The 71,384-nt window shown below is 39.0% G+C and overlaps 7 protein-coding genes, 1 non-coding gene and 2 pseudogenes across 27 annotated transcripts in view; 9 read left to right on the top strand and 1 right to left on the bottom strand.

Moving 5' to 3' along the window:
- LOC104733029 (LEAF RUST 10 DISEASE-RESISTANCE LOCUS RECEPTOR-LIKE PROTEIN KINASE-like 2.1) overlaps positions 1–5,944 on the top strand; it is a 16,093-nt gene extending 10,149 nt beyond the window's left edge. Inside the window, exons 2-5 of the mRNA XM_087478550.1 lie at positions 4,743–5,087; positions 5,351–5,374; positions 5,514–5,758; positions 5,880–5,944. Of these exons, the coding sequence (XP_087334676.1) occupies positions 4,743–5,087; positions 5,351–5,374; positions 5,514–5,758; positions 5,880–5,912 (647 nt within the window). The 3' untranslated portion in view covers positions 5,913–5,944. The remainder of the gene's footprint in view (positions 1–4,742; positions 5,088–5,350; positions 5,375–5,513; positions 5,759–5,879) is intronic.
- Positions 5,945–6,751: 807 nt separating this feature from the next.
- Positions 6,752–9,148, top strand: LOC147932991 (meiosis-specific protein ASY2-like). Its single transcript, XM_087477245.1, has 3 exons — positions 6,752–6,863; positions 7,032–8,386; positions 8,441–9,148. The coding sequence occupies exons 1-3, from the start codon at positions 6,752–6,754 to the stop codon at positions 9,146–9,148; spliced, it is 2,175 nt and encodes a 724-aa protein (XP_087333371.1).
- Positions 9,149–18,698: 9,550 nt separating this feature from the next.
- On the top strand, positions 18,699–19,507 carry LOC147932990 (LEAF RUST 10 DISEASE-RESISTANCE LOCUS RECEPTOR-LIKE PROTEIN KINASE-like 2.1; the record flags this gene model as incomplete). The annotated part of the gene is made up of 1 exon (XM_087477244.1): positions 18,699–19,507. A coding segment is annotated over one exon (696 nt), but the record flags the coding sequence as incomplete, so codon positions are not given.
- LOC104734085 (LEAF RUST 10 DISEASE-RESISTANCE LOCUS RECEPTOR-LIKE PROTEIN KINASE-like 2.3) lies at positions 19,424–25,626 on the top strand (annotated as a pseudogene).
- A 277-nt stretch (positions 25,627–25,903) lies between these two features.
- LOC104733030 (LEAF RUST 10 DISEASE-RESISTANCE LOCUS RECEPTOR-LIKE PROTEIN KINASE-like 2.2) lies at positions 25,904–28,160 on the top strand. Its single transcript, XM_010452647.2, has 3 exons — positions 25,904–26,715; positions 26,811–26,855; positions 26,934–28,160. The coding sequence occupies exons 1-3, from the start codon at positions 25,968–25,970 to the stop codon at positions 28,007–28,009; spliced, it is 1,869 nt and encodes a 622-aa protein (XP_010450949.1). The 5' UTR covers positions 25,904–25,967; the 3' UTR covers positions 28,010–28,160.
- Positions 28,161–38,421: 10,261 nt separating this feature from the next.
- On the bottom strand, positions 38,422–57,746 carry LOC109131410 (uncharacterized). Of its 19 annotated transcripts, none has more exons than XR_015574706.1 (11): positions 53,797–53,933; positions 49,568–52,749; positions 44,420–44,489; positions 43,868–44,024; positions 43,700–43,772; positions 43,388–43,507; positions 42,798–42,873; positions 40,900–41,035; positions 40,738–40,818; positions 40,562–40,657; positions 38,422–38,849 (listed from the first exon to the last, which is right to left on the bottom strand). XR_015574706.1 is itself a non-coding variant. In XM_087478692.1 (4 exons), the coding sequence occupies exon 4, from the start codon at positions 52,743–52,745 to the stop codon at positions 50,553–50,555; it is 2,193 nt and encodes a 730-aa protein (XP_087334818.1). In that variant the 5' UTR covers positions 52,746–52,749; positions 56,576–57,006; positions 57,097–57,342; positions 57,634–57,746; the 3' UTR covers positions 48,013–50,552. The 19 variants fall into 19 exon arrangements, 2 of the variants coding, with proteins under 2 accessions (XP_087334818.1, XP_087334817.1); XR_015574718.1 differs by lacking the exons at positions 38,422–38,849; positions 40,738–40,818; positions 53,797–53,933 and adding exons at positions 39,522–39,920; positions 56,576–56,659; positions 56,759–56,777; XR_015574707.1 differs by lacking the exon at positions 38,422–38,849 and adding an exon at positions 39,522–39,920.
- Positions 39,782–42,319, top strand: LOC147932989 (replication protein A 70 kDa DNA-binding subunit B-like; annotated as a pseudogene). The gene is made up of 10 exons (XR_015573725.1): positions 39,782–39,922; positions 40,003–40,267; positions 40,357–40,453; positions 40,541–40,665; positions 40,759–40,843; positions 40,916–41,043; positions 41,127–41,275; positions 41,403–41,526; positions 41,597–41,809; positions 41,906–42,319. The product of XR_015573725.1 is annotated as a replication protein A 70 kDa DNA-binding subunit B-like (transcript).
- LOC147932988 (uncharacterized) lies at positions 44,625–48,446 on the top strand. The gene has a single exon (XM_087478693.1). It carries the CDS (start codon positions 45,395–45,397, stop codon positions 46,319–46,321), a length of 927 nt encoding a protein of 308 aa, XP_087334819.1. The 5' UTR covers positions 44,625–45,394; the 3' UTR covers positions 46,322–48,446.
- LOC147932987 (small nucleolar RNA R71) lies at positions 52,033–52,139 on the top strand. The gene has a single exon (XR_015576864.1). It is a non-coding gene; the product is annotated as a small nucleolar RNA R71 (small nucleolar RNA).
- Positions 54,452–56,168, top strand: LOC104734087 (uncharacterized). The gene is given in 3 exon segments (XM_087477243.1): positions 54,452–55,211; positions 55,214–55,468; positions 55,591–56,168. Coding segments are annotated over 3 exon segments (1,593 nt in total).
- Positions 57,747–71,384: the final 13,638 nt, after the last annotated feature.

The following is a 71,384-nucleotide window of genomic DNA, read 5'->3' as shown; positions in this document are numbered from 1 at the left end:
CTCTCGGTGGTGTTTACGCTTTCTCACCTTCTCTTCCTGAGTCAAACATCACCTTCTCTTCTCGATAGAGTTATATGCTTCTCATTTGGAATAGTTTGAGCTTGATTCTTATTTGGAATCCAGATTTGTTGAATTTATGATTTTGCCTATTGCTTCAGCTAGCCACGAATTTCAGAGTAATTTTGTATTGAATTTATGATTTTGCCTATTGCTGCACAATTGTTTGCTAATAATACCCTTAATTCATGGTTTTGTGTATAGATTGTTTCTGGGTTGACTTCGTATACAAGTGGAGGAAAACTATAATGGAAGTGGAAAGGTGTAGAGGCTCTGGTTTACAAATTTGCTAAAGAGGCTCACGTTTTGTATCGAAGCTTTTTTATGGGCTAAAACAAGTGATGAGGGCCAATATTTAGGAAGTAGTAAAGAAACAATTTTTTTTGTATTTTATTTATTTTATTTTTTGTAAACAAACAAATTTTCTTATTTTATTTTTTGTAAAAAATTGATTATAAAAATACTCCTTTGTACAATACATTATTTTTATAAAATGTATAATTTAATAGTACAAAATACTGTTACGTATAAAAATTTACGTATATATACTTCTACAAGAACGCTATAAACTATACGTAAAAATACGCTATCTATACAAAATTATACGTATTTTATAGTTTCATACAAATGCTATCTATATAAAACTATACGTAAGAAAACGCTATCTATAACCATATATTAACTGCTATTGTAATTCATAATAGAATAATTAACTCTATATATAGCAAACAACAGCCGCTATTGTAAACTTAACGATTGCATATTTAAAACCGCTATGTATTAAAAAGATACCATAGCCAAAGAGGAAAACGCTATGTAAAGTGTCAGACCTATTATAACGGGCGGAGATACAGCGTTTACAATAACGCTATAGTAGCTTTAGATAGCGGTTTTTGGACGCTACGAATACCTTCATTTCCTGTAGTGCCCTTAGTCCCCTTAAGAGTTATGCTTTCCTACAAGAACCCACATAACCTTAATGTCTAAGAATTCTCTTTCTCTTTTGTGCTAACCTCTACAACGGCTTAGGCTCCCTATTTATACACAATAGGTCGTGGCTATACAAGCTTAAATTCCTATTCTAATCCTAATAGGAATTACCAAATCTCTTTGCAAATTTCCTTTTCTTTTATGGAATAGGAAAGTCTTTTTCATGTTTCCTTTTCTATTCAAAAGGAAACTCTTCATGTTTCTAGACTCTTCTCCAAGCTTCTAGTCTTCATAACTTTCGCCTTAGTTGATTCCCTTATTTCAGCTCCATGTTATCTGTTTCGTTGAACTACTTCTTGTATTACTGAACTAATGCAGCGACTGCATCAACATCTTCATCTTCATCTTTCCCTTTCATAAATGTCTTTTTCTTCTTCTTTTCATCTTGTTGTAAAACTCAGTTAAGAATACATCAACAATCTCTCCCTTTCTTATTGAGTTTTACAATCCAAGCTTCACCCATCATAAGCTTTAACTACTTCGTTGATGATCAAGTTTTAGAACCAAAACACATACTAAACCAAAGCTTTAACAACTTTGTGTGTATCTCAAGCACAATATAATTCCAGCAAAGAATTGAAGATCTCAAACCATCTTATTCTCCCCCTGCTTGTGAGCACACACAAGTTAAAAACATCTTCACATGTTGACACATCCACTGTTTTCCTTTCCAATATCAAAGAACTCTTGTAACAACTCTTACTTATCTGTCGAATTTCACCTTCTTTTTTTTTTTTTTTTTTGGGCTTTGGCTTTGATAATGCATACCATATATTCTCTTCTTATTTCTTCTCCCCCATGGATGTAGCTCTCTCTAATAACCAGCAGAGACAAACATTGGATCTGATTTTGAAAGATTTCCTTTAAATCCAAGACCATATCGATCAGTTTTGCCAATGTTCAGAATATGATCCAACTGCTTTGTGCCATTGTTAAGCATTCTCAAATTCTTTTGAGTTTCTTCAAGTTGTACTCTAGCTTGTAATGATTCTTCTTCTTTCTCTGTGGCATATTTTTGTATTTCAGCAACCTTAGCCTCTAACTTGAGTTTCTCCCACTGAATTCTCCTCAGCTAGTTTAAACCATTTATTATACAACATTGTGTAGTTGACACTCTCTACCTTGCTGCAATCTTCTGTTGCAGGTTCTGTTGTAGTTGTTGGTTCAGTCGTAGCTGCAGTCTCTGTTGCAGTTGCATTCTCTGTAGCAATGACAGCTGCAGTTTCAGAGTCAGTTTCAGGTTTCTTCTTTTGCTTGAGAATGATTCCTTCTCTTTTCTTAACACTTTGTAGATTGCTCCAGGTTTCTGTCATATGAGGTGAACTTTCATCATCAATAATCTGATGTTCCTTCCCCTTACACATTGATGCCATCTGATACAGATCAGATTTCTTCACCCATATTTGATTACGAAATCTGTTCCACGAAAATTTTCCTTGATCTTTGAGTCCACTTACTCTTTCTCTAAATCTGTAGCAATATGCTTTTATTTGCCCATTCTTCCCACAAAAATAACAACCAGTATGTTTGGTTGTATTACTTTCAGATTTGTATTGACTTGGTAGAGAAACACCTTCAGTTACAAACTTGATTTGTGCTGTTTGAGGTCCTTTTTGTCCAGTATATCCCAAACCTTTGTTAGATTTTCCTGTTCTTGTAGAGACATTATGCTTGTCCTTCATTAATGTTACACTTTCTTAATTGATTTTCTTTGTATCACTCAATTCAATCTGCAGTGACTTAACAAGTGCATCAAGACCACGCTTCTCTTTTAATAAGGTCTGATTTTCCTTTCCAACCTTAATCAATGTTTCACGCACCTCCTTGTAACATTCTGTAAATTCATCTACCTGTTCCCCTTCAGATTCAGAATCTGAAACTTCCTCTCCTTCAGCAAATGTAGCGACTCCCAAGAATGCACCAAGCTTATTTAGTTTTATCCCATTATCATTATCTTCTTTTGAGTCATCTTCAACTCTCAGTTTAGACTTTTCTTTTCTACGTTTCTGATCATTACCGCATTCTAGCTGAGTGTGTCCAATACCTTTGCACATAAAACATTTTATTTCTCTTCTTTTGATTGTAGGACAATCATTCTTATAGTGTCCATATCCTCTGCACTCATGACATTGCATGTATATCTTCTTGACAGCTTCACCTTTCTCTGGATTATTTTTGATCGAGCTGAAACTCCTATGACCTAGTTCCTGTTTTGCTTCTTTCAACACTCGACTAAATTTTTGAGCCAGCAAACCAATCGAATCTTCTTCTTCTACTTCGTGATTCTCTCTTTCAAGATCAAAAATGTCTTGTTTATTCACACCTTCTAGTTCCATCTCATGAGCTTGAAGCATACCAACAACTTCTCCAAAACTAAGATTTTCTGTGTTATGAGACACACTCAAAGCAGTCTTGTACGCCATGAACCTTGTAGGTAGAGATCTTAGAAATTTTTTCACCAATTTCTTGTCTTTATATTTTTTCCCAAGAGTCAATGCTTCCTGAGCTAAAGAACTTATCTTGGAACTAAAATCAGATATTGACTCATAGTTTTCCATCTTTAGATTTTCAAATCTTGAAGCTAACATGTCTTTCCTTAAACTTTTCACCTTAGTGGTTCCTTCAAAGTGAGTTTGCAAGATATCCCATGCTTCTTTTGCTGTGTCACATCCCTGAATCAGTTCAAACTGGTTTTTTCCAACATTATTGTGAATAGCGGAGAGTGCTCTGGCGTTATATTTTGATTTCTTCAATTCATCAATAGTCCAGTCCTTCTCTGGCTTAGCAACTTCCTCTCCTGATTCATCCTTGATTTTTGGTTCTTCCCACTTTTCCAATATGGCTTTCCAAGCATATACATCAATGCCTCCTATAACTGCCTTCATCTTTGATTTCCAAAAACCGTAGTTTCCATCACCTAATATTACTCTTGAACCGAACTCAAGTCCATGATAGCTCTCCATCTTCTCCACAGGATCTCACATGTATGTAATCTCACAAGTGCCGCTCTGATACCAATTGAAAACGCAAGAGCTATTGATATGTATGGAAACTGAGACACAAACTGAATCACAAACTAAGACAGGGGTTCTTCAAAATAAAACTTCTTTATTAGATAATCTGTTTAGTAAACTTACAAGTTTCACTCAATCAATTATCTAATCTCTCATGTTCATGGATCTATACACAATCCACGAACCTCTCAAGACAAACCCCTTAGTCCCCTTAAGAGTTATGCTTTCCTACAAGAACCCACATAACCTTAATGTCTAAGAATTCTCTTTCTCTTTTGTGCTAACCTCTACAACGGCTTAGGCTCCCTATTTATACACAATAGGTCGTGGCTATACAAGCTTAAATTCCTATTCTAATCCTAACAGGAATTACCAAATCTCTTTGCAAATTTCCTTTTCTTTTATGGAATAGGAAAGTCTTTTTCATGTTTCCTTTTCTATTCAAAAGGAAACTCTTCATGTTTCTAGACTCTTCTCCAAGCTTCTAGTCTTCATAACTTTCGCCTTAGTTGATTCCCTTATTTCAGCTCCATGTTATCTGCTTCGTTGAACTACTTCTTGTATTACTGAACTAATGCAGCGACTGCATCAACATCTTCATCTTCATCTTTCCCTTTTATAAATGTCTTTTTCTTCTTCTTTTCATCTTGTTGTAAAACTCAGTTAAGAATACATCAACAGATTACACTAGTCAGCTGCAGTGTGGGGATGATACTGATGAGAAATTTTACTTTATGAGGAAAGAGATCTCATCTTCACAGGAGCCGGTTAGAGCAGACGAGTTTAGGTCATCCTGCAAAAAGACCATCGACATTCCAGTTTCTCGATCTGTCTTGAAAACAGCAGAGATAAATCAGAGTACGGAGACTATAAAGAAGGCTCTTGGTAAGGGTTTCGAGGTTAGATTCAACAGTGATTGTTCCCGTTGCGTACACTCAAAGGGTTCTTGTGGATATAATCAGCAGTCTAGAGGATTCGTTTGCTATTGCATAAATGAGCCACACAAGCATACTTGTGGAAATATGGGTAATATTTCTTTTGCTCCGTTTTTCTAAATAGTTCCACTAATTTAAGTTCGCTTATTTCCACAAGAACCAGATCTTCTCCCTTCCTCAACCACTGCATAATCCCTATAACTAGTTTACCTAACATGAATAGGATTTACATTCCTTTTCTGATGAAAATCACATGAAAACTCCTTTGTCTTTTAAAATTTGCTTCAAGCACGATTCTAAGTTATGTCTTGTGTTTGAACTCACCTTTTTCTCGTGGAATTTTTGTTCATGCAGGTCTCTCCAAAAATGCGAAAATAGGTATATGTTATATTCTTTTTGATTAAAATTTTTTCAAGGAAACTAATTTCAGCAGAACATACCTAGTAATAGAATAAAGTAATAACGACGGTCATGTCTAATTTCAATATATATCATTTGCTTTATTGTTTGTCTCTAGGGATCGGATTCAGTTGTGGATTACTGGGTGCTACTCTTATTACCGGGTGTTTGCTCTGTTGCATTATCCCAAAGAGAGAAACTTCACATCATCCACGATCAAGAGACCATAACCTAAAGGCTTTAGTACAACTGAAACAGTACAGTTATGCAGAAGTAAGGAAAATCACCAAATCATTTTCACACACGGTTGGGAAAGGAGGATTTGGAATTGTCTATGGAGGAAACCTATGCGATGGCCGTAAGGTTGCAGTGAAAATATTGAAAGATTTTAAGAGTAATGGTCAAGACTTCATCAACGAAGTCGCAAGCATGAACCAGACATCACATGTTAACATTGTTTCTTTGCTTGGTTTTTGCTATGAAGGGTCCAAAAGAGCAATTGTGTATGAGTTTCTAGAGAATGGGTCTCTTGATCAATTCCTGTAGAAACTAGGTTTCAACAATGAATTTGTTTATGGAGGGGAACAAATTCAATAAAGTTATCTCTCTAGAAAATAGATCTAAGCCTTGAAATTAGGAGTAAAGGAGAAGAGCTCGAAAGAACTAGGGTTTGTTGTAAAGAGCAAAAAGAGAACTCGGTTATTGTATTAGATTCTGAATGATTTACAATGGAGAAGTCTCCCTTATTTATACATGTTCAGAGATCTCATAATATATTAACTTTCCTTAACAAACGAAGTGAAATATGGAAAACTGCCCTATTGCTTGAGTCGGCCGCCGCACCGAAGTGGATGTCGGTTCCTTCTTTTCCAAGACTATTCTTTATCCGAACTGATTCCCGAAAACCTAGTCGATCCCTTAACCGGATTCCCGGTTAGATAATCAATTAACATTTCTGGTTTAGCTCGGTATGATGGGGGTGCTAAATCCCGCACCAACAATTAGTCCCCCCCCAGTTCAGTATATTCGAGATTTAATTCGAATATTTTGAACTATGGAAAGAAAATATCCGATCTAATTCATAAAGTTTTAATTGATTTTATTCAGATCCCCGAATCATCTCACCGCATTCTGTCCAGGCAACACGTGTCGTTTCCGTCACATCCGCTAGCTCGGAATTCGAAGAGTCGCGTAGGTCATCATTACTTTTTCGTAGGGTTGCCGCCCATTCGGCTCTATAAATACGCTTCTACTCTCCTCATTTCTTATTTTTCGCCAACAGCAACAGGTAATCTGCTCCGATCTCTCTTCCGTTTTATTTCGTTATTTTTCTTCCACACTCTCCGAACTCAAGATATGGCGAGCACCTCGGAACCTGCCTCTTCGCCAGAAAGCGAACAATTAATTCGTCGTATTTCCCGACAAAGAACGCTCAACCCTGATCGCTCCGCGCAGATCGGGGAATCAAGTAGATCGGCCTCCGAAGTCCCGCGAAATTTGGTCCGCTGTACAGCAGGAGCCTCTTCTTCGTAGGCGGGCCTAACCTTGCCGTCATCAGTTCGTCACGAGGAAGAAGATCGGTTCGTACCTTTAGGATTTTCGATCGAGGATATCGACCCTTTGTTTGACTATGCAGGACAGATTGGAGGCGAAAAGAGTGTGAGTTCGACCACAACTGTGAACGAAATGCTAAATTCGTGTGGCTTGTTCAATAGCAACGTCACAATTCTGATTCCTCGAGACGACCAACGCCCCTGGAGCCCCCCGGAAGGGTATGTATGCTTGTATGAGGGTTACTTTACCGAGTGTCGCCTCCTATTCCCAATCCCGGAGTTGATTTCAATTTATGCTCAAAGACGGATGATAGCGATCTCGCAGTTCGTTCCCGGAGCTATTTGTAACTTCATGGCTGCCTTGACCGTGGCAGCCGAAGTCGGAGTCGAGCTTAAAGTTCAAGCTTTCGAACAGCTATCAAATTTCAAGCTCTCGAAGAGTCCGAATTGCTGGGAAGTGAACATGAGACCGGCTCATAACTTCCTCGTCGGCAAACGAGTGAACAAATTTAAGAAGTATATGAATCAATACTTCTTCGTCCGCGTCGACCAGTATTCATTTGTTAACCCGTTGGGCTTTTACCGGAGAGTGTGGAATGAAAATCCTGGTAGATTTACATTTCTATTATTTCAATTGACTTCGGCACTGCTGACCAGTTTTAACTTTTTCGTGTCTCTGCTTCCAGATCGTCCGTTCTGTGCAACGCGCCTAGCTCCGAACTATATTCTTGTTAGAGACGCTTTGTTAACCGGGAACAATCGTCGGTGGGACTTTATTACCCGTATCCGTGTCGAAACAGCAATGGGCAAAGCTAGAACGAATTTTCCAAGTTTCGCCAGTTCGCTAGGACGACCTGCCGGATGCCGTGTCATGGAATCAAAAGATGTTCAGATCGTTCACCGAGAAACTCAAGCCGCCATTGAGGCCGAGATCGGTCCATCCCAGGGTTTAACCGAAGTAGATCCTACCCCAGATCAGACCGTCACCGACCCTACTCAGGCTCCCGGAGAAGATATCGAGCCATCAAGTGTTGCAGAGGAAGAAAATCTTCCTTTGGCGTTAGAGAACGCCGGTCCACCGAACCAAGAACAAGACGTTCCCCAGCTTGAAGCTGGATCTAGAAGGAGGAAGAGGAAAACGAACAAAGACAAACAAATCAATGTCGAGCCAGCCACCGATGCGCATCCGTTACCGAGCCGCAAACGTTCGGCCGATGAAGCCGGACTGGAGTCCGCCGATCGATTTCGCCTTGAAAGAAAAGATGACAAGACGAATCACTTCGCCTATAATTACTTCGGCAATTATCCCTTGGTGACCAATCGCGAGGCTTCAGGCGAACTTTTCCGCGCTCTGAAGATTTTCAACCGAATTCTTCCGTCAGCTGACGAACTGGAATTCAAGCAAGCATTCCTTGACGTCGCTGAATCGCACTTAATGGTACGTCTTACTATCAACTCTTATTAAAGTTTCATTTGTCCAATTTCGCTTCAGGCTGACGCATATTCGTTGGATCTACAGACTGCCGCCAAGATGAATACGCTGGTTCAAAAATACGATAGGCGGGTCAAAACCAGCAAGGGGTCCGATCTCGAACTCGAAAAGGTGACAGAGTGCGCAAAAGAGATCCAAGACGCTAGCAGGGCGAAGGACGAGAGGATCAAGGAACTCGAGGCGCTTATTGCAGAAAAAGATGGCATCATTGCCAATACCGATCTGAAGGTTAACGAACTGCAAGAGGCATGCGAATGGCTGAAAGTTCAGCTCAAATTCGAAGTTAAGAGACTTCGGAAAGATCGTTGGGATAAGGTGGAGCGAACAGCGAAGAAAGCGCAAAACCGATTAGACAAGGTCAAAGCCTATCTAGTTGAGCAGGCGAAAGTTCGCCCTCTAGAAGACCTGCTGAACCAAGCCACCGGAGTACAGGGAGCTGTACGATATCTGATTGAGAATGGGGCTGTCATTCCTGAGGAGCGAATAAGGGAGATCGACGAGAAAAAGGCCGAAGCCGAGAAGACTGTCACTGCGATCGATGTCCTTGAGCTGAACGAAATTGACCTTACCATGTCCCCGGACCAGCTCGGTTATGGATTTCCTCCCCCAGCGACCGATGAAACGACGGTTCCAGAATCCGTTGAGCATCCCTTCGGCTCAAACGCCGGGAGTTTTCAAGCAGATCTATCCGGTGACGTGAACGTTTAAAATTATGTTTTTCTTTGTTTTGCTTTCGCTTCAGATTTTATTATGGGTTTGAATACCCTTGTAGAACATTGCCGACTCGTTCGGCCCACTCTTCTTTTGGAACTTATTTGTCAAGATTGTTTTCCTTTTTGTTGAAAAAGAAAATTGACAATTTCGAGAAAGATGCACACTTTCCAATTCGGCATGGAAAGTTCCCAATTTTCCTAAATAGTTTACCTCCCAAGACTTGTATAAATCTAACCAATGCTGCCTGCGGATTAAACATCCAAGAAAACTTTTCAACCAAAGACAATGTCGAACTCGATTAGCAGCGTCGAGTCCCCGTTGGTTGGCAACGATGTGCCAACGTTCTCGAATGCCGAAGCTATCGAAAGAGGGATGGTGTACTTCCCGAACATCAGAGCGCCCTGGATGTTGATGTCCCGCGTTAGACCAGAAGAGAGACGCGAGCTGATCGATTTTCTTCATGAGGTGGAGGATCGCCATGCGGAATATTCCAATCGTCTTGCCGCATCAGAACAATCACAGCGAGATCTGCTACTCAAACTTGAGATGCTGGAATCTCACCCAAAGGATTGGATTAAGAATGGGTTTGGCAAGATAGCTGATTTGCCGCCATGTCTTGTTGCATACTGCAACGAATGCCGAAGTGAATCAGATCGGAAGCCAGTGCACATGGATCCCGCCTTAATTGGCGACTTCTTTCCGGGCAAAGTTAAACCGTTTTACATTAACCGGCGCGCAACCGATGCCGAACTTGCCGAGGCGGACGCCTTTTTCCGTCAGGTAACCGTTACCCTCTTTTCCTTTTCCCTTTCCTTGTAAGCGATCGAAACTTGTCTTCCTCGTACTAACCCATTGGTTGATTTTGCGTATGCAGATCGAGGGTTCACACTAAGAACTGACTCAAGATCTTCAGTACTTTCATATGAAGAGAGGCAGAATCGATCGACGCTTGAGGACTCTGGAATCCGAAATTGTTTTGCTTAAGGCGAAAAGAAAAAGGACTACGGATCTGCTTGACGAGTCTGAACAAAAAGCCAGAGCGTTGGAGACTCGTTCGGAGGATTGGGAAAAGACTGGGTTGCAATTGCTATGGCCAATGCCGAAACGACTCAAGTCGAGCATTCGTGAGATCGCTGCGAACGGCGCACCAGTTCGGAATTAAGATGTTTTATTTAATCATTTAATAATACCTAGCTGCAATGTAACGGACGAGCTTGGAATAAAATTTTATAATAAGAGATTTGCTTTAATCATTGTGTTACTATCTGAAAAATGTGTCAGAGGCGAGACGTCTCCCGGCTTACAACAGACAATTTTTATTAATTGATGGTAGAAAACATCAATTCGGGACGAAGTGTTAATAAAGTGTATTTAATCGGAGAGCGAGATACTGGGCTCGGCTTATCTCCTTTGCTTTAGCTCGGATGCCGGACTGCGAAAATATCCTCTGGGTTCGGCTAACCGTTCCGTCCGAACTAAAGTTTGGGTGCGAAATAAATACTCTGGGTTCGGCTTACCCCAAAAACAAAAAGCGGGTGCGGAATAAATACTCTGGGTCCGGCTTATCCCTACATAGGAAGGTCAGGGGCGACTCTGGGTTCGGCTTATCCTGAAAATAGTGGGTCTTTATGCGAGCTGATCACCTGGCCAGGGTGTCAACGAGGGGTGAACTTTGTACGAGCTAATAGATGCTTAGTCCGGTTCGGGCTAAGGTAAACCTATGAGTGTATATATATATATATATATATATATTTTTTTTTTTGTTTTTTTTTTTTTTTGAAATTAGGAAAATTTCCCTTTTTCTTTTTGGAAATAATGAACATCCCCCATTAAATGCGTCGCGCGGTCTTTGAGAATTCCTCTCGGGAAAACGCGAAAATCACGCTTCACTTTGATTGGTGGGTTTAGTGGCGGTTACTTCCCATAATCCTGTATAAATAGGATTGAGGGTTGGGGAGATCATTCTAACCACTTCCATTATTTGCGAGAATCACTGAGAGAAAAAAGATGGTGACTACTCGATCAGCGTGGCTAAGACAAGCTCGGGAGAGGCTTGCCGCTTCGGCAAGCAGTTCGAGACGAACTGAAGCTTCAGAGGGCTCCTCCGCCCACGAGAGCGCGCAGACGTTCCGAGTTTGCGCTCCCGTCCCGTACGTTGACATGACGGGTGTAGAAGGGAGTCCTGTGTGTCAGGAACTTCGAAGATATCGAGCTCGCCGCCATAGGCTGGGGGCTCATCTTATGGCAAGACGCCGAAGATTGGCCGAGATCTGTCGGCTTTATCGTTTGGACGGGACCATTCGGGTCCTGAACGAACTAATCTCCAATGGTTTCTACTTGGAGAAGTGGCGTATGACCGGGCTGTTTGCCGCACGAACGGCGTACCTAGAACTGCTGGAAGGTATGGGGGTGCCCGTCCTCTTGGAGGCCGATTGTCAGCCTCTCGAAGATACTGCGTACCCGTTCAACGTGGATATCTGGGCCTACCGAGCTTCCGTAGAAAGGTTAAGGCGGTATGCCACCTTCCTGGAGTCGGCCGGCCCGATTTTCCGCGAGAGGCACTTGGTTGAAGGCCCGTGTGCTTTCTTAGAAGACTTGGCGTCAAAAGGTGTCGAAGTCCCAAGGGAGAGATTGGAAGCCCTGAGGGGAAGGCGTCAGTTCTGGCGCGCCGAACTGGACAAGGTAGCGGTGGAGGAACCATTGGCAGATGATCTATCTGGTCCGCGGCCTCCACTTCGTCTGCAGGATCAACCTAGACGCTGAATGTGGGAGCTCGACCCTTCCGAACTCTGAGTTCGGGCGGTCTCTTTTTTTTTTTTTCTCATCTAGGATCCCGAGTCGTCGAAGGGACCTTTTCCCTTTGCGTCTCTTTTCTCTTTTTTTTTTTTATTAGTCGAAACATCCAAAGCATGTAATGGGAATTTGACTTAGTTATTGAAGCTTTTAACTTGTTTGGAATTATCCAAACCGTGTAAAAGAAATTTAAATGCAAGTAACCTTTGGATATTTTGTTTTGCACGCCGGCTTGTTGCCGAGTTGAGTAAGAGGAAGTTTTTAAACCGGAAAAAACTTTATTAATATATTAGCTGCATTCGCTTGGTCTTTAAAAGATAAGGAATTGCCTACGTACCCCGAATTGGGGATCAAGCCAACCGTAGTTCATATTACAGAGGAAAGATAAATAGAGTTCGGATTCCCGAAAACTCCTAAGTAGAGTCGTGACAACGACTTAGCTGTAGTAGCGTTTCAAGTGGGCCGCGTTCCACGAGTTTTTGATACATTCCCCAGCCATGGTTATGAGTTCGTAAACTCCCAGGCGAACTGCTCTAGATACGAGATATGGACCTTCCCATCGAGCGCCGAGTTTGCCGGCGTTTAATTCCTTGGTGTTCTTGAAGACTTCCCGCAGAACCAGATCACCTTCGTTGAAGCGCCGCTGACGAACAGTTTTATTGTAATATCGAGCCGCCGCGTCTTGGTAGTGTTGCATCCAAACTAGAGCTTTGTCGCGTAACTCTTCGGCGAGATCGTTGTGGTCGACCAGCATCTCATCGTTAAGTTTAGCATTATCGATCATCATAGTGCGACAAAGTGTCGGGACCCCTGCTTCAGCTGGGGCGAGTGCTTCAAGACCATATGCGAGGGAGAAAGGGGATTGTCCCGTGCTCCGCCGCGGGGTTGTGCGGTATGACCACAGCACACCATCCAGGTGATCTGCCCATGCTCCTTTCCTTCGACCGAGTCGTTTCTTGAGCCCATCAACGATCGATTTATTCGTGGCTTCAGCCTGACCGTTGCCTTGCGGGTATCGAGGAGTCGAAGTGCTAAGACGGATTTGCCATTTTGTCAAGAAGCGTCTGGTGATCATCGAAGTGAATTGGGTACCGTTGTCGGTGACGATCTCATATGGGAGTCCGTGGCGACATATGATGTTTTTCCATATGAAATTGGTCACGTCTAAAGATTGGATCCTTGTGAAAGATTCTGCTTCCACCCACTTGGTGAAGTAATCGGTCAGAACCAGAACGTATTTCTTGGATTTGGATGCCGGCAAAGGTCCTATGGCATCCATGGCCCAGCGCATAAAGGGATACGGAGCAGTGACGGTGTTTAATAGTTCGGGCGGGACGTGCCGCATTGGTCCATGGCGCTGACAAGCTTCGCATTTGGCTGCAAAAGTCTCGCAATCGGCCATCATGGTGGGCCAATAGTGTCCGTCCTTTTTGATTTTGAGAGCAAGTGCGCGTCCGCCGGAATGGTTGCCACCTTCGCCTTCATGCACTTCCATCATGATGCGTTCGGCCTCGTCCCGAGTAACACAGGTAAGGAACACTCCCGAAGCACTCCAGCGAAATAGCTCCCCGTCCAACAGGATGTACCTGGCACTCCGAGCCTTTAGTCGTCGAGCTGCCCATCGATCTGCCGGGACGGTGCCATCGGAGATGTAAAGCTTGATCTCAGTTTGCCAATCTTCGGGGGGTTCGACGACGTCTGCCATATCTTCTATTGGCTCGTCGACTTCCATCGGGACTGGGTCGTCATTGATGAGGGCGATCTGGCTATCCGGGTCAACGCTGGGAGCCTCGATGCATTCGATGGGAATGGTACGCCGTAACTCGGGGTCGGAACGGTTTGCCAGAGCTGCAAGTGCGTCGGCTGATGCGTTCTCGTTCCGTGGGACCTTCGTCAGGGAGAACGACGTAAACTCGCTGGATAATGCACGGACCAACTGTCGATATGCTCCCATTCGCTTGTTTTTAGCGTCAAATTCTCCGCTGTACTGGCTGACTACGAGTTGGGAGTCACAGAAGACCTGCAGGTGTTTAACTCCAAGTCCCTGGGCTAGCCGGAGTCCTGCGAGAACGGCCTCGTACTCAGTTTCGTTGTTCGACGCTTTGAAATTGAGCTTTAACGCTTGCTCGAGAATTTCTCCGGTGGGAGATCGAAGTATGATCCCGACCCCGGATCCTTGATTTGTTGACGATCCGTCGACGAACATTGTCCATTGCTCCACCGTGGAAGTGGGATCGTCAAGCTCGGGAGACAATTCGGTGATGAAGTCAGCCAGAACTTGTGACTTCAGGCTTGGGCGAGAACGGTATTCGATGTCGTACTCGCTAAGTTCGACTGCCCATTTTGCCATGCGTCCGGATTGGAGGGGGCTATGAAGGATGGTTCGGAGTGGTTGATCGGTAAACACGACGATAGAGTGCGACTGAAAATAGGGTCGTAGTTTCCGTGCTGCGACGATCACTGCAAGGGCCAATTTTTCTAGCGTGGGGTATCGCGATTCCACGTCGTTTAGTGCTTTGCTTGTGTAGAAAATGGGTTTCTGATCCCCGCGATCGTCTCGGACTAGCACCCCGCTAACGGCCGAGCTGGACACCGAGACATAGAGATACAATGTTTCGCCGTCCTCCGGTTTGACCAATACTGGGTGACAGGTCAAATATTCCTTCAACTGACGAAAGGCGATCTCGCATTCCTCGTCCCAATGGAAATCCTCATTCCCGCGAAGAAGTTGGTAAAAGGGGAGGCACTTATCCGTTGAGCGCGCGATGAAATGGTTCAGAGCAGCGATCCGGCCAGTCAAGCGTTGTACTTCTCGCTTGTTGATCGGCGATGGGAGCCCTAGTATGGCTTCGATCTGCTTGGGATTTGCCTCTATTCCCTGTTCAGTGACGATGTACCCCAAGAATTCTCCGGAAGTTACTCCAAATGTGCATTTCGTCGGGTTTAGTTTCATCTGGAATTGATCCAAGATGTCGAAACACTCTGCCAGATGTTGGACGTGCTGTTCTGCGATCAGAGACTTGACCAGCATGTCGTCTATATAGACTTCCATGGTTTTGCCGAGCAGATCCGCGAACATCATGTTTACCAAGCGCTGGTAGGTTGCTCCGACGTTTTTCAATCCGAACGGCATCACTTTGTAACAGTAGGTCCCTCTATCTGTGATGAATGCCGTTTTCTCGCGGTCAGCTGAGCTCATGGCGATCTGGTTGTAGCCTGAGAAAGCATCCATAAACGAAAGCAGCTGGTTTCCAGCCGTGGCTTCGACGAGACGATCTATGTGCGGCAGAGGAAAGCTGTCCTTAGGGCAAGCTTTGTTGAGATCGGTGAAATCCATGCAAACTCTCCACTTGCCGTTTTTCTTTTTGACTGGACTTCCATGATTACCCAACCAATCAGGATACTGGACTTCCATGATTTGATCCGCCTTGAGTAGTCGTTCCACTTCGTCCTGGACTGCCTTGGCTCGATCCGGGCCTAGGCGCCTGCGCTTCTGTCTGATCGGCTTGAACGTGGGGTCGATATTTAGCTTGTGGCACATGACTTCGGGGCTTATCCCGACCATGTCCTCTGTTGACCAAGCGAATGTGGAAGCCCGAGATTGCAGGAAAGCGATCAGCTTGGCCTTTATGCTTTCGTCGAGTTCGGCCCCGATGCCGACAGTTCGCGATGGGTCGGAGGGGTTAATATTCGCCTGTAGGATCTTGCACTCCGGACTCTTGAGGCGATCCCGCTCCGGCTTTCGGGGACCAGTGAGATGGTCCCCGCTCTGTAATTGCTATGCGGTCTCCGTCTTCCTCTGCTTCTTTTCGATAACAGAGCAGACTCTGGCCACCCTCTGGTCGCCGTAAAGTGTGCAAATTCCTGTAGGAGTTGGGAATTTGAGGCAGAGGTGATAGGTCGACGGTATGGCCTGCATCGCATATATCCAAGGTACCCCCAGAATAGCGTTGTAGATTGGTGGTGCATCAACGACTGCGAACTTAGTTTTCCGGGTCACTCCGCCAGCTCGTACTTGTAGCTTCACGTCGCCCATCGACATTTTGGCGACTCCGTCGTAGCCCGTCAGCGTTCGAGTTTCGGGTTTCAGTTGGTCTGGTGTGACGCCCATTTTTTCCAATGTTTGCCAACAGAGTACATTGACTGTGCTCCCAGTGTCGATCAAAACTCGTTCGACGTCGAAGTCGCCCATCGAGACTTCGATAACCAAGGGGTCTGAATGGGGGTGTTGGATTCCTTTGGCGTCTTCTGAGGTGAATGATATCGGGTCCGCACATAGCGGAGGCTCGCCCGGAGCGATTTGGAGGGCGCAAACTTGCCGTGCTCTCTTTTTGAGTGCGCGAACAGAATCCGTGCAGTCTTCCGGTGGACCAAGTATCATGGTTATTCGTCCACGGGGAGGAGAATTAGCCCGCTCCGGGTTTTGTCCCCTCTGTCGTTTGGGTGGGCCAGGCAGTTCGTCTGCTTGGGGCGCCTCCTCCTGGTGATTCATGGGTGCTAGCTGCTGGGCTGCGTTGGGTGGTCCATCGTAACCCCGTCCGCCGCCTGCGCCACGGCCTCGGTTGGATCGTCCTCCGCGCCATCCACCTCGGCGACCTCTGCCTCCACGGGCGCTTTTTGGCTGATAAGTAGCTTCGACTTCGCCAGAAAGATACTTTGCGTACAGATAATTCTTCAGATGGACGCACTCTTGTGTGGAGTGACCGGGGTACATGTGAAAATCGCAGTAGAGTTCCTTCGGGTCAGATGGCTGCTTGTCCTGACCGTCCACCTCGGAGACTGCGTGGATGACACCCTTTTTTCGATCCTGAGGTTCGTGGTGCTTGCGGGGTTCGTGGTGTTCGACCCGGTTTTTAGTCTTAGCGGGATGCGACGGCTGTTCGTCATTAGTTTTTGCGGCTATTCGGGCTTCTTCCTCCTTGTCGAGTGCGAACCTGGAGGCCCGATGTAACGCATCATCGAGATCCTTAGGTTCCCGGATGTTAAGGTCTTTTCGTAACGGCGATCCGGGGATTAAGCCTTTTCGGAAGGCCGCCATTGCTACGTCTTCCGGGACGTTGACCTTTGTCAGCTTTTCTTTGAACCTGTTCAAGTAGTTGGCGATAGGTTCCCCTCGTTCCTGGGCCATCTCCCAGAGGTCTGAACTTGTCACGCCTCGTTCGATGAGGATTCGGTAGTTCTTGAGGAAAACCTTGGACAGGTCGTCAAAGTTGTCAATCGAGTTCGGCTCGAGCCTCGTGAACCACACCAAGGCAGGGCCGGAAAGGCTATCCACGAACAGTTGACAGCAACCGGCGTCCCTTTGTTCTTCGGTGAATCGAGCTTTTGACATGGTCGCCATGAAGGATGTCATGAACTGGACCGGATCTTTGTCTCCCTGATAGACTGGCAGCTTCAGTTTGACGTGTGGTATGGCGGCTCGTGCTATCCGTTGAGTGAAGGGCGACTGCCGAGTTACCTCAACGATCCTGTCGATTTCCGGAGCGGTGCTGATAGCTCGATGGAGGAGAGTGTTCATGCCACTAATCTGTGACCTGATTTCTTCGAGTTCGTAGCAAGGTCCGGAGTTCGGGTGGCGGGTGACTGGGACGGTCATGCTTTCGTGTGTCCGTGAGTTCGGATTCGTTGTTCGGATACTGGACGTAGTCCGAGGGGGAGGATTCCTCCGCTCCGGTTGTGCTTCCGAAAAATCGAGACGACGAGTGAGACCATCTACGTTGAGCGATTGTCCAGCAGAGATCTGTGATGGGGTTGTTTGGGTCACAACGGCATCAACTCTGCGGTTGGTTTCGGAGATCATCTGGTAGATCTCTTTTGTCATGGTGCCGAACAGGATTCTGAAATCCTCCATGGAAACGAGCTGCGGATTCTGGGCCGCTGGTGTGGTATGAACGGGGAGGTTCCCGTTCTGAGTGCTGTTCTGCTGCTCCGTTACGCGAGCATCCGCCTCCTCGTGGGTTTGTTCAGTAGAAGGCTCTGCGTCGAGGTGGACTGGCTCCTCGAGAGTTCGTCCTGCACCCTGGCTGGTTTCCCCATCAGATCTAACCCCGATTGGGAGTTCGGTGGAGGTTCCGACCGGATTTGTCGTCACGCGCTGACGGGAATACACGGCAATGACAGGCCTAGTTGACCCACCCAGTGTCGCGGTGTCATCCTGAGAAGGGGTGATGCCCGTGAGATCGGGTGTGCGGTTTTCTTCTGGAACTTCGTTCACGACGGAAGACATTATTGCAAGGCTTCTTTCAGGAGAGTTTCCTAGAGACGATTTGCGTCCCCACAGACGGCGCCAATTGTAGAAACTAGGTTTCAACAATGAATTTGTTTACGGAAGGGAACAAATTCAATAAAGTTATCTCTCTAGAAAATAGATCTAAGCCTTAAAATTAGGAGTAAAGGAGAAGAGCTCGAAAGAACTAGGGTTTGTTGTAAAGAGCAAAAAGAGAACTCGGTTATTGTATTAGATTCTGAATGATTTACAATGGAGAAGTCTCCCTTATTTATACATGTTCAGAGATCTCATAATATATTAACTTTCCTTAACAAACGAAGTGAAATATGGAAAACTGCCCTATTGCTTGAGTCGGCCGCCGCACCGAAGTGGATGTCGGTTCCTTCTTCTCCAAGACTATTCTTTATCCGAACTGATTCCCGAAAACCTAGTCGATCCCTTAACCGGATTCCCGGTTAGATAATCAATTAACATTTCTAGTTTAGCTCGGTATGATGGGGGTGCTAAATCCCGCACCAACAATTTCTCTCTAAAAACAAGTCACTGAATCTACATGTGAGTACCATATACAGAATCGCGCTAGGTGTTGCTCGGGGGCTTGAATACTTGAACCATGGCTGCAAAACAAGGATTGTGCATTTTGACATCAAACCTCAAAACATACTGTTAGATGATAATCTATGCCCTAAAGTCTCTGATTTTGGCCTCGCCAAACTCTGCGAAAAAAGAGAAAGCATCTTGTCCTTGTTAGAGGCGAGAGGAACTATAGGTTATATTGCACCGGAGGTGTTTTCAGGAATGTATGGTAGAGTCTCTCACAAGTCAGATGTTTATAGCTATGGAATGTTGGTCCTCGAGATGATCGGAGCAAAGAACAAAGAAACAGAAGAAACAGCAGGTTCCAACTCAAGTTCGGCCTACTTTCCAGATTGGATCTACAAGGATCTTGAGAAGGGAGATCATACATGGAAATTTGGTGATGATATATCTAGAGAGGAGAAAGAGACTGCAAAGAAGATGACCTTGGTGGGTCTCTGGTGTATACAACCATGTCCATCAAATCGTCCACTGATGAACAGAGTAGTTGAGATGATCGAAGGAAGTTTGGATGCTCTTGAAGTCCCTCCTAAGCCTTCTTTACATCTTTCTGCCGAACCTCTTCCAGAATCTTCTTCACTCTCAGAAGAGAATTCAAACGACTCCGAGGTTTTTATATGATACACATGTTGAGAATTTAATTTAAGAAAATGGTTTGTATGTTTAAAATCTAAAATGTTACAAAGTATATCTTTTTTATCTATGAATCTAATGCATATGCGCGTTACAAAACTTTCCCTTAGACTACTTGAATATCCAAAAAATGTGAAATTTTAATACTCGTTAACATATTCCAAAGTGATTTGTAGTCTTCTTGTTTTTTCTTCTTTTGACATGATGCAAGTAATAGATATCTACATTTGCCCAAGATTTTTGATATCTACGGGATTATTCCTATAAGTTAAGTTGTTTAGAAATCATGGCCTTCCAACTCAACTTCAATGAACAATATGTTAATTGGTCTCCTCTAAAGTCTTAGTAAAACCCGAAAGCTACGAAATACTATTTACGTGACTTATCCAAATATTGGAGTTGGGAAGTTTATATATTAATCTTTCTTATACGTTAACAAGATTCTCCACAAAGACTAGTAAATAAAGGGTTCGCAATATTATATGATTTGTATTTATCTCTTTCATTATTGACTTGGTCCTTCAACTTCTCAAAGTCTTCTCTGTTCTTGTGTAATTTTTTTTTTTTTTTTCCATTGAGTTTACTTACTAGATAGATACATAAAGAGTTAAACTCAGAACATAAAATTTACCTTTGAAGATACAAGTTTTAAGCTGGATTCAAATCCAAATATTTTACTTGGTTGAAATTTACAGAGCTTAAGTCTTTCTTAATGTGTTACAAGTAAGATAAAACTTATCTCTTGGCATCTAATCGAAATTTAATTATTACAACTAACAACAAACTTGACAATTCATTCAGACTAATTGGTTATGGGCTTCCAGAAACTCCTTGTCGAGGTCAATGGAAACTAATCCAAAATCCAAACAGAGGACCTTTCTGCTTCTTGACTTCAATTTCTTTTGGAGATTTTCCTCAATAATTTTGCTATTCTTATCGATTTCAGTCTGAGCATATGGAAACGAAATATACTTCTAAAAAGTGATGAATTCTCCAGCATTACTAGGGTTTAGTTTGGTGATAATAGTCATATTTTTGTTCCTTAACCCTCCTTGTATCCTAAGCAACCGAGCTCTCTTGTCATGCGACTCTGTGTTCGAGTGTGGAAACATCACAGCAAAATTTCCCTTCTGGGGAGAGAATCGTGGCGAGCCTTGTGGTCATCCATCTCTAAAGCTTATCTGCGACCGAGTTTCAAACAAAACCTATTTAAATATTTCCAACATCTTGTTCAACGTTCTTCACATGGACAACACATTCAACACTCTTAAACTTGTCAGAGAAGACCATACTCGTTCCTTTTGCTTTGTTCAATCATTCACACAAACGAAGTTTCCCCCTAAACTCTTTGAGCAATCACCAGATTACAAGACTCTCCTCGTTTTCTCTACTGCAACCCTCACTTCCATTACCTTCAGAATTTTACGCGTTCAGGAGGAGGGATTGATTCCGTGTATCGAAATAAAACTTACTACCGCACTTGTCAAACCGTTTCCAATGTTAGCGTTCCGGTTGGTTTTTGATAAGAATCAATGTGTAAACTCTTATCTATTACTTCGGATGCACTGTTACAAAGAATAGAGCCACCGGCATATCACCGATACATTAACTCTATCTCCCTAAGCGACACATACGTCACTCAACATACAACAAACAATGCATAAACTCTACAAAATGTCTAACAAAGCTTATATACAACAGACTAGTCACGTGATTCTTCCTCCTTCAAGATGCAGGAAGATGTGACTTCCTTCTAGTGTAGACGCTATACGGCTTATCAATACCCCTCCCTTCGAAGAAAGCTTGTCCTCAAGCTTCTGCACATTAGTCACTCCTGTCCGCTGTTCCAACACCCAAAAACACGCAATAGCAGTCTTGTATGTAATACCACTGTTGTACTCTTCACGTTGCAGTTCTTTAATTAGCCAACAATGCCACACAGAAAAATAAGAAGGCATGTCCAATATAAATGAAAACATGCTTCCGTTACACACTTACCTTTTTGTATTTTATGAACTTCCCAAATCGAGTAACCATGACTCCTCTTTTGTCCGGCTGGCTCAAGTTCATCACTATCAACATCCCACTGTAAATTTCTCCTCATGTGATAACGAATTAAAGAAGAAACTCTCAAAGTTGGCCAGAACTGAGATATATTGATCTGCTCCATGAAATGCAGAGTTGAAAATTGTTGCTTGTCCTCAAGCTGTGTAGTAACAAGTGCTGTGACAATAGAAACCAATGACGGCAATCGCTGAGGCCATGGTAGAGCTGCTTTACATACCTTGATCCTCCACATTGTAGTGTCACCGTTTAGTTCCAGGCCCTGGGAAAGTCTGAGCCTCTGTTGTCCCCATATAAAACAGATCCAGTTTGTGTAACTTTGTATAATATGGTGAAGAAGAGTGTGCAACAGCCATAGTTCCAAGTTAATCTTCTGCAGTTTCTTCTTTCTCCAGCGATGCCACACTAAAAAACAGTCTCTCTTGTCTACAGTTTCAGCAGAGCAGGTGCCATATATAACATCACTTCCACGTGAATCACTCCCAATTGTCAGGACTGCTTGTAGTTCCTTAGATTTCCATTTGTGCTTGTAGGTTCTTGAACCCTCTTCTTTTTGCAGCTTCTTTTGTAAACTGTGCCTTTTAAGAAACACCTTATCGAATATATGATATACAAAAGATTTTGCCATCATACTTATTGACACCTTGTAGTAATCCGCCACTTCTGAGACACTTAAAACTTATAATATCCTGTTTTGTTGAGTTCTCAATAGATCAATGCTAAAACCAGAGTGTAAATCATCTAAAATAAGGCCCGGTTGTGACTTAAATTGATCCCCTGTTGCATGAGATCAAGTTATTGATGCATCTTGATGATCCGCAAAAAATAAATTCTCAATTTTTTGTGGTTGGAGCACACCATCTGATGCCGAGTCGACAGCATTTCCCCCCTGCGGTTCCTGTTCTTGATGCAAATCAGTCTCTGCCAATGATTTTGTGGCTAAGGGAGGCTCATGTTTCAGAGCTGACAATGGCTGCAGAGTAACTGGAGCCAAATTCCCAAATCGAACATACAACTTTGACTTGAAATCTTTCCAATTCTTGAAAGACACATTCTTAAACCAACTAATAGCATCTCCCTTTAATTTCTGCGTTACCAACTTTATCTTCTCCATGTCAGTATGTCGACCAGAGCGAATTAATCTTTCCACCTGTGTTATCCAACTACATGGATACAATCCTTGAAAAATTGGCAACTCGATCTTTTTCACCATGTTATCTCCATTCCCTTTCATAATTCCTTGTGTTAATCTATTCAACAATGTCCCTTCTAACTTCTGATCATCTAACCCACTAACCTGAGATGAAAAATCCTCAATCTTCTGCACAGAATCTGATATTGACCCAGTCTTATGTAAGCCTGCTTCTTGACTTGATTCGTTTAGCATAGTCACTACAGAATCAGATCCATAAATCTCCTTATTCTCTTTACTGGCCAACATCAATTCCTCTTTAACAACTTTTCTCTTTATACATGACTACATAGCTCTAGCTACAGCCATCATCTCCAGCAAATTACGTGGTTTTTGCATATGAACAAGCTCCTGCATTTCCCGTGTTAACCAATTGAGAAAAATCCTTTCAAGTTTCTACTCATCCAACCCAGATACTTGTGATGAAAGATCCTCAAATCGTTGTATATACTCGCTATTGTTCCTGTCTGTTTGATACGAAATAAACTTATACTTGGTCCTCTAATCTTTGATCCAAATTTCAGCACCAATTCCGACTTAAACTAAACCCAACTTTCAAACTGTCTCATGTTAATTTCAAAGTTGTACCAGCTCAATGCTTCTCCTTACAAGCTCACTGAAGCTAAGACTAGTTTCTCTGCATCGTTGTATCCACCCATTCGAAAGAAACGCTCAACAAGCGCAATCTGACCATAAACTCCCACACCGTCAAACACGGCCATCTCCACATTGTTGAGAAGGTTTTCTCTGATCCTAGGCCTAATATCACTACGGCTAGGTTCCCAGAAAGAATTTGTTACCTGATTGGTTTGATCTTGCGACCTTGAAGTCGTAATTGGACTTGTTCCTCCAACTTCTTGCACTGTCGCTTTCCCGGATAATTTGTTTATCACAAAATCCAGCTTCCGCTTAATCTCCAAGAACTGTTGATCCTGAGCGTCGGTTCTTGAATCCAAACGTGATTCTTCACAACGAACCATCGAAATCATCTCCGTCAATTGATCGTAAAGCTCAATAGCTGAAGCCGCTGTTTGCTCTGCTGTTGTTAGCTCTCTAATCGGTGAATCTTGCTGTATCTCCACCTCCGATCCTCTGATTCTTCAATTTGGTAAAACCCCCAATTTCATCAAACCCTAAATCTTCACTTGCGATAACTCCGATCACAGTCACGACGCACCAATTGATAAGAATCAATGTGTAAACTCTCTTATCTATTACTTCGGATGCACTGTTACAAAGAATAGAGCCACGGGTACATCACCGCTACATCAATTCTATCTCCCTAAGCGACACATATGTCACTCAACATACAACAAACAATGCATAAACTCTACAAAATGTCTAACAAAGCTTATATACAACAGACTAGTCACGTGATTCTTCCTCCTTCAAGATGCAGGAAGACGTGACTTCCTTCTAGTGTAAACGCTATACGGCTTATCAGTTTTGTACCTGAAAAAGAAGCTTGGAATTTGGAAAGTGTCTTAAGACAAGGATTTGAAGTGAAGTTGAAGATCAATGAGAGACCATGCAAAAAATGTATAAAATCCGGTGGATTTTGCAGTTTCGACAAGTCTGCAACACAATTTTGCTGCAAGGAGGACTTTTCGTTTTATCCAAATAGGATAAAAGAGTTGTCTGGTGCATTGCTTGGAATGAAATGCACAGAAACCAGTTCTTCTGATCATCTTGATGTCCCTTCTCTGGCCGAAACAGGAACTGCTCCAGGTAGCTTTCAGTTTGTCTTGACGGGTTCTCGAGGTTAGTTTCCTAGGAAGAAGGGTTCTTTTTGTTCTTGTGGTTGTTTGATCTTTCATATGTTCAAATTTATTTAACGGTATATACAAATTTCATTTGCAGCGTTAGTACTTGTTACATGCATGGCATGTTTAATTTTGTCGATAGTCATATATTTTCTGAACAAGATAGAAGCATTACAAGGTCCAAGAACTGATAATTTTGATGAACTAGTACCATTGAAGCGGTATAGCTATGGAGAAGTGAAGACAATCACAAACTCGTTTTCCCAAGAAATTGGGAGAGGAGGATTTGGTATTGTCTATGAAGGAAATTTTTGTGACGGTCTCAAGGTTGCAGTGAAGGTCTTGAAAGATTCAAAGAAAAATGGTGAAGATTTCATGAACGAAGTGGCTAGTATGAGCAGAACATCTTATGTTCATATTGTTTCTCTGCTTGGGTTTTGCTATTAAGGATCCAAAAGAGCGATTATCTATGTATTTGTGGAGAATGGGTCACTGGATAAGTTCATATCGACTGAGGCTTCATTGCCCATTGACCTGAAAAAACTACATGATATTGCACTTGGCGTTGCACGAGGACTTCAATACTTGCACTATGCTTGCAAGACAAGGATTGTGCATTTCGACATAAAACCACATAACATACTGTTGGGAAAAGATTTTTGTCCAAAGATTTCTGATTTTGGACTCGCCAAGCTCTGTGGGGGTAAAGAAAGTGTCTTATGGATGTCAGAGTCTCAGAGACGAGAGGGACAATCGGATACATCGCACCAGAAGTGTTTTCAAGAATGTATGGTCGAGTCTCTCACAAGTCACATGTGTATAGTTACGAAATGTTGGTTATTGAGATGATTGGAGCAAGAAGGAGGAACTTTGTATCCAACAACAACAGCAGTTCTATGTATTTCCAGATTGGATCTATAAGGGTCTTGAAAAGGACGATGGTAAAAGGCTTTTCGGTGATCATATAGCAGAAAACGAAGATGAAGAGTTTTCAAAGAAGATGGTTCTTGTGGGATTAGCATGTATTCAAGCATGCCCATCAGATTGCCCGTCGATGAACAGAGTTGTTGAGATGATGGAGGGAAGTTTAAGTGCTCTTGAAGCTCCTCCTAAGTATTTATTGCAAATATCTGCATACCATATGTCTCCATCTTCTTGTCCTGAAGAAGATCATTCAATCTCCTATGAAGAAAGTTTATAAGTTTCATGGCAATTTCGTCATTTTTTTTTTTTTGAACAAAGACTAATTTGTGTCTTTAGTCAAATGAACGGAAAAAAAACTTCTTTCGTTTATTAAATGTTACATCTTTGTGTTATTTTAAACTTCTTTCGTTTATAATGTTACAAAACAAAGGTAACAAAGATATGGTTTTTGATCAAAAAAAAACAAAAAAACAAAGATATGGTTAAGGTCTGTACACCTGTCCTAAGAAAAGTCTCTCCACCTAATCAAGTCAACTAAAGTCTCCCCTTTCTCTGTGGCTTTACTATACTTTGTGTGTGTGTTTTTGTTTTTTTTTGACATAATTATTATCACACCTCATGGATTTTCCGTCCTCCATGGGATCTCAAACAACTAGGTTCAGTCTGATCTTCTTATTCTTGTTTTATTATCTTCCTTGTGCTTTAAGCCAACAGGATCCTTGGTCGTGTAATGATCTGTTTCAGTGTGGAAACATCACAGCTGGTTTCCCATTCTCGGGAGAGAGTCGTGATGAATATTGCGGTCATCCTTCTCTGAAACTAAACTGCAACAAACTCTCAAACACAACCTCTCTTACCCTCTCAGGCTACAACTACACCGTCCTCTATATAGATAACAGCAACAACAAATCCCCCACTCTGGGACTTTCAAGACAAGATTTCTCAGGTCCTTTTTGCTCTGCTTCATTCTCCACCACACCTTTACCTTCAAATCTCTTCCAGACTTTACCATCTTACAAAACCCTTGATGTGTTTTACGCTTGTGACCCTCGTCGCCATTTCCTTGGGAATTTCACATGTCAAGTCAAAGATCTTGGCTCGGTTATTCAAAACTCTACATATCGCAAACTTTGTGATGAGAGTTTCAGCGTGACAGTTCCTACAAGTTTTTTCCCAGAGGAGGAAGTTTTGGATTTGACTCATTTAGAGAGTGTTCTTAGAAATGGATTTGAAGTGAAGCTTAAGATGGATTGTCCACCAGAATTTTTATCCTCTACTGCAAGTTGCAGCTATCTTTCCGGACTTTGCTGCAAATACGTTTCAGGAACGCTGAGTTGCAGCGATACTACAGAAAACTTCTTTCATGGTAATGTTTTCAAAAATTTAAAGCTCATCACCTGATCAATAGTCAATAGATCATAAACGCTACTAATATTTTTTTCTGCAATATAATGTTTACAGATATGATTCCAAGTACACGCTCCATGCTAATAAAAATTGCACAAGGTTAGAATTTACCGTTTCTTGTATATATTGAACATTCGAGGGGACTATAACTAACTTCATTATTGTGTCTTTTTCCAGTTGTAGGACCAAATGTATTTTTAGTTGTGGTGATGGTTATAGCATTCTTGATCTGGAGGAAAAAAAAAAAAGCAAATGCTTTAAGAGATCAGAACCTTAATATGTTAGCAACCCTGAGACGGTGTAGTTATAAGGAAATCAAGAAAATTACAAATTCATTTACAGAAGTTGTTGGACGAGGAGGGTTTGGAACTGTATATAAAGGTAAGTTAAGCGATGGTAGTAAAGTTGCAGTGAAGGTCTTGAAGGATTCAAATGGAAATTGTAAAGATTTCATCAACGAAGTCGCAAGCATGAGCCAAACATCTCATGTTAACATTGTTTCTCTGCTTGGTTTCTGCTACGAAGGATCCAAAAGAGCGATTGTATATGAATTTCTCGAGAATGGTTCTCTTGATCAGTCGTTGAATCTTGATGTCAGTACACTTTATGGAATCGCGCTAGGCGTTGCTCGGGGACTAGAGTACTTGCACTATGGCTGCAAAACAAGGATTGTGCATTTTGACATCAAACCACAGAATGTACTGTTAGATGAGAATCTCAGACCCAAAGTTGCTGATTTTGGCCTCGCTAAGCTCTGTGAGAAGCAAGAAAGCATCTTGTCATTGCTTGACACGAGAGGAACTGTAGGATACATTACTCCAGAACTGTTTTCAAGAATGTATGGGAATGTATCTCACAAGTCAGATGTGTACAGCTATGGAATGTTGGTTCTTGAGATGATAGGAGCAAGGAACAAAGAAAGAGTCGAAAATGCTAACTCGAACAATAGCTCAGCTTACTTTCTGGATTGGATCTACAAGGATCTTGAAAATGGAGATTACGTAAAGCTTCTTGGTGATGGACTAACCCGAGAGGAAGAAGATATTGCGAAAAAGATGATCTTGGTGGGTCTATGGTGTATTCAGTTTTGCCCCTCTGATCGTCCATCAATGAACAAATTCGTAGAGATGATGGAAGGAAGTTTGGATTCTCTTAATCCTCCTCCTAAGCCTCTTTTGCATATGCCAATAATGCAAACTATTGCAGAATCATCACAGCCATCAGACGAAAGCTCAATTTACTCCGAAGTATGATTCCATGACTGTTGGGAGAATCTATATTCTGTTTAGCACCAAAATGTATCACTTTTATGTATATTGATCCTTGAAAATAAAAACATATGTAAAACAAATCATATATATTTGACATTTATAGGCATGTTGTCCATGATGGACGGTTTTAAAACTTAGGTGGTAAACCGTAAACAGTAAAATGATTTTTTTTTATTGGACTTGGAGTAACATTTTATTTCATTCCAGTCCAACACTAATTGAATATGAAATAAATTGTTTGAAAACAATAATGAACCAAAATAAAAGGATAACAAGACTAATTTAAACTCAATCTATTAAATTTCGATTCGCAAGGAGATTGAGGAACATCAGTAGGGAAGGGAGTATAGTTTTAGCAAAGATTTTAGAGTAAAGACTCTTTAAGAATAACTCTCTTATTAGCTCAAAGAAAAATAACTCAAAAACTTTAAGCTCTCACACAATCTCTCAATCTTAATCTCTCAAAAACTCATATGTTTTGCAACACAATTGCAACCATATTTATAACACCAGAAAACCTCTTAGTCCTAATCCTATTTGGAATTATATGTTTAGATTACTCCTAAACAATTCAAGTCCTTATCTCTCAAGAAACTTAATTCCCAAATAGGTTTAGGATAACCTTAAGTTCTCTTCAAGCTTAACCCAACAGGGAGGAGGAAGTATGTATGGCTTGAGCATTGCTAGGGCATTGGAAGAAATATATCGCTCGGCAATTGCTGGGTCAGTTGTAGTATAAAGTCCTATCTCCTTGCAAATATTTCTCGCCACGTTTTCCTGACACTCGAGCTCTTGTTGCAGCTTGGATTTCTCCTCATTGAGCAAAGACATAGTGATTGGCAATTTTGCTTCTCTGTGGCCTAAGCTATCGATTTCTCTCTGTAGAATGTTTATTTGGTCCTTGATGTGACTGATCGCTTCAAGAATACCCATCCCCTCAATGGAAATCATCCTACAAAAGGAAATAAGAGTTTTTTTTAGAAAAAAAAATCTTACTAGATTTGAGGGAAAAGTAATAACCATATGTTCCATAAATTGAAAAGCATAAGTTTACCTAGTTGATTGATGTTCACTTTGAATCTCTTGTCTTGATGGATAAGTGTTTACTTGCAGATCCTGGAAACAAAAAATATGATCTATGTTAGACATATTTAACCAAACAAAGTCTTGTGACGAAATCAAACTTTTTTTTTTGGTTAATAACGAAATCAAAAATTAGACTTTTTTTTTAGTTGGTCCTAGATACACCGAACTCAGAAACATCAAAGTTAAAACTATGAAACTATCAGAGAAGCTACATAACCCCAACACCATACGAACCCTAGCACAATTATTCTATCGAAGCGGATAAAAAAAATTACTCCTAAAAACTTCAAACGCAGACGAATCTAACCTCGTGAAAGCCAAACCCTAGACTAGTAGCACAACAAACACTAGATCCCAGCGATAAACCCTAAAATTACCAATGATACAAGCGAGAAAATTGAAACGGGTCTAAATATTATAATATTTTGCTGAAAACTAACTTAGATAATTTATAACCGAACAGAACAATGGGTTTCAAGATGAGACAAAAACAAACCTTGCTGTTTCGCTTGTGGCAGTGAATATTGTAGAATAGAATATATGTTGTGAAACACTTAGTGGACTCACTAGACCGGCCCGTCTATAAGCTATGGAGTCTCGGTCCATAGGCTTTACTCAGTCCATACAGCTTCGGCCCATTAGCCGAAGCCTTACTCGGCCTATTAGTACTTAGGTCGGTTTAAGCTAAGACTTGTAACCCTGCTATATATATGTATGTAACCTTGGGAATAATCAATAAGAAACATAAGAGCTTTATCCCTAAACTCTACTTTCATAACACGTTATCAGCACGATAGCCTCTAGCCCTAAAAACCCTAGAGCCGCCACCGATTCCAAAACCCTAAACCGCCTTTCTTCTTCTTCTTCTTCGAGATTTATCCCCTTGCCTCGAAGAACTCTCGACGATAGTCCATATTCCTCGACGATAGTTCAAAATCCTCGACGATAGTCTAAAACCCTCGACGATAATCCAAAACTCTCGGCGATTATTCCTTGTTCGTGATCCATCATCGTTCGCGATCCGGTTTCTATTCGATGATCAAGTTTTGTTCGAGTTTCGGTCGAGGTTCGCGGTTCCTAGACGTATCCGGACGAGAGCGGTACGAAGATCCGGACGAGAGCAGTACGTGATCCGGACGAGAGCAGTACGTGGTCCGAGGTTCATGATCAGAAATCAAAGGTATATCTGAGGTCTTTAGCTCCCAGATCAATTCCAGTCAGACCCTAATTGGTGAAAGGTAAACAAGATCAAAACTCTCTTAGAACCATAGTCGAACTTGGATCTAAAACTATTGAACCCTAAAACATCCAAGTACACAATCTAACAAACTTTAAATTCCCTAAATCCTAAGACTTAAAATCAAATTGTAGGATTGTTAGATTGATTGATAATTGCACCAAACTTACATCAAGCTTAAAATCCGAATTGGTTGATTAAAATTGTTTATGATTGCTTGATTGTTTGTGTTGCATAAGAACCTAGAATCAAATTGTTAGGATCATAAGATAGGATTTGATCTAACTGTTCTAGGAGATTTAAACTTGGATTGTTTCATGCATGCATCTTTGAAATTAAATCGATTGTTAATCGAATTTGGCATAGAATTTTCCTGTAAATTTAGGTTGCATAAGAACCCTAAAACCCTAAATTAAAATCGGAATCTAGAGAAAGTCTAGTTCCATAAAAAATTTGTTTAAATTCCTAATTGGAAAAGGAAAGGTTAAGAAAAAGGAAAATTTCTAGATTATCTAAGAAAAGGAAACTATTGCATGCTATTTAGTTTTGTTGTCTTGTGTGCATAGATTAAATCACGAAAATTATAAGCAAAGATAAGGCATGGTTCGATCTTAAATATCGCATGGCCTAAGGCATGGTTCGATCTCAAATATCGCATGTCCTAAGTTCGAAATTATGAGATAAAACACAAGACATATTAAACCACAAAAATTATAAGAAAAGGCAAGGCATGGTTCGGTCTCAAATACCGCATGACCTAAGGTATTTATCATGAACACCAAAGCCGAAAATTATAGGAAAGGCAAGGCATGTTTTAACATGGCCTATGAACAAATTAAAGGCATGGTAACGGGGGCAAATCCGTATGACCTATTTGCATGGTAACGGGAGCTAATACCGCATGCTATTGATATGATGCATGTCATATATTATAAAGGACCTATGTGAGTATATTGTTGATTATAATGATTGCACTAAGAAAATATAGACATCAAACAATTATCTTGCTGAGAGAATAGAAAACCAGTACCTCACAATAGATGATCCTATTGACCTTTGGACAGAGCTTAAAAGCAAATATGGACACCAAAAGATGGTGCTCCTACCAAAGGCTCAATTCGATTGGGAAAACCTAAGGAACCAGGATTTCAAATCTCTGGATGAGTATAACTCAGAGCTTTTAAAGATTGTCTCAATCCTAAGGTTGTGTGGTACTAAGGTCATTGAGAAGGAATTGTTAGAGAAGACATTCTCGACATTTTACACAAATAACATTGTGCTCCAACAGCAATATTGCGAGAAAGGTTTTAAAACCTATGCAGACCTAAAACTCTTGTTTAATGCTAGATGAGCAAAACAATGAGATATTACTGATGAAAAGTGCAATGAAGCCCACAAGGTCGATATGACTAAGAAAAATCCTCAAGAGCCTATAGAGCCAAAAGAGACCAATGAGTCTAACTATGTCCGTAGGGACAAGAGTGGCTGTGGCCGAGGAAGAAGTGGACATGGTGGTCCTGGTCGTGGGACTTACCAAAGGCATAATTATGATGGTCAAGGCCGTAGAAACCGATTAGGCTTCGGCCGTGGTCGGGGGGAAAGGCCGCGGGTCATTTCAAACCGCAACATAAGACCAAGTCCACTTGTCATAGATATGGTATGGAGAACCATTGGATAAAGACATGCATGACTCCTAAACATCTAATTAATCTCTATCAAGAGAATTTGAAAAGAATCCAGAAACTAATTTTGGTGCATCTCGATGGTAAAGGAAATTTGGCCATGAGAATGATGACAAATTAAATTATGAGATTTCTGGTTGCCTAAATATAGCTTTGGTTTAATTTCTATTGTGGTTTAAATTCTTGTCCATTATTGGAAATGGCTAAGGACAAGAAAATAAGTGTGGTGGATAGTGGATTAAGCCACACAATTTTGAAAAGGCCAATATTAGCAAAGATAAGCGGGTATAGCAAGCCTAAGTGAAGGCTACGGCCAGGCACATATTTTATGGCACACATTTGAACTAAGTGTTGCATTGTATTCACCCAGCTCTAAGAGAAGCTTATTGAGCTTTGAGGACATTCATTTGAATGGTCCCTATGTTTAAATAAAGGGTAAAGGAAACAGAATGTTCCTATATATTACTAAGATCACCCAAGGACATAAGAAAGTCCTAGAGGCTATACCTGCACTAGCCACTGGTTTTACCATGCTAAGAGTAATATGATAGAGGCTAATATGGCAATGAACAAGATGTTCAATAATTCACTTTATGGCATGAACGGATTGGCCATCCGTGTTCTAACATGATGCGTAAGCTAATTATGAAATAAAATTGGCACACTCCTAAGAGAGAAGAGTTATCCCTAAGAATCTCACGTGTGTAGCATGTACACAAGGGAAACTCATTATAAGGCCATCACCAGTAAATAAAGAGATTATCCACTTAAGACTGTAAGTCCAGACAGTGCTGGTGAGCATATAACCCAAGCGTTTAATAATAATGGTATGTCCATGGGGGGGAAGTGTGGACCACCCTGTGGAACATGAACATACAGAGAGTGGATTAGATGAATCCCTCATTAAACGTATTGCTCGACCATTACTCATGAGGTCGAAGCTTCTTGTGTCGGCTTGGGGGACACACAATATTATATGCAGTAGAGCTTATACGCATCAGGCCATCTAGTGAGAATAAATATTCCCAATTACTAACGGGTCATGAGCCAGACATATCCCATCTAAAGACATTCGGGTGTGCCGTTTATGTATCGAATGCATCATCACAAGAGAATAAAGATGGGACCTCAAAGGAGGATGGGAATATATGTTGATATGATTCTCCCACCATTGTTAAGTATCTTGAGCCAACTATGGGTGATTTATTTGTGGCCAGATACATGGATTGTCAGTTTGCTGAATCCGAATTCCCTATGTTGGGTGGAGAGAAATGCAGAGAAAGACAAGCTGGTCAAGGAAAATATTATGGAATCAAACATCCTTAAATTGGCAAGATCCTCGGACTCTAGCATGAGATGCAGAGGTCCAAAGAATTATATATGCAAAAGCTAGCTATACAATTGCCAGATTCCTTTGTTGACCCAAAGAGAGTAAGAAAATCGTACATACCAGCTTGTAATGCACCAGTACGTATTGATGTTCAGAAGGAACACAATAATCAAGTTGCTACAGAGTCTAGAACCCGTTTGAAACGAGGTAGACCAGTAGGTTCCAAAGATAAGAACCCTCGAAAATCTAAAGGTGCAAAATAGACCGAGGTTAAGGGAATTACTGAAAATATAGACATGGCCGCGGCAAATCCTAAGGTACCAAATTGAGGTTTGGGACGCTGAACCTCAAGGACCTGAAGGTATTGATAATGATGAGATCTCAATAAGTTATATCATGTCTAGAATAAAATGGAACCGCAAAGATGATGTCGACATCAATGAAATAATTGTATGCAAGGTAGCACTTGAGATAAATGAGGATCTAGAGCCCATGTCTATATTAGAGTATACTCAAAGCAAAGATTGGAAAAGGCTATTGACGTGGAGCTTAACTCTTAGAAGAAGAGTAATGTGTTTTGGTCCGACCTTAAGGACAACACTTGATTTAAAGCCAGTTGGACATAAGTTGGTCTTTGTAAGAAAGAGAAATGAGAGTAATAAAAACGTGAGATAAGGCACGGCTTGAAGCACAAGGATTCTCTCAAAGACCAAGAGTAGATTATGAGGAGACTTACTCCCTTGTGATGGATGCAACGACTTTTAGATATCTAATAAGTCTGGCTGTAATTTGTGGTTAATGGATGTTAAAACCACATACTTACATGGTCCACTGGAAAATGAAAGATTACCAGAGGGTATAGAGCTCGATTATAAGAGTGGTTCTCGAGAACAGTACTGCATAAGGCTAGACAAATCGCTTTATGGACTGAAAGAGAGTGGTCGAATGTGGTATAATAGACTTAGCAAATTTTGGCAAAGAAAGGCTATAGTCATGACCCCATCAGTCCATGTATATTTATAAAGAAGTTTGCAAACAAAGGATTTGTGATAATAGCAGTCTATGTGGATGATTTAAACATCCTTGGAACCTCTGGGGAAATCGCCCAAACTGTAGAATATCTCAAAAGAGAGTTTGAGATGAAAGACCTAGGCAAGACAAAATTCTGTTTGGGATTGCAGCTTGAGTACAGAAATAATGGTATCCTTTTGCACTAGATGGCATATACAGAAAGATACTCAAGAGTTTTAATAAGGACTAAGCTCACCCATTGACTAGCCCAATGGTTGTTAGGAGCATTGATTTGAATAAAGATCCATTTGTCCAAGGAAGGACAATGAGGAAGTTCTCAGTCCTAAAATGCCATAGCTCAGTGCTATAGGAGAGTTAATGTCTTGGCTAGCCACACTAGACCAGAGATAAATTTTGCCGTGAACCTCCTTGCAAGAATCAGTTCTTGACTAACCCAAAGGCACTAGAGTGAAATTAAGTATTTATTATGTTACCTACGGAGGAACATTTAAATTTGGGTTTATATTTTACTAACTATAACAAGGAAGGTTTTAGTTGGTTTTAGCTGATGCAGGTTATAGCAAAGAAAGTTTAAGTATGTATGGTTGAGATTGAAGACTCAACATATCAGGACGGATTGCAGTATCATCAAAGACAGCAAAGAAGCAACCGTAATTTATGAAGATAACACAGCCTGCATCGCACAAAGAAGGTTACATCAAGGGAGATCGGACGAAGCACATATTACCAAAGTTCTTCCATACACATGATCTACAAAAGGCCGGAGAAGTTCTTATAGTGCAAGTTCAGTCAAGTGACAACTTAGCCGATCTCTTCACCAAATCGTTACCGACAACAACTTTCAAGAAGCTCGCGCACCAGATTGGAATGCGGAGACTTAGGGACTTGGAGTGATGTTTGGAACAGGGGGAGCAATGTGTGCTGTACTCTTTTTCCTTCACCAAGGTTTTGTCCCAATGGGTTTTCCTGGTAAGGTTTTAATGAGGCAGCATCCCCTAAGCACATTGCAGCGATCCCATCCAACATAGGCACGGTCGTTCGTCCAAGGGGGAGTGTTGTGAAACACTTAGTGGACTCACTAGACCGGCCCGTCTATAAGCTATGGAGTCTCGGTCCATAGGCTTTACTCAGTCCATACAGCTTCGGCCCATTAGCCGAAGCCTTACTCGGCCCATTAGTACTTAGGTCGGTTTAAGCTAAGACTTGTAACCCTACTATATATATGTATGTAACCTTGGGAATAATCAATAAGAAACATAAGAGCTTTATCCCTAAACTCTACTTCCATAACAATATAATATGAGTTGCTCTATAGTAATGAGTTTGATACAAGATGCCCACATACATATATATAGTAATTAACATTAACATATTGCTAAGTAATGTTAACTTTCCTAATCCGAATCTAACACAAAGAAAAATACAGTAATAATAAGGAAATATGCCAAAACTAATTTTGCGTACCCTTGTTGCTTTTTGGTATAACCAATGATTTCAAAGTGACTTATCCTTTTTGGAATGTACCCTTGTGTGAAATCATAAGATAAACAAACAAAAGTTCTATTTACAAAAGTTCTAAATAGAAAAGCTTGAGACTAAGACAGCACAGATAAAACATTACACAAGATATGTAAAAATCAATTTGTTCATCAGAGGAGGATTCAAATCAGATCCATGCACCTGTCCTTAGTTTCAAACAAACCATCTTCAACAGCTGTAAGAAAAGTCAACTAATTCAGTTCCTTACGCACATCTCCCATCTTATTCAGAGTCAACTAAGACAGCTCTTTTAATTCACTTTGTTTCCTTAATTTTGGTTTCTAAATTACAGCAAAAAGTATCCTCACACCTCATGGGATCTCCAACAACTGGGTTCTGTCTGATCATGATTTTCTTGTTTTATCATCTTCCTTGTGCTCTAAGTAAGCAAGAACCAAAAGGGTTATGTGAAACTCTGTTCAGTGTGGCAGTATCACCGGTGGTGGTATTGCAACTTATACATCTGGTGGTACAAACATCAAGAATAGCTCCATTCTGATAATAATCAGTACAGGTTTGTCTTGCTTTGCTAGAGACATCGTTTCGATTAACACTTTTGGACTACACAGAAATGGTAGTTTTGAACTCCCATGAATATTAACTGTATATTTGTATTTTTCTGTTGCAGATATTGCCAAAAAGATTATCTTAGTGGGTCGTCTATGGTGTATTCAGTTCTGCCCATCAGACCGCCCATCAATGAACAAAGTTGTAGAGATAATAGAAGGAAGTTTGGATTCTCTTAATCCTCCTCCTAAGCCTCTTTTGCATATGCCAATGCAAAATATTGCAGAATCATCTCAGCCGTCAGACGAAAGCTCAATTTACTCCGATGTATGATTCCATGACTGTTGGGAAAATCTATATTCTAGCACCAAAATGTATCACTTTATATACTGATCCTCAAAAGTAAGAATATAAGTAAAACAAAGGAAAAACGGCTTTTACATACATGGACAATTCTAATATGTTCGATTCATACGACTATGCGAAAACATACATTGACTTTAAAAAATTTTGAATTTCATACCCGAAATAACGCTGTTAATATCGCCAACGTCGTTTTAATCGTTGCTTCAAATTAATTTTTTTAAAAATGTTACATGCTAGGCTTGAACCTATTAAGTCTAACACCCTAATAACTTTTCTGTAACCACTCTGACACATGTATCTTTAGTTGTTTAATGAACAAATATTTAATATATCCTCTCTTCTCTTTTTCGTTTCCTAACATCAATCAAAAGCTTTTTTGTTTCCTCCAATATTTTTTTTTCCGATCTGGCTAAAATTAGATCGGAATTGAATCCACCCAATTTGTACAAAATTGATTCGAGATCTGCTGTGATGTTTAGGTAGCCAAAACCCAATAATTGAATCGATCAATCGAGTAAAAACCCTAATTTTGTGATTTGTGATTTACAGCTTTTGAAGATGGGAGATGAAACAATTGAGATTACGCTACAGAGCACGTTGAACCTCTTATCTTCTCACTAACCATAACGAAATCTAAAACAAGTGCAGAGAAGATCTTCCGAACGCTGGATATTTACCAAACCATGTTACACCTAATTCCCAAAATCGATCAGATCTTCAGGTTCTACGGCTTGTCTTCTTGCTTTGATTAAAGAAGAGCGCCTGAAGAAGAAGATATATTAAATCTTGGTTCATTAACTCAAAATAGATCTATATGTCCGAGTGGTAAATTATAAGTTAATTGGGACTTAGACTTTACGGGTCCGAGGCTAAGGGCAAGTCAAGTCCAATGGTAGGTTGTTGTTTTTAGGATCTTATCATTTTCTAACAATAAATTGAGTATTTTTTCAAAATAAGAACCTTTAAAAGATTAATTAAAATTATGTCTCTCCAGTGGTAAAAGTCTAATTGGGATTCTTATTGATAAAAAAAAATCACAACAACATAAAATCTAAAGCAAACCCTTTCAAAGATCTATTTCATTTCAACATAGGCTGTTGAAAAGTGAACTGTTTCTGTTGTTGTTCATGCTTTGATCCATCTGAAGCTGAGGCCAACCATTCAAGCATTGTAATAACACTTGAGGTATCATCGAGATAGTACCTAGCCGTGCTCGGTTACTGACCCATTGTGCACGCAAGATCAATAGAGGAAACATCTTGATCAAACATCTTGGTGCTTTACTAAGCTATCAAACATGTCCTCATCAGACGGATCATCACCAAAGCACAACAAAAAACTCTGATCTCTTGCCTTTGGCGTTCCTCATAGATGCTATCAAATGCTCCACCACATTTCCTTTGCTTACTCCCTTAAAACCAAATTCATATTACAATGATGATAGTAACAGAAAATTCAAGCAAGCAAAGAAGTTTATATAGACATGATGAGAATGCTCCTCTCTGCATTCAAAGAAACGCATCAGTTTGAGATGTCGTGAGACATAAGTTTGGCACTAGTTTTCGACAACAACCATCTCGCAGCATTGTGATGAAGTAAGAGGGATTGATTCCAATTTCTCAAACAAAATATGAATTTCACACAGTCAAATCGACTTATACAGACTCCCTAATCACATTGTACATTGGTGAGTGTTTTTTTTATAATCAATTGATAACAGAGAAGGGAATCAGAAAGACCTAACCTGCTGATTCCAGCTCCATCATCACAGAAACAATAGAAGTTGAATAATTTGACAAAATTGAAAAATCAACAATGCAAATACAACACAGAAACGGAGAATCAGACTAAAAAATCTTAGAACTCTGTAATTAATCACACAAGGGAGAACAAAAATTTGCACAGACTTATGAAATACGAACACGAAGGAGAATCCTCAAGCCAATGAACCGTAATAGATCACTGCGATCTCTTCTTCACAGAGTCTCTCTCTCACTTCTTCTTCTTCACTTGACCGATCTCTTCAAGCAAAGTCAGAACAGCCTGCCATCGTGAGAGAGAGACGAGATCGGAAAAAAAAAAAATAATAAATAAATAATCCATCCAACCATGTAGTGACACGTGACTATAAGAGGCGACTCCAAAACCTCCTAAATAAGAGGTGATTCTTGTTATATTCACAATCTATATTAACATTTTTTAAGTACATTTTGGTTTATGCCCTTGAAGTTTATCTTATTTAATTTGTTTTTTTGCAACATTAACCCCTATATAATTTCCTAAAAGAACTATTCTAATTAATTTAATCCGAAGAGATTTTCCTAAAGTAACAATTCGAATTTAAACAATTAATGGAACTATAGGAATGGTTCAAATTAACCCCTACAGAATTTCCTTAAAGAACAATTCTACTTAATTAATCTCTAGAGATATTCCTAAACTAACAATTCGAATTTAAACAATTAATGGAACAATAGGAATGGTTCAAATTTATCAAAGATTATTGCCATAAACTATAGGTTGCCATCATTTGTACAATCGAGCATAAATGCGAAGAGATCGAGAATATTAATAGGTTGCCATCATTTGAGAGATCGACCATATCATTAAGATGTATTAAATAAGTTTTCATATGCTGAATGTAAATCAACCCACTTTGAGAAAGAAAATATTACAACCTCAAAGATTTTATGACTTAGATAACGAGAACCAAAGTTAAGGAAATCACAATGTTAGCAAATATATAACTTTGTACGCAAGCAATTCATTTATTTGTGTACATATCTTCTTTAGAAACTAAATATTGTTCTGCAATATTCTCACAACTCAAATAGGAATACATAAATTATTGCTTAAGGATCGTATAACTCCTTGCTGAGCAACCATTTCTCCAACTATAAATATCAATTTCTAAAGAGAAACACAACACACAATTCTTCACACCTACATCCGCATAGCTAAAAACATTGAGAGAAATGGCAGCAACATTCGCTTTTTTGAGAGACGTCCGCCCGTATAAGACCGCATGGCGAGTGCAAGTCAAAGTCCTTCACTCGTGGCGTCAATACACAAGCAGCACTGCGGAAACCCTGGAGCTGATCTTGGCTGATGAAACTGTAAGAATCAAATTATAGTTTCCATTATTTTAATTTCTTACTCACATGAATCTTACTATTATCTACTTTCATCATTTCAGGGAATGAAAATCCACGCATCAGTAAAAAAAGACTTGGTTACACGGTATGTTAACCATCTACCTATTGGTGAATGGAGGTTCATAGAGACATTTTCTCTAAGTCATGCCGGTGGACAATTTCGTCCCACAAATCATCTTTATAAGATGAGTTTTGTTAATGGGACTATGGTCACAAGAAGTGATCCTAAATCTGATTCCAACTTTCTAAGCTTGGTTAAGTTTGAGCAGATTAACAGAGATGATGTAAAGACCAACATGCTGATTGGTAAGTAATATATACAACACATACTGCGTCAATATATATATCGTTTTAGCAATGACTATTTCGTATTAACCCGCGAACAAAACTTATAGATGTGGTTGGCCAAGTTGTGAACATTGGTGAGATGGAGCATCCTGAAGTTAACAACAAGGCAACTTCCAAACTCGAATTCGAGTTGAGAGATGAGAGGTGATATCATGATTTTTGTCTCCTTTCTACTTATTTTTAAAATGTCTAAAACAAATCTCTTAACTACTTCACACCTCCTATTATTAGTGATGAGAGATTGTCGTGTACCTTGTGGGGTTCCTACGCTGACCGGCTTTACCAAGCCTGCAATGTAGCTAATGGTATCATTGTCGTCTGCGTCCTTAGGTTTGCCAAAATCAGATCCTACAAATGTAAAAACTGTCTACATTTAGTTAAAAGAAAAATATCACATGGTAGTTATTGCTAAATATTATATTATTAACTAGCGGTTATATCGTTTGCAGGGTTAAAGAGTGTCTCTAATGCATTTGAGGCTTCACAGCTTCTTATCAATCCAGCTTGGCCTGAAGTTGATGCTTTCACTCAAAAGTATGTTTTGCAATTATAATGATTTGTACAAATTACAACCAACATACAGTACTTACATGTCGTTATGCCCAGGCTGCCAGCTGATGGTCTCTCACTCACATTCCGTGAGAGTCCCGCGGTTCCAGATTGTCTCGAGGGAAGATGGTGATAGTAGTCAATATCCAAGGAAAACCATTGCCCTTCTTGTGGATTCTGTTGAGGTTTGTAACTCTAATTAGTACCAGATATATAACTTACTGAAAAATGTTTGGTTACTTTTTTGACAAAATTTTATTATTGCAAGATTGGCAAAATAAGAGTCATGTGCACCATCTATGCAATCGACACTGACTGGGCGTGGTATTACATTAGTTGCCGGAACTGCAACAAAAAGGTAACCCATATTCATACAGCCGCAGCCAATGGTGTCAATAGCATTGCCAAGAAGCCAAAGTTTGGTGTGACACATGCAAGACCGTGGTGTCCAACGTCATTGCAAGGTAAATTACAATCGAAAAGATGGATTTTCTTCATTACTCAATCACTACATAATATTAATCTGCTGAAATATTTGTTTCAGATACATGATTTATGTGAAGGTCATGGACAATACTGGAGAAACTAAGTTTCTTTTGTTTGATAGCATTGCTACTGAAATCATTGGAGAGTCTGCACCTTCGATTCTGGGGGGGTCATTGGATGAAGTAAGCTCTATATTTTTCATTCATCGTAACAAATATAACATTTACTAACTTTTTGAAACCTAAAAAACAGATTTCGGATCCTGAAGCTTTGCCAGAACCAATCAAAAACTTGGTTGGCAAGACATTTGTCTTCTTAGTCTGTGTGGAGAGAGAGAACATTTGGGAAGGAAAAGATTCTTACAGGGTTACAAAGTTGCTCTCTAAGGATGGATTACTTGCAGAAGAAAACATTGAAAATTCAGCTGACATTGTCAACACTGCTTCCATTGTCTCTGGTGACCAGGTATTAATCTAGAAAATCTCTATTACTATAATTATGGATTTAATTTTGTATCTACTTTAATATATATTTTGTGTTACTTGATTTTGGTTATTACAGGTTCCACTTGCATTGACTTATAGTCAAGAAACTAATGAGTCTAATACACCATCATCAAAGCGTGTTTATGCTCCTAATGTTGAGGGAAGTGATCAAGCATCTTCTTCGAAGAAGGTCTGTGTTAAACCCGGGGAGAATTCTGCTGAAGGATTTGGTGTGACTGCTGCTACACTAAGATTTGAAGACAATGTTACTGATGAGGATGTGGGGACTGAGTGTGTTGGTGTGAAGGTGAAAGATGCGAATGTGGATTTGAAGAAAATGAAGGGAGTGGACAATGGTACTGATGAGGATGTGGGGAAGGAGTGTGTCGGTGTGAAGGTGGATGATGCGAATGTTACCATGAAGAAAATGAAGGGAGTTAAGATCAAAGTTGAGAAGCGAGAGTTATTCGGAAGTTGTGTTTTTTATTAAGGTGGATTGGCATTTTTATTTAATTTCTGCTATTTCTATTTCAGTTTTTGTTTGGAGTTACTTTCTCCTTTCCTTTCAATAAGGAATGGTTAATATGCCATTCATTTAAGTATTATTCAATAATATTCCACCTTTATTTTTATATGTCTTAAGCGTATTCAATAAGTTTTATATCGAACAATAGTAAAGAAAAAAAAATTTGTCTTACTAACTGTTTTTGGTTGTTTAGTATATACATTATATATAATTAAAAATTTTACGTGTATAAATTTTTAATTTTAAACGTATTCAGACATTTAAAACTAATCTACATATAGATTGAAAACGAGAAGCCTGACCCATAGCTAATTCGATACTTCTTTATGCGTATTTTCAGTTACGGGTTAAAATTGTACCTTAAATGCTTATTTTCAATTACGGATTAAACGTGCATATCCTTAAATAATAAAAATTTACACATAAATAACCTAGAAATTACCTTGAACCCTTAATGGAGCAAAGATATTAGCATTTCTTGGTAGAATATGGTATCCACAATCCTTAATGTTAGTTGCCTTAAAAAAAAGAAAAAAAAAACAAATATGATAATCAGTGCAAAGGTCAGGACATTCAACACGCACAATATATTTTATGTTAACTCCAATATTTATTTTCCTAAAAACTACCAACTAATACTTGAAAATCTTAATAAATTGTAGAATGCATTTACTATTCTTTTAACTATGATGGAAATAAAAAAATGAGTAACAATATAAGATTTATTTCCTATTATAACCTGATCTCAGTAAATTTATTAAACTACTAAATATTCTTTTGAGTGTAAAGGAAATAAACAAAACGCTGAAAAACACCACCTTCCATAAAGATATACGATGGAAACTGTAAGGTTTAAATATTGGATTCTTTATCTCCCCTACTAATTATGTATATATAGCTATACATATATATCTATAAAGAAGTGTGTGTTGAATATAGATTATTTAAACCCGCAAATCTCCAACAAACACGATTATATTGATGCGTGTAAGCAATTTCACGCAACAAAAATGAAGAAAAAACTGGATTTACCTGATGAAAACTTGGAAAATTCAATGTCCGCAACCAAAAGAAGTCGTAGATCAGCAGATTTTTCTCCGGTACCAATAAATAGCTCCCCACTACCGCGATCAATTGAGAATATCTGTGTACCTGTAAATGAAACTTTCAACAGAGTCTTCAGAGATCTTACCAATTTTCAAGGGATGCATGATACAAACTACATATCCCCATCAAACAGTCATACAACAGTAAGAAATGGTTAGTTTAATCTACATTTTTGTCTGGATTGTTTGTTAAAGGCCAAATTATATTAGAATCTTCATTCTAAAACATCATACTTACATTACTAATACAGGATCGAAGGACTTGACTAAAAGTAAACTCTCATCCCATTCATTTAATCCGTTTCTCACACCTACAGGTAAAAAATGAAGGAATGGTTCATGTATTTTCACAACTACATATTGTATGAGTAGTATGCTTTCACGAACTATACAAAAACACACTTACAATGTACTATGGCGGATCTCAGGTGACACTCCGAAGTCAACCCTCACTTCACTTACTCATAACACCTATGGAGAAAACACATCATTTGGGAGTACTGTACTCAAAAACATCACTAATATGCCCTCCACTTATGGACAAAGATGTCATCCTGGATTCTCTGCATCAAAACGTGAGTCCTTCATTAGTATATGTTTCTAGCTTCATACTAATTAGTTAAACATATATAACGATTATAATACTAATCTATTTTCTGCAATAAAACCTCCAGTTCATCAATATACGGATACTACTTTGTCTATAAACAAACATCAACCATCAAATTATGTTCCATTTATGAAGGACTTCCCCGCTAGAAATTTAGCAACACAATTCACAAATGCTTCATCCTCTCATTGCTACCAAGGTATGTCATACTATCAGCAAGTTCTTACGATTTATGTGCCATCAATATTAACATTCCCCTAACTTTATTTATTAGGTCCAAGTGGTGATATAGAAGAAGAAAACGATGATGAGAGTAGCAATGATGACGAACCATTGGAAGGAGAATACCTTGACTGTTTCTCTGACGATGATGAAGTAGATCAAACTTACAACTATAGCACTGATGATGAGATAGAAACTGCACATGAAAACCCAAGAGGATTAGATATAGATTTGAATTTGCCCCCGATTTCAGAAGAAGACAATCAATTCCTATCTATGCTTGAGGAAAATCAACACCAGACTTGGGAGAAAACAAAGGCTACTATGGGAGTCGCAACTAGCAAAACATCATCACGTGTTAAAAAAAAAACAACTGAGACTTCTACCTCAAAACAAATCAAACCAGGTTAACATTCTACCACTAAATGTTATAAATCTGTATTTGTGCTTTAATTGTAAAACTAAAATAGACTATTTCAAATTTTTAGGTTATCTTGATCATGGTGATCCAACACTTAAGTGTAAGTATTGTGGCGCATTGATGTGGTATGAAGAACGTCTAAACAAGAGGAGAAAACAAAAAAACTCGGTGTTTAGTCTTTGTTGTGGTCAAGGGACAGTTAAACTACCATTTCTAAAAGAATCTCCTGATATTCTTATAGACTACTTCATGGTAATGACGGCCTAAGCAAGAATTTTCGCCAAAACCTCAGACTTTATAATATGATTTTTGCTATGACTTCTCTTGGTGGTAAGATAGATCGATCTATTCCTAAAGGGCATGGACCAAATATGTTTCGTTTGCAAGGAGGAAACTATCATAGAATAGGAAGTTTGAAGCCAAATGAGGGTGATTTTGCAAAGTATTCACAACTATATATAGTGGACACAGAAAATGAAGTAGAGAACCGAGCGACTGTTATTGAGTAAGTTTTTTAATAATTACATCTCAATTGCAACTTTTTCCTATTTCCTGATATAGATTTGCTGTATCACAACAAAGATTAATATTTGTTTCTTTTTCTCGTGCTCAGTAAGTGTAAAAACTCAGAAACTGGAAATTGAAAACCGAAACTGAAGAAGGAAATCATCGAAGCATTAATGAAAATGCTGAATGACGTTAATCCGTATGTGAAAAACTTCAGGACAGCAAAAGATAGGTTTCAAACAGACCAAGAACAACCTTTTCATATGAGAATTGTTGCTGACCGTGTTGGAGTTGATGGAAGAACTTACGGTATGCCTACAGCATCAGAGGTTGCTGCACTAATACCCGGTGATTTTAAAAGAGAAATGCCTTCACGTGATATAGTTATAGAGGAAAAATCTACTGGTCACCTAAAGAGGATAAGTGAAGTTCATATCTCATATTTGGCACTACAATATCCGCTAATTCTTTGTTATGGTGAAGATAGTTTTAGACCTGGCATCGAAAAATGTTTTAAAGGAGCAAACAACACCAAGAAGAAAAAGAAGTGTATTAGTATGAGACAGTGGTTCGCATTCCGGATTCAAGAAAGGGATAACGAGTGTCATACGCTTCTACAGTCAAAGAGGCTATTCCAACAATTTTTGTGTGATGCTTACACAACCATTGAAACAAATAGGTTGAATTATATAAAGTTCAATCAGTCAAAGAAGCGATGTGAGAACTACAACAACATAAAAGAAGCTGCTCAATCAGGAAACACCACTATGAGTCAACAAGGGAATCAAATTAATATTCCAACTTCCTTCACTGGTGGACCTCGGTATATGGTTCAAAGTTATTATGATGCTATGGCCATATGTAAACATTATGGATTCCCTGATCTATTTATTACATTTACGTGCAATCCTAAATGGCCAGAGATAACAAGATATGTAACAGAACGGGGGTTGACTTCTGATGATAGACCTGACATCGTTGCAAGGATTTTCAAAATAAAGTTGGATTCTCTAATGCATGATTTAACAGAAAAGCATTTGCTTGGCAAGACAGTTGCAGGTACTATATTTATCATCCTTTCATTTATTTTGGTAGTTTGATAATATTGATGATTATATTAAATAGTGGACGATTGTACATTTGCAGCTATGTATACTGTGGAGTTTCAGAAAAGAGGGCTTCCACACGCACATATCCTCTTATTCATGGACCAGAAAAGTAAACTACCAACAGCTGATGATATAGACAAAATGATATGTGCAGAGATTCCAGTTAAAGAAAAATATCCCGAGCTTTATGAGGTGATTAAAGATTGTATGATTCACGGTCTATGTGGTGCAGCTAATAGGAGTTCGCCATGTATGGTGGCTGGAAAGTGTTCTAAGCTATACCCAAAAAAGCATGAAGACATCACGAGGGTTGGAGAAGATGGTTATCCTATCTACAGGAGGCGTCGTACTGAACTGTTTATTGAGAAGGGTGGTATTAAGTGTGATAATAGGTATGTTGTCCCTTATAATTCCAAGTTATCAGTTCGCTATAGAGCTCACATCAACGTGGAATGGTGCAATCAAACCGGTTCTATTAAATACTTATTCAAATATATGAACAAAGGTCTGGACCGTGTTGTTATGGTTGTTGATCCTCTTAATCCGGCACAAACTCCTACTATGACCACTACCAAACCAGGAGAAGAATCTACTGAAACTGAGAAACCAAAAAATGAAATCAAGGATTGGTTTGACTGCAGGTTAGTCTTCTAATTTTAAAACCCGTGTAATGCAATTCTCATTTCAAAACTTTATTCTAACCATGGTATTTGATTTTGGAAAACCTTTAGGTATGTCTCAGCTTCAGAGGCTATTTGGAGGATTTTCAAGTTCCCAATCTAGTATAGAACAACACCAGTACAAAGGTTATCCTTTCCTGACGAGGGAAAGCAACCTGCTTATTTTGAGGAAGACGATGAAATTGACACAGTTTTGGAACGAGTGGCAAATCAAGATTCTATGTTTATGGCTTATCTCACTCTAAACAGAATAAATGCGGTTGGAAAAGATGGAAAACATGCAAGGGAGTGATCAACAGGTCAATTAAAACCTAATGTGTACTCCACCACGATCTAGTGGTATCGTTGTAACACTTCAGGATCGAATCCACAGAGACCAAACAATTGCACTAAGAAATTATCAAGATCAAGTATAGCTAAGACAATGGAAAAGTTTGTGAAATCAAGTAACTATCTAAAAACGGAAAAGTAAACAAGTTGTTTTGAATCAAAAAGGAAACATTGGGCGCAGGGAATCAGTTAGGGGACATGACCACGAAATTAGATGATAAATTGGGATAGCATTAGACACCGTTCTAGAACTCAAATCACAGTTGTAAAGCTAACCTACTTTCGCAGCATTAACTATCTATGCAATGAATTCACTAAACCCTAAACCGTCGTTTGGATCTAACAAACCAAGCAAGCAATAATAAGTTCAAGTTTGATCTGTTCACAAGGTGCCTTAACTTCAACTTTCGTTGGCTAAGGATCACCTTGCTCACCTATGTTCTTTCAAGCAATTCAACAACACTTTTGGTGCCCCGATGAATTAAACCTAAGATCTTAATCTAGGTGATCAATCTAGCTTAAGCATTAAGAACAACTATAGATGAAGAACAATAAGATCAATCCCTAATCTAACAAATCTAGCATCAATAAATCATAAAAACCCTTTCTGAAACCCTAAACCCAACAGTGAAACTACTCAGCCATAGAGAAACAGAAACAGCAAATCAAAGATGAAGAAAGCATAATTGAATTGCAAAAGAATAGAAAATAGGGTTTAGAAATCTTCTCCAAAGTGTCAAGGAGGATTAGAGATCTTCTCCCTTTGCTCTTAATACAAAATAGTCTCAGAAAAATAAAGCTTATGTCTCTGGAGGCCGTGCCTCTAACTTAAATATCAAAATAAAACCCTAAAAGTCGGTTTAAAACAAAAAAAGGAAAACTTGCATCGGGGACTGGATTGGTCGATCTCGAAAGGATCAGTCGATCCGGAACGTATTTCTGCTCTCACTCCATCTGCCTTCTAGCTCGATCAGTCTTCAACCAATTGGCTCCAGATGCATGTTTTCATCCCGAAAACGCTCAGATTCCTTCCAAAGTCACCTAGGACCTGTAAAGACTCACAAAAGACAAAAAGGACTCTAAAAGCACACTTGGACCTAAGAAAAGACTCAAAACAATCCTAAAAACTATAGTTAAAACCCTATAAAATACAGACACATCAATTCCCCCGGACTTGAATCTTTGCTTGTCCTCAAGCAAGAACAGACAAAAACTCAAGAATAGAGAAAAGGTTTGAAAGTGGAAACTCACATATTCTTGGGAACCTCTTCTTTACACTCTTCATCAAATCAAATTAAGAACTACTTTCTGTACTCTGCCCATGATTAGGATCAACACTCCCTACTCTGATCTCCACAGCCTCAGTGAACCTTCGGTCTCCCCATCGTTGTCTCTCTACATCAGATTAGTAAAAAGGTGCGGTCTTACCATGGGAGTATCGATCATTGAACTGTTGACTCCTTCAACCTCTTATCGCCCAAGACTTCCTTCATATGCTCCCTTTCCTCTCTCTTTTCTCACTTCCAAAGGATTGATTTCTCCCTAATTTTCTAGGGTATCATTTTATTTTTTTTATCAATCCTTGGCTCTTTTCTTGTGGACAGGTTTCCATGAGTTCCGAAGGATGCTTGGGTTTACGCACAACCCTCGGTTCACTTCTTTTATTACCTATATCCTTTTCTTCTTTCTCCTTTTTTTTTTTTTACTGAGTACTGAAGGGAAGAGAGAGGGGGTGCATACTTTGTGAGGAGATGCACGTCTTGTAAGGCTTGAAGGGAGGAGTCTTGTCCGATGTATACCAAGCCCCAAGGTAAGAAATTAAATCCGGTTAAGTCTTGTCAAAGCTAGAGACAACTTCTGGTTCAACTTAGTGTTCTCTTTGGCGAGTGTCTTTTGGGGCGTGTTGAGACTGCTCATGTTCATTCCAAGCTTCATTCCAAATTAGAGGTACAAAAGCAATCATAAGAGTGTTAGTTCAAAGCAAAAGATTCCTGGAAATGATCATAGTTTCCCAATTTTTGACTCAATAAAATAAAAAAAATGACTCAAATAAAAGAAAAATTCAAAGTAAACAACCAAAGAAAACGACATCAGTAACTTGGAGACATCCCTCCCCCGGACTTACTTCACACCGTCCCGGTGTGAAAGCAAAGCCAAGAAAAAAAATGAATCCGAGAAAGAAAATAAGAAAAGTGAAAAAGAAAAAGAAAGGAAAAGAAGCAAAAACCGGTGATCTCGCATCTAGTGTTGGAGTGGTGTTGGCAAGGGTGGTGACGGAATCGACCAATCTCAGGGTGGGATCGACCGATCTGCAACATTATTGAACTTGGAGATACCCACAGCAAACCAACGGGATTGGTCGATCTTTAAGGAGGATCGATCGATCCAAAGCTCCTGGAACAAAAAAAAAATTCGTATCTTCTGCATTTGGAACCTATTCCTGAAAACACTTAACACCATACGTGATTTCACCATAATAAATCCTAAAAACAAAACCAAAATCCTAAGATAAATAAAAATAAAAGGGTAAGCCAGCACAAACCCCATGGGTTGCCTCCCATAAGCGTTTGTTTAAGGTCTATAGCTTGACCGTGGTTTCAGGCGTCAAGTGATGGGAGGATGAGAACTCATATCAGAACAAGCTCTCCAATTCGTCAGCTTAAGCTCCAAAGTTTTTTTCAGCATACCATCCATTGCTTCTTGGCCTTTTTCTTTAAACTCCGGAGTAAGGATGGCTTTAACTTTAGAGAAAGGCCGAGATATTCCTTTGCACTTCACCTTGTACTCAATGGTGTCTTTAACATATTTCTGGGGTACCAAGGTTATGTGAAGATCTGGTATTACTCTCTCTATCTTTGGCTTATCTCTCTTCTTAACCCTCTTAGACCTTTTCTCAGAAGAATGAGTGTCTCCATCCAGGACTTTGTTGACCTCATTCTTATCACCATTCTCTCCCATTGTCATGACATCCACCTTCTTCTCATGTTCTACGACTAGACAAGAGCCATGTCGTACAGCTTCATTTGCAGTGATTGCGTTGTAGAAGACTTTATCATCAATGTTAGAGAAAGTGATCCTCTTATTAGGCAAGTCAACAACTGCTCCCACTGTTGCTAGGAAAGGTCTCCCAAGAATCAAAGGCATAACAGAACCTTTGCTCATTTCCACAACATGAAAATCAGTAGCAACCAAGCAATTCCCAACTCGAACATCTAAATTGTTAATGAAGCCTTGTGGAGTTGCGGGACAGCATTTGCAAACGTGAGAGAGACCTTAGAAGCCTTCATATCATCAATCTCCAATCTCTCTGCAATAGCCTTAGACATTACGTTCACACTGGATCCAGTGTCACAAAGGGAATCCTCAAAGTTCACTCCTAAGATGGAGCATGGAACAACAAATTTTCCTGGATCTTCTAACTTGGGTAGTCTTTTCAAAGATGGAGCATGAATGCTCTTCTCTCTAGCCAAAAACGCCTTAACCTCCACCAAATCCTTTTCTTCAACCACAACATCATTGTAAACCTTCTTAAACAAAGAGATATGATTTACTGCCTCTGCAAAGGGAATGTCAGTGATGAACTCACTTATAGCTTCTTTGTACCGACCATACTTCTTTTCATCAAGAGGTTTCTTCTCATGTCTTCTTGGAAAAGGAATTTGTGGCCTATAGGGCTTTGGTTCCGCAAGAATTGATTCCTTGGTATCTGCATCAGGAACAACTGAGCTGGGTTTTCCCATACCTGCAATAGGGACCGACTGGTCTGGACGTGGAGCGGTCGATCTAGGACTTTGTGAAACTGGTTCTGCGTCATCGACGGGATCGGCTGGTCTAGTCACAGGATTGACCAATCCCGTCTCTGCGGAATCCAAACATGAGTTGATCACAACACAACTCAGCCCATCTTCAATCCCACCATGGAGTGTTATAGCATTGCATGACTCTTTGTTCTTAGAGCTAGAAGAAATAGCAGAGACTCTCTTATCAATGGAATCAACACGTGAACTCAACCTCTCAAATTTCCCATTCAAATCATTGAACATGCTATCAATCTTGACATTAATCTCAGCAGAACTTTTCTTATGGCCCTCCAACAGTGCTTGCATCATCAATTCAAGTTTGTTATCTTGTGGAGCTGCAGATGGTGTGTGGTATCCTTGGACATTTGAGCTATTAAATCCAGCACCTTTGTTCAGAAATACTTGTGGGAAGTTACCTTGTTGATTATGTGGAGGATACAGCTGATCTTGAGGATTCTCGACATTAGTGCTTCTGTAGGAGAGATTAGGATGATTTCGATAATTCTGATTAAACCCATGATTCTGATAGTTTCCTTGTCCTCCTACATAGTTCAGCTCCTCTGTCCCCTCAAAACCTGAATTTACTCCAACTTGCTGATACGCACCTGTCTGCCCGTCGAACATGTTGACAGCTTGCTGATCTCTCTTCAAAAGAAGGTCCACCTTGGCAGTGAGACTTTTAATAACATCTGTATTCATGGAGCCAACAACACGCACAGAACGATCATACTCATGGCTATGATTGCTGTTACTCGCTGCAAGGTTTTCGATCAAGAGGTTTGCTTCAGCGGTAGTGTTAGAAGAAAAATCTCCTCTGCTGGCAGTATCGAGTGCCATCTGGTACTTCTGGTCAATTCCTCCATAGAAGATGTTCATAAGATTCTCTTGTGAAAAGCCATGATGAGGACAGTCCCTCATATACTCCTTGAATCTCTCCCACGCTTCACAAAAAGACTCTGTACCACCTTGTGAGAAGGTAGTGATCTTGCTCCTTAACATAGCTGATCGTGACTTAGTGTAGAAGTGGTTCAGAAACTGTGCTCTACACTGTGCCCAAGTGGTAAGTGATCCTCGGTCCAAAAGATTTAGCCATCTCAAAGCCTTATCTCCTAAAGAGAATTGGAACAAAGTCAACATGAGATAATCATATGGAACTCCATTAGACCTTGTCGTACTAGCCAATCTCTCAAAAGCTTCAATATGGTCCAGAGGGCTCTCTGATGCTAATCCATTAAACACACGGTTCTGGACCAAATTGATCAGACTATGCTTGATCTCATAGTCTTGTGTCGCAGGAGCAGGAGGTTGAATCGCAGACCGATTCGCAAATAGCCTGTTGTGAGCATCTTCGTCCCTCAAAGTAGTTCGTCTTGCTGGTGGGTTCAGCTCAGCCGCATTCTGCCCTTGTGGAACTTGTATTTGTGGTGCAGGAGGAGGAGGCGGAACAAGAACCTCTTGAGGGTTAGGTTGACGAATTTCAGCGTTGTTTGTGTCGTCCATAGTGTCTGACCGGGCTTTTGCTTTTCGGTTCTCTCGTTCAAGCTGTGCTAACTCTCCGTTTGGCAGATTACGCAAATCAGTAGGCTTGTGGCTTCTTGTTTGCATGCACCTGAAACACAAGAGAAAGAACACAAGAACTAATTAGTAAATAAAAAATACAATAAATCTTAGACTAAATTTAAATCTAGAATCTCAATGGCAACGTTCGATCCCCGGCAACGGCGCCAAATTGATCAACAGGTCAATTAAAACCTAATGTGTACTCCACCACGATCTAGTGGTATCGTTGTAACACTTCAGGATCGAATCCACAGAGACCAAACAATTGCACTAAGAAATTATCAAGATCAAGTATAGCTAAGACAATGGAAAAGTTTGTGAAATCAAGTAACTATCTAAAAACGGAAAAGTAAACAAGTTGTTTTGAATCAAAAAGGAAACATTGGGCGCAGGGAATCAGTTAGGGGACATGACCACGAAATTAGATGATAAATTGGGATAGCATTAGACACCGTTCTAGAACTCAAATCACAGTTGTAAAGCTAACCTACTTTCGCAGCATTAACTATCTATGCAATGAATTCACTAAACCCTAAACCGTCGTTTGGATCTAGCAAACCAAGCAAGCAATAACAAGTTCAAGTTTGATATGTTCACAAGGTGCCTTAACTTCAACTTTCGTTGGCTAAGGATCACCTTGCTCACCTATGTTCTTTCAAGCAATTCAACAACACTTTTGGTGCCCCGATGAATTAAACCTAAGATCTTAATCTAGGTGATCAATCTAGCTTAAGCATTAAGAACAACTATAGATGAAGAACAATAAGATCAATCCCTAATCTAACAAATCTAGCATCAATAAATCATAAAAACCCTTTCTGAAACCCTAAACCCAACAGTGAAACTACTCAGCCATAGAGAAACAGAAACAGCAAATCAAAGATGAAGAAAGCATAATTGAATTGCAAAAGAATAGAAAATAGGGTTTAGAAATCTTCTCCAAAGTGTCAAGGAGGATTAGAGATCTTCTCCCTTTGCTCTCAATACAAAATAGTCTCAGAAAAATAAAGCTTATGTCTCTGGAGGCCGTGCCTCTAACTTAAATATCAAAATAAAACCCTAAAAGTCGGTTTAAAACAAAAAAAGGAAAACTTGCATCGGGGACTGGATTGGTCGATCTCGAAAGGATCAGTCGATCTGGAACGTATTTCTGCTCTCACTCCATCTGCCTTCTAGCTCGATCAGTCTTCAACCAATTGGCTCCAGATGCATGTTTTCATCCCGAAATTGCTCAGATTCCTTCCAAAGTCACCTAGGACCTGTAAAGACTCACAAAAGACAAAAAGGACTCTAAAAGCACACTTGGACCTAAGAAAAGACTCAAAACAATCCTAAAAACTATAGTTAAAACCCTATAAAATACAGACACATCAGGGAGCTTACTTATGCGCAAATCCCTGCTTATTTTAAATGATGATTAGATTTTTGTTTGAAGCGAGTCAATGGTGTTTTGGTGAATATTTGAGAAACTTCTTCTCAATGATGCTACTGTCTGATTCTCTTTCTAGACCAGAACACGTTTGGAACGAAACGTGGGAGCTGTTAGCAGAAGGGATTGAGAAAAAGAAGCAAGAGGAATATAACAATCCAGGTTTGTTATATTAAACTTTGGCAATATCTATAGTCCCGTTAACATCGATTTCCCAAGTTTCTTATCTTTCAAATTTCTGATTTTAATATTTCTCTGTACAGATCTTAATTTGTCGGAATCTGATATCAAGAACTATACTCTACAAGAGATTGAGAAAGTTATGCTTTTTAATGGAGGATCCCTTATGGAAATAGACAATTTCCCAAAGCCAACTAGAGAAGGTATTGATAACTCGAACCGCTTGATTGTTGATGAGAGGAGGTATAACCGTAGTTATTTGAAAGAAAAACATGATGAATGGATAGAGATGATGACAGCAGAGCAGCGAGGTATATACAATGATATAACTGATGCAGTTTTAAAGAATTTAGGGGGTGTATTTTTTGTATATGGCTTCGGAGGAACTAGTAAAACTTTTATGTGGAAGACACTATCAGCTGCTATTAGGTCTAGAGGAATGATTGTTCTTAATGTGGCATCAAGTGGCATTGCTTCTTTGTTATTGGAAGGGGGTCGGACTGCGCATTCTCGGTTTGCAATTCCTATCAACGTAAACGATTATACCCTTTGTCGTATAAAGCCTAATTCTGATCTTGCGAACCTAATAAAAGAAACATCTTTGATTATTTGGGATGAAACACCAATGATGAGCAAGTATTGTTTTGAGTCTTTGGATAGAAGCTTTGCTGATATTATGGGGAACATAGACAACAAAGTGTTTGCAGGAAAGGTTGTTGTTTTTGGAGGTGACTTTAGGCAAGTGCTTCCTGTAATCAATGGAGCGGGTCGGGTAGAAATTGTTATGTCAGCTCTAAATGCCTCTTATCTTTGGGATCATTGTAAAGTGCTTAAGTTAACTAAGAATATGTGTTTGCTAACCAACAATTTGAGTGTTGATGAGGCTAAAGATATTGAAGAATTTCTGACTGGCTATTAGCTGTTGGTGATGGTAGGATTTCAGAGCCTAACGACGGTGAGGCAATCATTGATATTCCAGAGGAGTTTCTGATAACTGAAGCAGATAATCCAATAGAAGCAATTAGTCTGGAAATTTATGGGAATCTAGCATTGTTAGGAGATGTGAATGATCCTAAATTTTTTCAAAGCAGAGCCATTTTAGCCCCAACCAACGAGGATGTCAACACTATCAATCAGTATCTCCTCGAGAAGTTGGACAGTAAGTATTCTTTTAAACGAGTTATATTCATATATTTTTATATGTTTAGGTCTTAATGATGTCAATTTTTGTGTCAAATGATTAAGTTGTAACGACTTGGAATTTTTTTCAATGACGGACAGGTGAAGAGAGGATTTATTTAAGTGCTGATAGCATTGACCCTACTGATTCAGATTCTTTGTCGAATCCTGCGATTACACCAGATTTTTTAAACAGTATCAAGATATCGGGCTTGCCAAAACATGATTTACGTTTGAAGATTGGTGCTCCGGTTATGCTGCTTCGTAATATTGATCCTAAAGGTGGGCTATGTAATGGAACCAGGCTTCAAATTACACAGATGGCAAATCATGTTTTGGAAGCAAAAGTAATCACAGGAGATAGAGCAGGTGATATTGTATTGATTCCTAAGATTGATCTAACACCTTCGGATACAAAGTTGCCTTTCAAAATGCGTAGAAGACAGTTTCCAATCTCCGTTGCATTTGCGATGACTATAAACAAAAGTCAAGGCCAATCACTAGAGAAGGTGGGACTTTATTTGCCAAAACTGGTGTTCTCTCATGGTCAGCTCTATGTTGCTTTATCTAGGGTTACTTCTAAGAAAGGGTTGAAAATTTTGATCGTTAACAAGGAAGGAAAGATCGAAAGACAAACTACTAATGTGGTTTTCAAAGAGGTGTTTCAGAATTTGGATTAAAAATGAAGTTCACTACTAGAAACGTTTACTTGAAGTCAGGTATGTTTACTTTACTTTGTTGTAATTCATTCATTCTATATTTCAAACAGAAATTTTCTAATCATGACATGTTTCATCTATGACAGTCTACATAACTTATTTGCAAGGGGAGAAAAAGAAGGAAATTGTCTAACTGTTCTCAGTTACTAGATATTAAAAGTCTACCAAACAAACAAGGATTTTACTCTAGATTTTAAAAGTTTTATTTACTTATATTGTTTTTAATTTCCAAATGACTATAATCCGTCTATGATATGGTTTTAATGGGTTTATCAGTGTCCAACTTACTAACTAATTTAGACGGAATATTAAAACAGACTAACACCTATTAAAGTTTCGCAATAGATAGAAAGACAGTAATAACTTACAAGATGGTTTGAAGAACAGACAAATATTGTACCCAATTCCTGCTAAGGGTTTGTTACACGCATTTCAGTATGGAATAAAAACCTGCAAGAGGAATCTACCATTAGTTACTTTTACATTTAAGTTATTAGTCAAAAAATTGAATGGAATAGTAAGAGAGTGAACTGGAACTTTGGGACTTATCTTTTCTCTATAATGTTCTCAATTAAGAGAGATGCGTTTTAGTCATATCTTTTAATTCATGCTTCTGCTAATAATGTTAAGTACCATTAACAAAAATCTGCAAAAGAAATCTACCTGAAGTCAATTCTAACAAAGATGTCAATGAGAAATATAAATTGAGTACAAATATATAAAATCTGGGCTTAGTCACTTATCTTTTATCCTTGATTTTCTCTTGACACATTCACTATTTAAATCATAGAACAGCTACCTGAATATATAAAAGGTGTTAAACCAAAATTACCTATAACTTAAAATAAAATATCACAGTTGGAGAATTATGAAAATAACATCGAAATACCTTATCTCTTTTAATGATCCTCAGATCTGTTCATTAATCATATATTGCTGTAAATGATTAACCCGTGAAGATGAAAACAACACAAAGTAAACTGCAAGAGAAACGGTTGGACTGCGTCAGTTTTGTGGAAGATAAAACCGTCGAGCAAAAAGGAACAGTAAGGTTAGTCTCTTATCTTTTGTCGACAATAATCAACCGTAGTACACCCTTGAATTCATAGTTTCCATACATGACCAGCGAGATCGTCTCCGATATTTAAAAAACAAAAAAAAAATATAGTCAATTAAGGAGATGAGTCACATATGGTAAAAATTAATCAGACAAATACTACGAATCACAATATCAGATTTGTTTTGTAGTAATTGGGAATCTCGATTCAGCTAAAATTAGCCCAAACTCATATATGAATTCATCCATAAACATAATCAAATAGACGGAAGCGGAAGTGAAAAAAAAAATTGGGAAACCTAGATCTGTCTGTAATCATTGAAGACAAAGGATCAAAGGAGAAAATTAACTAATTGAAATCCGACATACCTTCATATTTCATCACAAATCTTCATCGGCATGAGATATCCGGGTATAAAAAAATGATGAACAACAGCCGATAACCTCTTCAGTTTTTTTTTTTCTTTTAATCCTATCCCTATTTTGTTATATTGTTCATTAGAAATTTAAGTAAACATTTTAATGGGCCTTACGATATACTAATAGGCCTCAAAATAACTATCCTTTCGTATAATTATAAATGTTTACACGTCCAAAATAATTATCCTTTCGATATACTAATGGGCTACCACACTTGCCTTTTTAATTACTTTATAGATACACTAAATTTAAACCTTTTGAGTTTACATAACTGTACAACACCAAAAAAAAATGTAAGAAAATGAACACAAGAGTAAAATGATGTTAGCTAAAAAAATATGTTTCATTTTATTTTATAAGTGTTAGTGTATCCTTTGATTATACTAAGTTTAAATTTTGTGTTTTATCTTCATTCAATTTTATTACATTATGCCCTCAAATTTGTATAATTGACCAGAGTTTACACACATTATATATTAACAAAATTCATATTCAAGATACAGATTTACCCCCGGTACACCGCGGGACAATGATTTCTGTTGACAAAAAAAAGTTACATGTAACTGAATTCTAATTCTTAAAAAAATAATGTCATAAAAATAAACAACAAACAACATCAATTTTAATTTAATTTAATTATAAAATAAAATATAGGCCCGCGGTGTACCGCGGGTTAAAATCTAGTTTTTGATTTAATTTTAATTACCTTTGGCATAAGAGTCCCACCTAAAAGTCGCCGTTGGAGATGCCCTAACATGTGATTTTATTTTGTTTTTTATTTGACTAAAACGACGTCGTCTTGATTTTATCTGCATATATGGATTCCAAACGGCAATATTAACATAGTTACTAATTAATCAATGTTTTTGTATATTGTAGCACAAAATCATAAGTCCGGGTATGAAATTCAAAAAATTTTAAAATCAGTGTATGTTTTCGCATAGTCAATAGTTCGATGTATGAATCGAACATATTGAAATTGTCCAGGTATGTAAAAGCCATTTTCCCGTAAAACAAATCATATATTTGACATTTCTAGGCATATTTTATACAGGGTAATTAATGGTAGTTTGATCCGGGTAGTGTTTTTTTTTTTTGTCAACAACAGATCAGCTCAAACGAGCCAATTGGGTGGGAAATTGTTTACAAACAGAATATGATGCGGAGATGTACGCGCTTGGCGTGCCAAAGAATCCGCACTTACATTAGCATTTCTTGAAACTAAAGATAAAGAGAAAGAAGAAAATTCCTCCCTATCAATCCTGATGTCGTCGAGATATGCCGAGAACGCTGGCCAGTCGGAAGGAGAAGACACCATCTTCACCAAATCTGAACAGTCTGTGTAGAAGGCCACCTCTCTGAAATCATGGCCGATCATGCAGCGCATCGCCCAAAGGAACGCTTCAACTTCAGCATGTAGAGGAAACAAACTTCGCCTAAAATTCGTGGCTACCAACAACGGCGATGGAGTCTGGATCGAGGTACAGCACCATCCAGCACCGGCAAACGGATCACCAGCCTTCCAAGATCCATCTATGAAGCAGCGATATCCTGAAAAACCGTTGGGAGGGGAGCAGTAGCCCCCTTAACTGGGATCCTTGGAATGACAGGGTTAGAAGGAAGAGTCTGTTGATCGACCTCTACCTGAGCCTGCTGCCACGCTGAAGCTTCGCCCTCTGCTCTCCTAACAATATCCTCTGGCCGCTCCACAATATTCTCATAAACGCGTGCATTCCTTGCTTTCCAAATATACCACATAATCCAAGGGAAAGCCGCAACTTGAGCCGATCAGGGTAGTGTTTTTCATGTGTTTTTTACATTGGAGAGATGATCAAGAAGAACGATCGAGTAAAAAATGTTTTGAGAAGCTATTGCTTCTTGATCAGAACCTTTATAAACTTGCCGTGAAGTTTATAGCCTGGAGTACAAGGACATGGTACTTTATATTCTCACAGTCCAAAGAAAGAAATCGACAAACTTGATTTTGCATCCATGATGGTAAACAGTAAAATGATTTTATTTTATTCGAAGGACTTGTATGAATAAATTGTTTGAAAACAATAATGAACCAAAATAAAAGAAGATAAGAACACTAAATTATACAAAATTTCAATTCACAAGGAGATTGTGGAACATCAGCAGGGACGGAAGGAAGTATTGCTCGAGTATTGATAGATCATTATAAGGAAGTAAGTATTGCTCGAACAATATTCCTAGTTCATCTCTAGTATTAAATTGTAGTAGCTGCTTGGAAGCAACTCTCGCCACGTTTTCCTGACACTCGAGCTCTTGTTGCAGCTTGGATTTCTCCTCATTGAGCAAAGACATAGTGATTGGTAAGTGGTAACTTTGCTTCTATATATGTGGCCTAAGATATCGATTTCTTTCTGGACAAGGTTTATATGGTCCTTGATGTAACTGATCGCTTCAAAAATACCCATCCCCTCAATGGAAATCATCCTACAAAAGGAAATCAGAGTTTTAAAAAAAATAAAAATCTTACGAGATTTGAGGAAAAAGTAATAACCATGTTCCCATATATTGAAAATCATAATTTTACCTAATCGATTAATGTTCACTTTGATTCTCTTGTCTTGATGGAGAAGATTTTACTTGCAGATCCTCGAAAATAGAAAATACTAGGTTCGGACCCGCACATACGTGCGGGATTAATTTCAAAACTAAGTTTTTAATCAGGTTTGCAATATATTAGATATATACGGATTATCTTTGTAAACAAATTTTTAGGAATGTTATTAAAATTCATAATCGAACCTCATACCAATTTAGTATTCGATTTGATTTTAACCGGTTTAGACACAAAATGATCGGATTTGTTTTGTTATGAGCAAAAACAAATAAATCTAAAAAAATAGTAAGAGAAAGTAGTATATCTATTTCGGGACATAAATCCATCTCATCACATATATATCTATGTTTTCCATCTCATAACCGTGATTTTAATAATAGTTTTGTTTGAGATTATAAATTTTAATTTGAGAATATCTAACCGTGATTTTTGTTCGCTTTCGGAATTTAAATCAAATTTCTTGTTTAGATATTCTTTAAAATCTCTAAAATTTGATAATATATTAATTTTGAAATTAAAAAACTATTGATATACGGTAGTCCTATGTATTAGGAAATGATATATGAAATACTGAAAATTAGGATTTTTTAATATATAGATATTTTATTATTAAAAATAGATTCGGATTGCACACATACGTGCAAATAATGTTTGTTAAATATTTATTTAGTATAACATACATAATTTCAATGATATTTGGTTTACTTTCAATTCAGAATAGACACAAATGAATGATATTTTTTTTTTATTATTATCAGTAAAAAGATAACTACGTAAAAAGACAATGAGGAAAAGTAATCTTGTCCTACGCATGATCAAAACTAAATTGTAACCGTATTCAAATCATAACCGGACTGTTAAGCGTAAATATATAGTTATAATTATATTAAATATAACCGTTAATTAACCGCTATCAAAATTGTTGGTTAACCACATAGTTAAACCATAATTTATATTACAATGAATAATTTTAAGATATAATAAAATATACAAATAATTATTTATTTAATATGAATAATATGATATATAGAAATATGATCTAACAGTACACAGGCGGTATATTTTTAAAAAAATTTATAAGATGTTATATTTGTCAATGTTATGTATTTTTGTTTTATTGTATAAAACAAAATATAGTTAAATTTGTCATTTGGTTTTGATGCACCATACACTTAAGGGCAAACACTCACATTTTCTCAAGCTTATATATTGTTATGTTTTTTTTTTTTTTAATTTTTTGTGTAGACTACATATGTCAAACAGATCAGCCGATTCACGGGCAAACACTCACATTTTCTCAAGCTTATATATTGTTATGTTTTTTTTTTTTTAATTTTTTGTGTAGACTACATATGTCAAACAGATCAGCCGATTCACCCCACATCCATCTGAATTTGTCTGCAAGATCCACAACCTGCATTAGTTTGCCCGCTAAAACCCGTAATAAGCGTGTGATTCATTGCTTGGATAAGGAAATTAGTTTAAATATTGCTTCAAAAACTGCACTATTGTTTTTTTAGAAAAATGAATATTTTATTTAATATTTAAATTTCTGTAATTATATTTATACCAAAATATACTTTTTTTTTGTTAAGATTCACAACCATAAGATACCAATTGAGTACTATTTGTTAAGATGTCCTTGTGTTTCTATTGACCGTGAAGAAAATTGTACTTGAACATTTAGGCCTGCAACAATCAAAACATACTGAATAATCAACTAAAATTATTAAACCGGAGACAATCATACTAACAATAGCAAAATAAAGCCAAGTAATTAATGCATCAAAACAGCATTAAACAAAAAAAATGATCGGAACAGCTAAAACAGCAAGCAACTAAAAAAGCCTTATTGGATGAAACTCAAAGAAGCCTTATTGGCAGTCAAATAAGAAAACTCATCACCGTAAGAATTCAACGTCTAGCGTAAGAATGAAAAATAAACACACAAAAATGAATTTATAGAAAAGTAAAGTGTCTTCTTCCACAATCTTTAGAATTTTCCAAATATATCGAATACTATAAATTAAAAATTATAGTTAGCATATTATTGTTTGAATATTCTAGTTCATTTATCTTTGGGAAGATTTAAAAGTTTGAATATTTTTTGAAGATGTCTATTTTGAGTTTAGGAAACTAACAAATCTGAAATTCATGGTTGTTATATTAAGAATATTTTAACGAATGTGATAAATAAATATAATTTACGGAAAATGATAGTTTCTTTCGGGAAATCAAAGTAATTAAGTTTTTATTGTCATTTGTGTTAAAAAAATTAAGTTTTTATTTTGATTTATTTTGTAAGTGATTAGCATCAAGTTAACAGGGTTCAAACTATAAAAGACATATTAGATATTTGGGAAAATTTTGATTTAATATGATTGGCTACGAAGGCATATTACAAAAAATAAATATTATTATAAAGGCATAATGAAAAGAATATGCCTTTACAATAAGAGTTAATCGTGTGGTTTAGAAATATTGATAGTAATTATAGTTTATTTAGGATCTTATGAAAAGGGAAACAAATTAATAATGCGAATCAATTTATGACCATATAATAAGGAAACCAATTAATATTGCTAATCAAATTAGTAGGAGACGTTTTCAATTTACTTTACAAATTGATTTGTAACAATTAGAAGGAAATTAAATATTATTTAAATATAATATCTAAATAAAAGGAAACAAATGAGTTAATTATAGGAAGAAAAAACTTAATATTTGCAAAAATATAAAATCGAATTATTTATCCTATTAATCTTAAACTGAATTGATTATTCATAATCAGAATAACATTAGATATTAATTTTAGTGTTTGGCTCTAAATGTATGTTTGGATACACCCTTTTAATAGGGGCATTGTATGGAATATTTATTTTATTTATTTATTTTTATCCGTAAGTGTACTTCCCATTTAATAGTATAGACTAGGTTTGGACCCGCACGTACATGCGGGGTTATATTTGTAAATAATTTTTTTGATACAATTTTTTTTGTTTGAATTTATGAAATAATAATGGTTTCATCAATAATTTAAATTTCGGAATGACCTAGGGGTCATAACAAAATAAAATTTTAACCTCATTAATGGTCCGTTAGATATCCATTAAACACATGAACTATAAAACCAAATATAAAAATGTTCACAACGATTAAGTCTCGTATGAAACAACTAAAATCCGTTAGAAACAAATATAAATATTTTGGGAAGGGACGTAATATTTGTTATGTCTTATACATGGTCTCAAATTCCTGTCACATAAAAAATGTATTCCCGCACATACATGTGAGATAGTATTTGTATAAATATATGTAATATAATATCTAAATTTGAACTCATACCAGTTGAGTATTTAGTTTAATTTTTCGTTTGGTTTAAATCTAATTTATTATTTTTTGAAATTTTTTAAAAAATGATTTCACCAATATTTTATAACTCTGAATGATCCAAAAATCAAACGACTATCAAACTAAACCGGATTAATAGTTGGTTAAATTTTTATTAAACTCTTTAACTGTTATAATTTGATATAAAATCGATAAAAATGACTAAAACCTGTTTAAGACAAATACAAATATTTAGGAGAAGTCATAATCCCATTCCCTTCCGTCCTATCCTTTCCCATTTTCTACTATTCTCATTCCCAAATACCCATATCATAAGAGAATACATTCATAATATGGGACATTCCAAGTATAGAATAAATTTGTATGTCTAACAGGAAATGGGATGGGACGAAACCAAAAATTCTTAAAATCTCGTATGTAGCAAACATAAATATAAGTTATAGATTATAGTAAATTTATATACATATGAAATATTAGAATATGAAACAACCAGACCTTTTTTTTTTCTTTTTAATAATTAAATACAATATATAATTAAGTATCCCATACTACTTAATTAAACAAACCAACCCACACACAGTAACCAACCAATATTAAACCAACATCCAATTACATGCACAGCGGAAACATATCAATAATACAAAACCAATACAATAACGTTTCTATCCATTCTATCCAGCAACCTAACATATCTCTATCCAAGGTTCCATCCTAAACAATATAACAAAGACCAACAACACACAAACGAGACCCTAGTTCATCCTCCTCCTCATCGCCATGATTCCACGTCACATACCTGCACACCACAAACAACAATTGAGATGCGTAAGTATTATCATAAATACTTAGTGAGGCCGTCCTCCCATCTACTGGGTTATACACACAAGCATATGAGACCCTCAAGTTAAAGCAAAACAAAAAAACACACAACAATACATCAAACCAGGAAAACAAGTCTCGGCTGAGACCAGTGTCGACCGATGCCTCACGGTGTCGATCGATGCTACAAACAATGGTGTCGACCGATGCTAAACAGTGTCGACCGATGCCACTCCAAATGGTGTCGACCGATGCTTCCTAGTGTCGATCGATGCCTCCTCTGCAGACACGATCCACGCGAACCGAACATCGAACTCTCCTTCCCAATCATCTCGAATCCGTCTCAAACTCACACAATTACCTCAGAAATCACTGGGAATCACAAAAGCAACGAACCCAAGCAACAAAACAACACAAACAGCAAAGAAAACACACAAACAAGAGAGATCTCATGCTTAGATCAACCATGGTCAAGCACTCACCTGAAGAACAGGAAGATTGGATTGAGAAACGTGGAAAACAACACCTCCAGAAGCTCCCCCTTCGTTTCCAGCAACAGCTAACCCTCCTACAGCCTCAGATCTCTCCAAAAACCCCAAGAACAAACCCAGAAAGTCACAGAAACGTTTTCTCTCTTTTCTCTCTTTCTCTTTCTCTCAAAAGCGGCGACTACCAACAAAATAACACGACCTAGGGTCGTTTTCCCCTTTTACACACGATCTAGGGATTTTAATTGAACCAAACCGAACCAATCGACAATTAAATCAAACCCAACCAAACCGGAAAAACATGGTGTCGATCAATGCCACCAAGGGTGTCGATCGACACCCACACCGAATTTACAAAAATTGGTTCGCGGATGTTACAATTCTCCCCCACCAATAAGGATTCGTCCTCGAATCCCGCAAAACCGTCCAACTGTCAAAGACCTCCGTGCCACCGTCAACACGGCCCGCACGTCCCCGACCGGACTAAATACCGTCAGCCAAGGTTTCCTGTGCACTGTCGCAACAGCCCGCACATCTCCGACTGAACCACGAGGTCTCCCTCTAGTCAATATACTCACATCAAAGACACTATTTGCTCACAACTCAGTGCTTCCCCCGTCCGTGGTCGCAACCAACAAATCATGCCGGCTCGCTATCAGGCCAACCGCCTTAAGCTACGGCATCCAGGAAGTCACTCACACACACACACTCCCCCCGCTCTCAGGTCGCAACCTTCGAGTCATACCGGCTCACTGCCAGGCCACAGCCTACAGCTACGGTATCCAGGGAGTCTCACACGCCCACTCCCCCCGCTCTCGGGTCGCAACCCTTGAGACATACCGGCTCACTGCCGAGCCACGGCTCACAGCTACGGTATCCAGGGAGTCTCACACGCCCACTCCCCCCGCTCTCGGGTCGCAACCCTCGAGACATACCGGCTCACTGCCGAGCCACGGCTCACAGCTACGGTATCCAGGGAGTCTCAAATATCCCGCTCTTGGGTCGTCACCCAAAAGCGCGCTCTCGGATCGTCATCCGAAGCAAACATACCACTCCCACTCTCTGGCCACAAAGTCCATCGAGCTATCGGTATCACATGAGTTGGGCTCACACTATCCTGAGCAAATAAGTCCGATGTCAACGAGTATTTCCCGACTAGATCTACCTCAACACTTTCCATTTCTGGAAACTTCTATTTTTAGAAACTTTCCATTTATAGCAATCTTCTATTTATGGAAACTTTCCATTTATAGACTCCCGTGCTATTTCCTTTCCAGTGATTTTTCACAAATCCCAAAACCAAAGAACTCCAACTTTTATTAGAACCTCAAATGCAATAATCGTTTACAACTCCAAATGAAAATACATAATGAAATAAAGAATACATAAGCTAAAACTAAGCGCCGGAATGGACACCCGGTCCTCCCTTCGGCTGCGCCGCAACCTCCATCATCTGCCTCCTCTTAGGACAGAAAGGCCTGATATGCCCTTCCTCCCCGCAATGATAACACACTCGACGGTACTCCTGCGAATCACCTCCCCTGGCCCCGCTTGCCGACACGTGATCCATGCTCCCGCTCCCATAACCTCTCTGGCCACCTTGGTTCGCCACTATCGTCTCTTCCCGCTTCCTTTTACGCCTTTGCTCCAACTGCCTATCCTTGTTTGGAATGCTCTGCTCCAATGTCTCCTCTGAACAAACCGCTGGACTGACCACCACTAAATGTGACCTCAAGTCATCCTCTATCCCAGCTGCAACCTCAACCAGCTCCGCCCTCGTGGCATAGCTCCTCACTCTGCACCGTGTCCTCAAATCATCTCGCAAAGCCAGCAAGAACCTCCGCACCTGAGCCGACTCTGGCTCCCAAGCCCAGCCTGCATACCCCACAAGCCGACTGAACTCTGCATCCAGTTCCCGCACTGTACGGTCCCCCTGAGTCAAACCCAAGAACCGTGCCTCCATACGATCAAGAGCCTCCTGAGGAAAATACTTGGACTTAAACTCCCCCACAAAATCTCCCCAAGACATACCCCGCTGCACCCTCCGTGCTGTCACCGACCTCCACCACACACGAGCATCTCCTGACAAGTAAAACACTGCCAGATCCACCCTGTACCGGTCGGGACACCTAAGCGAAAGGAAAATATCCTCCATCCGCTCTCTCCACTCATCCGCTACACTCGGATCGGTACTTCCTGAGAAATACCCGGCTCCCACATGCCGCAGCTGCTCCATCATCCGCACATACTGTGCATCCACTACCTCGGCCCCCGGCTGCACACCTGCCTGCAAACCCGCCACAGGCTGCACCACTGGACCCTGCCCACCACCCACTGGCGGCACTACTGGACCCTGCCCACCAACCACTGGCGGCACTACTGGATCCTGCCCACCAACCACTGGCGGCACAACTGCTGGAAGTCGCTGCAAAACCTGAGCTAGCAAGTCCATCAAGACATCCTCCCTTCCTGGAGCACCTCCCGCTGCAACCCCCACACCCGGGGCAACACCGTGACCGACACCGGGCCCATCCGCCCTGCCGTCACCCAAACCAGCCTGGTCTCCAGACACACTAGGATGAACCTGTGACTCCGCCACCTCCTCACTGGCCATGCTCTGGGCTACACTCACACTGGCCTCAGGAACCTGACCTCGTCCCCGACCACGACCACGACCACGCCCACGACCACGACCGCGACCCACAACACCCTCTCTAGCCATCTGCACTACCCAGAACAGAAGGCTAAGCACACAATTCAAAAACCGCACATAGAGTACACATCTTACCGTGGAATCTCATTGAAGGCTCGAAGAGGATGATACTAGGACTCCATACCGCAAACAAATTGACTAACTACTCATAATCAATTCCACACAACATCATGCATCAAACAAAAGGAAAATAATTCACCCAATTAAATTCCTAACCGCTCTAACCATCCATTTAACCATCCTAGAACCGTAAAGGCTCTGATACCAAAATGAAACAACCCGACCTTTTTTTTCTTTTTAATAATTAAATACAATATATAATTAAGTATCCCATACTACTTAATTAAACAAACCAACCCACACACAGTAACCAACCAATATTAAACCAACATCCAATTACATGCACAGCGGAAACATATCAATAATACAAAACCAATACAATAACGTTTCTATCCATTCTATCCAGCAACCTAACATATCTCTATCCAAGGTTCCATCCTAAACAATATAACAAAGACCAACAACACACAAACGAGACCCTAGTTCATCCTCCTCCTCATCGCCATGATTCCACGTCACATACCTGTACACCACAAACAACAATTGAGATGCGTAAGTATTATCATAAATACTTAGTGAGGCCGTCCTCCCATCTACTGGGTTATACACACAAGCATATGAGACCCTCAAGTTAAAGCAAAACAAAAAAACATACAACAATACATCAAACCAGGAAAACAAGTCTCGGCTGAGACCAGTGTCGACCGATGCCTCACGGTGTCGATCGATGCTACAAACAATGGTGTCGACCGATGCTAAACAGTGTCGACCGATGCCACTCCAAATGGTGTCGACCGATGCTTCCTAGTGTCGATCGATGCCTCCTCTGCAGACACGATCCACGCGAACCGAACATCGAACTCTCCTTCCCAATCATCTCGAATCCGTCTCAAACTCACACAATTACCTCAGAAATCACTGGGAATCACAAAAGCAACGAACCCAAGCAACAAAACAACATAAACAGCAAAGAAAACACACAAACAAGAGAGATCTCATGCTTAGATCAACCATGGTCAAGCACTCACCTGAAGAACAGGAAGATTGGATTGAGAAACGTGGAAAACAACACCTCCAGAAGCTCCCCCTTCATTTCCAGCAACAGCTAACCCTCCTACAGCCTCAGATCTCTCCAAAAACCCCAAGAACAAACCCAGAAAGTCACAGAAACGTTTTCTCTCTTTCTCTTTCTCTCAAAAGCGGCGACTACCAACAAAATAACACGACCTAGGGTCGTTTTCCCCTTTTACACACGATCTAGGGATTTTAATTGAACCAAACCGAACCAATCGACAATTAAATCAAACCCGACCAAACCGGAAAACATGGTGTCGATCGATGCCACCAAGGGTGTCGATCGACACCCACACCGAATTTACAAAAATTGGTTCGCGGATGTTACAGAATATTACAAAATTAGTTGATTTTTTAATTTTTGTTATTTTGGTTCATCTATAATGGATTACATTTCTTTGTTTATTTTTGTTATAACATACTTTTATGTGATTTATTTTTTGTTTTAAACATTTCTATGCTAAATAAATTGAAAACATGTTTTTTATTAAATAAATTGAAAATATGTTTTTTATTAAAGAAATATGAAAACAATTTTTTTGTTTTAAACATTTCTATGCTAAATAAACATTTCTTCGTTTTTTTATTAAAACATTTCTAAGTTGAACATAAATACTGGTACTGGTAATTCCTTGTGATCGCCTGATGGGCTTGGGAGTTTCTAGATGGTGTATGTAGACCTTCTTTTATTCGAAGTTTGAGTAGCACGTTTAATACTTGGGACCAATTAAATTTTATTCTTCTTCATCCTGTTTTGATAAAATTGACAGTAAGGACATTGGCTTCATACTTTGAGAAATGATGCTTTAGAATAAAGAGAATTAAACTTAAACTGTTTGGGATCAACTGACAGACTTACTTAGAGATCGAGTTTTGAAAAATATGCTGCTATGTGATTTTTAGTTATACGCTAGAATATGTTTACGATTTGGAATTATTGATTTTCTAAAATTATTTTGATTAGCAATTATTACGTTGAACTATGAATGTTATATAGATATTTCACTAACTAATTAGATTTTTAATTGGAATATCGTCAATTTAAAGTTATTTAAAACTATATTGAACGCAAGTTTTGTAGAATACACTAACTGTTTAGATGGAATATACTCATATATGAAACCGATTATAATTAATATGGAATGTTAGTATTAAATATTTTATTTATTGTTATTAATATAATTGGTTACTTGCCTTTTTATTAATCTTGACATCACAAATGTGATGTCAAATATATAAAATTTAATTATGAAATAAGTTTTTTTGGTTACTCACTCCATCTTTTATGGTATGGATGGTTTTATTATAAACTTATTTCCTAATACATTGTTTATCTTTTATTTTATTTTTCCTATAATATATACTTAGTTTGTAGGTGTATAAATATTATTTTGTATAATTGAAATAATAATAATATATAAAGGATCTAATTAGTTTTCTTTTTGTTTTCTTTTGCAGGAATTCCGTAAACAGATTTGGAGAATTTGAAGATTCGAATATAGGTTCACATTTACTATGCTTAGGCCTGGGCAAAATACCCGACCCGAAATATCCGTATTGGAACCGAACCGAAAAACCCCGGTTCGGATCGGGTATGGATCTTCTCCAATATACTAATTGGATCTTAATTGTACATACTTTTGGGTATTGGGTATTACCCGATCCGAACCGATACCAAATTAGTACCCATGTATATCTGAACCTTGTTTATCATTTCACATATGTACCCAATTAGTACAATGCTTCACCACATTGAAGATCCCTACAATGCTTCACCATATGCAACCGATTTTTTCTTTAATTCTTGTTGTTTATTTCAATGATCTCAATACCTACTTCTAGCTTTTATAAGACTTTTGAATTTGATTTTGGGTGTTACTACTCTACTACTTGTTTATGTTTTGGATATTATGTTTTCTCTTGCTTGTTTTGCTTGTCTTTAGTTTCTAACTTTGATTTAGTTATTTTGATATGATTTTTTAGTTATAACTTCATAAAAATTAATATATATATTCAATTTCTATATCAGGTATTTTAGTTATATATTGGTATTTTGATTCTAAATGGATAAAAAATACTTATACCGAACCGAACCCAAAACATATCAGATATATTTCGGTATTCCGAAAAAATACTCGAACCGATCCGAACCCGAAAAAACCCGAACCGAACCCGAACCGAAATTTTCATAATACCTATATGATTCTATAAATTATAAACCCAAATTACCCGAAACCCGAATTACCCGAACCGAACCCGAACCGATACCCGAATGCCCACCCCTAACTATGCTAATTGAAATGATGACATAACCAAATTCCTTTTAAATTTTAGAAATGAGAAGATTTAGGAATATCTTTACCAATACTAATTATAAATGGATGAGATTAGGTGTGCATGTGCCAAATAAAAATTTGTATTTAATAATTTATGCAATCATGAGTGAATGCCAAAAGAAAAATACAAACATCAATTATATTAAATGAGAAGTGAAAACGTCCCACATTCAATCTCAGCAAAATTTTACCATTATACCATTAATGAAATTGCCCTTCACGTTGAAATATTTTGCCCCTGGACGTAAAATTACCTATTTTCGCATTAA

Source organism: Camelina sativa, chromosome 12, assembly GCF_030686135.1.
Source record: "Camelina sativa cultivar CO46 ecotype springtype chromosome 12, ASM3068613v1".
Lineage (NCBI taxonomy): Eukaryota > Viridiplantae > Streptophyta > Magnoliopsida > Brassicales > Brassicaceae > Camelina > Camelina sativa.
This window is presented reverse-complemented; position numbering and strand designations above follow the sequence as displayed.

Coding starts and splice junctions, on each gene's coding strand:
- LOC147932991 (XM_087477245.1), top strand. CDS start 6,752: ATGGCGAGCACCTCGGAACCTGCCTCTTCGCCAGAAAGCGAACAATTA. Junction 6,864..7,031: donor CGCGCAGATCGGGGAATCAA/GTAGATCGGCCT, acceptor TTGACTATGCAG/GACAGATTGGAGGCGAAAAG. Junction 8,387..8,440: donor TCGCTGAATCGCACTTAATG/GTACGTCTTACT, acceptor ATTTCGCTTCAG/GCTGACGCATATTCGTTGGA.
- LOC104733030 (XM_010452647.2), top strand. CDS start 25,968: ATGGATTTTCCGTCCTCCATGGGATCTCAAACAACTAGGTTCAGTCTG. Junction 26,716..26,810: donor TACAGAAAACTTCTTTCATG/GTAATGTTTTCA, acceptor TAATGTTTACAG/ATATGATTCCAAGTACACGC. Junction 26,856..26,933: donor GCTAATAAAAATTGCACAAG/GTTAGAATTTAC, acceptor GTCTTTTTCCAG/TTGTAGGACCAAATGTATTT.
- LOC147932988 (XM_087478693.1), top strand. CDS start 45,395: ATGAAAATGCTGAATGACGTTAATCCGTATGTGAAAAACTTCAGGACA.